The sequence below is a fragment of the Pinus tabuliformis genome, chromosome 4_1 (genome assembly GCF_031772625.1).
Source record: "Pinus tabuliformis cultivar Carrire ecotype Pingquan chromosome 4_1, CPIR1, whole genome shotgun sequence".
NCBI lineage: Eukaryota > Viridiplantae > Streptophyta > Pinopsida > Pinales > Pinaceae > Pinus > Pinus tabuliformis.
The window spans coordinates 234,178,052-234,250,140 of NC_142303.1; the positions used below are offsets into that span (position 1 = coordinate 234,178,052).

Consider the following 72,089-nt stretch of genomic DNA (forward strand, 5'->3'; position numbering starts at 1 on the left):
TGGATTAAGCATAACCTAAGACTTAAATAAGGATGACCTCATGTATGTGTTCCATTTGGATAAGCACAATATGTATAGTGATCATGGAATTTTAACATGATATTGATGATTTAAATGATTGTACAAACAATAATATCTTAACATTGAATTTGACTCAAATGTCCTTGGGGAAGGAAGAATATTCGACAAGAGGTTAAGGCTCAAGATGATGAGACTCATTTGAAATTTAATGATGTACTTAGATGAGTATACCTATGATGTAATGGTTAACTTCCTAATAGAAAGAACAAGAAATGTATATTGAAAAAGTAATTTGTACCTTGATGAAAACATGACACTAATAGTACTCATGGGATAACATAATCCTGTTCAGGGTTGGACCACATCCTTACATAGATCCTAGAGGGATGTTGAACTGTTTATACAAGTAAATGAAATTAATTCATGATAATAATGCTTATAGTGTATTGTTGTTCTATATTTGATAAGTATTGAGATGATTCTCATATTAACAATGTTTCGTGATATGAAGGTATGTGGTAAATGTATATAGTTCTAATGAGAGGTTAATGATGTATATGTGGTGCTTATTTAATTATTTGTTATGATAATGATGTTGAATTCTCATGATGGATATGATATGCATAGGGATCATGACGTAAATTGACATGTGGTTCATTTATTATGAGATGTCATGATATATCCTTGATCCTGATATGTTGATGTTATAACTTATGAGAGTATTTTATGATGTGAAACATGGGGTAATTGATGCAAATTTTATGACATTCAAGAGTATGAAGATCTTTACTATTCAAAATGTTGTGATAACAATCACTTTATGTTATCAGGATGAAACGAAAGTGTTGGCATCTGGACTATTTCTCTGATACTATGATTATAACTAATGCATTGATTGCATGTTGAGATGTGGTGATTGACAGGAAATCTACGAATGGGATGAGAGGGCTGATTTATTTAATGATCTCGTGGGCACCCATACCTGCGAGGGAGAATATGTAACACCATATGAATCGAGGACAACCGAAATCAAAACTACATATGCTAGTGGTTATTTTGTATTGTATAGCTCTCGATGGATAGCTCTTGAGGCGCTATGGGACGATCTTGAGGGGCTATGGGGGAATTAGTGCCTGATATTGACACTAATTGTCATTCCTTCTCATATGAAAAGTCATGAGCCTAGTCAATCTTGATCTGAGGCCAGTCCTATTTTGATAGGAAGAGCTCTAAGGTAAGGCTATGAGCTATGACCTACAAGCTTTGTCGGTACCCTCAAGACTAATCAAAGTACCCAGTAACAAGGCTCCTCAAGTCAAGTCCACTAGCCTGGGGTTGATATATTATTATAGAATAGGCCTATAAGGTTTGTTCAAGTCAGCCTAGATCCTCTCCTAGGCGTCTTCTTCTATCTGACACAGAATTATATCTATGCACTTGTCCCTTCAATATATCCATAAGACGCCTTGTAAAATACCTTACGGTGGACTGTTATTTCCTTTCTGATGATGATGATACCTTATTTTACAAGCTTAATACTTACTATGAACTTGGAAGTAGTAGAAGCTTCCAAGGTGCTAAGTCAAGAATCTTTACTCAAGGTGATAGACTGATCCTCTTCTTGAGTTCAGGTCATAGTTATGTAGTTTCTCAACACTTACATATAATTTCTCCTCTTGCAACGTTTAAAAATGGCTCTAGTCCCTTGAAATATTTGTAGAATTCTATTGCAAGTTTGTCCCTTTAGGGCTTTAAATAGTCCCAAAAGGATTTGAAATTGATCTTCCTTCAATGTGTCACAATTTGATGGAGTGAGAGGTTTATATTTGGTAAGACTGGTATAAATATAGTAATTTTTGAAGATAATTGTGTTCCATTAGGGTGTTTGAGCTTTGGATCAAACCTTCTAAATAATCCTACTATGCCCCTATATAGTTTGGTCCTAGTATTTTTTAAAATTAGTTTCCTTGCTACCTATTAGGACTATCTATAGTCCAGAAAAGATTAGTTTAACTAGTAACTTGATCACCTTCACAAAATTTCACAAAACCTTATGATTTTCACATATTTTTAATGTGTTACAAGACCTATGAATTTGAGCACATGTCTTAGATCTTTCTCCTAGAATTCTCAACCTCACGATGATTCAAACTCTCTAGGTTTGAATTTCTTATAAGTTGTATTGAGTTCCTTTTTGAATTTGAAGATGACAAAAATCTTGTGTGTCTATTGCAACAATCAAGCCATCTAGTCTGCTTAATGAAATATCTATGTCTCATTAGTTCAATCTCATTTATGAGCTGAGTAGCCTATGATTGCAACTCTGTGGTCTTGATCTCAGACAAACATGTCTTTATTCTCCAATCTTGCATATGTTTTTCCAAAGACAATAATAACAAAAGGTCATTATTGTGAAATGATTTTTGATCTGGTATCCTCTTACCAATCAAAGGCATTCAATAGATGGTTAAAGTAGTGGTTGGAATTTTTGATCTGGTATCCTATTATCCACTCTGCAATCAAAGGCACAATGCAGGGACAACAGATATCCATCTTGGAGGAGAGTGGGGAAACCCAAAATTTAATCGATGCACAGTTGGTGGAGTATAGAGGCATTCATAGATTGATATATATGCTGAACAACGTGGGCGAGAGAGGATGCCCATGCTTCACCTCAGTTGTCTTCTTGATTGTTGGTTAGATATGTTGAGGATATGGTTGATGGGACAAATGTTGAGGATATGGTTGATGGGTCGATATTGAAGTCAAAATCCTCCCTTAACCCTTTAGCCAAAAATATGTCTCCTCAAGTATCTCCAATAATATCATATGAAGAGTCATAATATTTAACTTGGAATTATGGCCCACCATGATCATCTAATAATTAATTGAAATAGCAGTAGACCCCAATTTAGGGATTGGGTGGATCATATGGTGGGACTATGCTAGTGGGAACCCTAAATAAATGACTTGAAACCCCCTTGATTTTCTACCTTGATGGCATTCATCTCCCAAATTTCTTGTTGGATACACAAGTCCTGAAAACATGACAAGGAAGATGAGAGGAAGTTGACAAGGACATTAGGTTGTCGTAGAACATCATAAAGTGCGTCCACATGGATGAACATGGAATGGGAATTAAGGTCATAAAGTCATAAAGGTCACAAAGGTGCATCAAAATATTTTTGGAGTGTCCCAAAGGTAAATATACAATTCTTGTCTCATATAAAATAAAATATACATTTATTGTGGTGATAGTATCCACAAGATTCTTAGAACTAGGGGTATAGTGTTTGGCAATGAATGAATAAGCAAGAAAAGGGGAAAAGTATCTAACAAATATGGTTATAGTATGCATCAAATTCCCCATCCTTGAATGAAATGGTGGTTTACACAGGGCTCATGAGAGAAGATGGGATGGAGGGTAGATTGGCATGGTCAGAAAATGAGAGAAGGGTTTTATCTACTAAAGGAATATGGGATGGAGGTTATGTCTAAGTTCTGGGAGGCTTTTAGCTTTTTTGACAAGGATGGAGGTGGATGTATCACAACAAAGGAGCTCAAGACAATAATGCATTCTTTGGGTCGAAACCCCAATGTATATTAGAAGTGGTCCAAATGTTTTATATTCAATAATTCAGTCTCGAATACAATCAACCACAAAAGAGTAGTTATAATTTGCCTCCACCATCCTTGTAGAAATTATGGTGTAGAGTTGCAACTACTTATGAAGTTTTAATCAAAATCACTTGACACAAACCTACTCTATTGCTCTCTCGAAGCTAATTCACACAAGTTAGCATCATCCAAGAATTTTGTTGATGTGGAAATTTGAATTTTTTCAATTTAATCAAGGAAAAGTCAAATCGAGAATTTCTTACTTCATTTTTCAACACATAGTTCATTGGAATGTATTTCTTTCACTATGAACTTGGCATAGTTCACATGTTAAGTTCATAAGTTTTTGGGCTGATGTGGTTCTATGTGTTGTGTATATAAATAATAGGTGTCCAACTCTTGCTATTAGAAACAAGACTCCCTATGAAATGTGGTATGGCCACATTCCTTCGGTGAGGCATCTCAGGGTTTTTGGTTCCTCATATTATGCCTTCATACCTAAGGAACAGATAAAAAAAATCAGTGCAAGGAATCACAAATGTATCTTCTTTGGGTACTCATACCTCCAAAGCATACCATCTCTATGATGAAGTGAATAAGAAGTTTATAATATCTAGAGATGTGATCTTTCTTTAGTCTTCCAAGATTGACAATGTTGTTGAGTGGTAGCTTAATTGTTTGGATATATTTGAACATGCAAAGTATTTTCAAGAGTTTGATAGTGAGATTCCACATCTCCCTCTCTTAGCTCTATAATTTCTATGAAGAGCCTTGAAGAAATCAAGTTGAAGGAAATTCCTTCACCTGCTTTGTCAGGAAAGAGCTAAGAGACTATTAGCAGCAGGTAGCCAAATATGAAAAGCGGTGAGGGTACATGCAAGATACAAAGCAAGGATTAATGCAAAGGAGTAATGCAGAGGAGTGTAATGACTACATACATATCATCAAACATATTTCAACCCACTTAGGATGCCTTGCATTGTGCCTGGTTAGTCATAAGATCATGTTGGTCACAACCTCAGTAGCTCAAATAAACAAGTGGTAATACTCTTCATCTTCTAAGCTATGTAATAAACAACTGAAAGGGAGGAAGACACGTAGATCAAACATATGGAATGACTTTCAGTTCTTGCAACCATGAATGTCATTGAAGACGAAATTATACAACAATGATAAGCAAACTTTTAAGCTACATTAAGAGGTGTATTTCAAAAGACGTGCTTTATTTTCCATACCTAGCCTCCAAAGGGTTATGCATCAAATGGAGTCTTCGCGCAGTCCTAATATTCTATCATACCTTGGGTTTCCTGGTCTGCTTATTTTTCTCCTCATCTCCTTGAGAGTCATCTATCATGTCATCTTTCTTCGTGGCCTGTGAGAGACATAATTGTGTAGTTTCAACGGGCAATGACTGTTGCGGGATGAGGCCTTGGGAGGACACATTTACACAGTTTTAGGATGTAAGGCATTCCTTGGGACGAGGCCCTGGGAGGACACATCTATGCAATTTCAGGATGCAAGGTAGACTGGGTAGTCAAGGGACAAAACTGCACAGTTTTTGGAGACAGTGGGTTCCGGCTGAGGGAAGGATACTGGAGGAAACCACTGCGCATTTTTGAATGGTAAGGGAGGTTGGGATTTCTGTGCATTGCACAGTTCGAACAAGCAATGGAAAAGCTTGAGGGTTACATATGTGAAGTGTGTAGTTCAGGAAAGTTGGAGGAGGCTGGGTTGCTAAGGAAACTATGAAATTTAGCTAAGTGTGGGATCAGTGGAACTTATGTGAATAGTGATAAAACTTCACTACGGTCACACACTTGAAAACTTGTCAATACAACATAGACCATCTAGAACATATAACACATACTTCACTTAATGCAACAACCTTTGTGGTAGCTTATGGCAAGTGTGGCTTCGATTATAGACTTTGGGAGGATAAAGGTGACACTTGTGTAAGAGTGTGTGAAATGAGTGTTAAACATGTCTCATTCTCATAAATATTTCCCCTTGAAGCAAAACAAACCTCCCTTTGCATGACAAGTGATTACCCCCATGCCCAAAGATGACACATTCTATGTAAAGATAAAAGCATAAACAACTCTTAAGATCGAAAAGGGGAGCTTGAGATCATCAACTTACCAATAAGTGACTAAGGAGCGATTGATCACAATATCCATAGTAGGCTCTGAAATTTAAGTGCAGGCCAAAATTTTGGAGGGTGTTGCAGCCTCTACAACAGAGCCTTCACCTTCTTGCTAGCTTCATTTTCAACTAGTGTCTTGAGTTCTATGAACTCAGAGAATGTCTCATCTTTATTCCACGTGAAGAAGATCCAAAACTTCCGTGAGAAGTCATCAATAAAAGTGACAAAATATTTGTGTCTGATAGTGTAGGTTGTCGAGAAAGGTCCATAAACATCATAGTGGAAGCAAGGGCTTGAGGCGTGTGGCAATCACTTCGGAGACAATTTTATACAATACATTGCATAGTGTAATAGGTCGGAATTTTTCCGGAGTCTAGCTGTTCTCATCCTTAGGGATGAGGGCGACGAAGGTGGCATTCAAGGATGGAAGCATCCATCTATTAACTCTGGACTCCTCGACTACTTTCCAGACTTCCTCCTTGATTACATCCTAGAAGTTGTGTAAGAAGTCTGAAGTGAAGCCATCTGGTCTGGGTGCTTTCCCAACTTTGAGCTGTTGCATAGCTATCTCCACTTCCTGTAAAGAAATAGGCCGGAGGAGTATTTGATTATGTTCCTCAATTATGATCTTAGGAATAATCTCGATGATCTTCTCTATAGCTGGCAGCCGATCAGTCTCCGTTTCGTGATGCACCCTCTGAAAGTGGGTGAGGAGTTCCTGTTCTATATCTTCATGCTTCTCTAGATGTTCCCCTTGTCGATTTTGGAGGAGAGTAATGATGTTGTGCATTCTCCATTGGATAGTGGTATGGTGGAAGAACTTTTTATTGTGTTCGCCCTCTTTAAGCCATCGTATCCTCGATTTTTGTCTCCAAAGAATCTCTGCCTGTCTTGCTCTTTCTATAAATTCGGTTGCTATTATAAATCTGAAAAAAGGAGGGAGACTGAGCTCCTGAAATACATGCTGAGGTGCCAAGAAGAGCTAGGGAAGAAGGAGTTACAACTTAAACAAAATTCCTCCTTAATCCTGCCTTTTGGGCTTCTAAAAACAAAAGACCAAAGGTAAATCCTAACAAACTGCAGTAGTAAATAACAGCATTTACAAAGCATATCAATCTATATTACTTTGGCTGATGTGTTGAGAAATGGACTCTTCAAGTTTGTCGTCGGTGTCAAATTTCTTCAAGCTTGACAAACTTGTTGGAGCTACGTTTTTCTTTTCTGTTATTCCTTTTCTGTTGTTCCATTTTTTCTGTTGTTCCTTTTTTGCTGTTCCGTTTTTTCTGTTGTTCCTTTTCTATTGTTCCTTTTCTGTTGTTCTATTTTTTCTGTTGTTCCTTTTCTGCTATTTCATTTTTTCTGTTGTTCCTTTTCTGCTATTCATTTTCTGTTGTTCCGTTTTTTCTGTTGTTCCTTTTCTGCTGTTCCATTTTTTTGTTGTTCCTTTTCTGTTGTTCCATTTTTTCTGTTGTTCCTTTTCTACTGTTCATTTTCTTCTGTATTTTCTGTTGTTCCTTCGGGAAAATGGAACAGTAGAAACCAAAGGTATATCAGATGAGCTGAGATGTTGTTCGGATCCAGGAGGTCTCTTCATTATGGTATATGCTGAAATGATTCCACGCCATTGCAGTTAAGGCAGCCCAGTGATCTGGCACAAGCTTTGTTGGCTTGACTCTGCGCAATTTTATTGTGCGATCTCAAAACATGATAGTAACGCACATCTTTCACCAAATCCCTGTTCTGAACCATTGCACTGACGACTATCACCGAGTCTCCCAATATCGTGATTGTGTCTATACCAAGCTTCCCAAGTTGGATAAGACCTTGGTAAATGGCTAGGGCTTCTACCCTCTTATTGGAAGTGTGGCCAAAACCCTACTAGTATGAGAGTATGTTATCCCCATTAGCATTAAAAACACCTCCTCCCGCCCCTGCTACCCCAAGATTTGAATTTGAGGCCCCATCGAAATAGAGATAATGACTATTGTTGTTTTTAAGCCAACCTGCAAATTATTCCTCTTTTAGCCTGATCTTCCAGTTAGGGGAAACATTGTTGTTTCTGTTGCTAGTAGCATTGCCCTTCTGATTGCTGGTGTTTTGGTCTAACAGGTGTCCAATGAAAATGTGTTCTTCTATGCTGATTTCACTAACATTTATACTTCTCGGATTCTTAACTGAGATGATCTCAAGGGCAAGACTCCTTGCCTTGGTGCAAAGCTTTCTAACAGTCGAGTCCTTATCCTTAAAAACCTTTCGATTTCGTGCCAGCCAAATATTCCATAGCATATTGTGGGGAAGAATGTCCCAGACTCTCTTCACTGTGTTATTTTTCCTGTGCTGCCAGGGGTAGTTTTCTTTCCATTTGTAAAGAATTTCTCCTATGGTGTTTTGGGTGTTCCATGGGATTTGATTGTTATGAGACAAGTTCCTCCAGTAGTTGATGGCAAAAGGGCATTCAATAAAGAGATGATGCATTGATTCTTTAGCAGCTAAGCAGTTAGGACAACGAGAGGGTCCATTAATTCCCCTCTTTTGCAAATTTTCAGCCGTGAGGGTTTTCCCTTTGAGGAGGGTCCAGAGAAAAAACTTGATTTTCGGAATTGCCTTGGATTTCCAAACCACCTTCCAGTGGTGCCAACTTGGCATGGGGTAGCTGATGTTGCAAATATAATGGTGAGCAGCTTGGATGGTGTAAGAGGATCCGGATGGGTCCCAACGAAACACATCAAGATCGTTCGTTTTGACAGGGGCTATACTATGCAAAAGGGATTGAAGGATAGAAAGATTTGCGTTAAGACTATTGGGTATGGCTGGGAATGCCCAACTTGACCAAAGAAGGGTGTGAGGATCCCATTGGGAGATCTGGTCTAGGTAATGAATGCATGTTCTTTCAAAAAAGGAAAGGATAGGGTGGACTCCCCCATGTCTGTTTATTGGCTGTTGACCCATGATTTTGTCTGCTCCAATATTGATGCTTGCACCTCCCTTGGGGATTTTTGAATTATTTTAAGCAATTAGTGGAATTTCTCTCTTGCATAATCCCCAAATTTTGGAGGATTCTCTATTGGGAATATCTCGATCAAGAAGCTGATGTCTAGGAAAATTGAGGTATTTAATTTCCAGAACCTTTTTCCACCATGATGGGAGTCCAGTAATGAGTCTCCAGACAATTTTGACTCCAAAGGCTAAATTGAGAAATTTAGGAGATCTAATTCCAATACCTCCTCAGTCTTGGGGTTGGATCACCTACTTCCAATTAATCAAGTTGAATTTCTTTTTATCATTTTCCCCCCTGCCATAGGAATTGGCGAAGGACGATTTCCATTTTGTTGTGGAAGGAGGCCGAAGCTTGAAGAAGAGAAAAATGATATAGGGGGAGAGAAGATATGCCTGACTTAAGAAGAGTGAGGCAACCAGCTGGGTTGAGCCAAATAGATCCCCACTGCTATACTTTTCTTTTCATTTTGTTGACTACTATGTCCCAGACTTCTGCTCTCAAAGGTCTAGCACTTACAAGCATGCCCAAGTAAGAGAAGTGAGTCCAATCATACTTTCATGTGACTCCAAATATGATGGCGATATTGTGAAGCACCTGTACTATTGTGTTCTAGCCATATATGCAGCTTTTCAAATTATTTACCATTCTGCCAGAGTAGCTCATGTATTTGTCAAGGAGAGATTTGAAGCGCTTGGCTATTGTGGTGGAGGCCCCTCCAATCAGCAGGGTGTCATCAGCAAATTGTGAATGATTTATGTTCTTGACCCCATCCCCAAATTTTATTCCTGTGATTAAGCCAACCCTCCGGCTGAAGTCCAACGCTCTGCTGAAGGATTCAACCATTAGAATGAAGAGATAAGGTGAGACGGGGCAACCTTGTCAGAGGCCTCTGGAGGATTGGAAAACTTCTCTAGGTCTACCATTTACAAGAGGGGAGATCCATGGCCCCGAAATGTAGGCTCGAATGAGGTTGAGAAAGTGGTCATCAAATCCCATCTTCTTCAAAGCTGCCAAGAGGAAGGAGTGTCTCACTCTGTCAAATGCATTGGCCAGATCAAGCTTGAGGATAAACCCTTTCTCATTTCTGGTTTGACTCGAATGGATGGCTTCTTGCACAAGTAAAATGGAATCAGTTATTTTTCTGTTGGCTAGGAATCCCCCTTGATTTTCGGAAATGAGAGAAGGGAACGAAGGCTTTAGGTGGGTAGCAATGATTTTTGTCAAGATTTTATAGGAGGAGTTACAGAGTGATATGGGCCTGAAACGAGCAAAGGAAGATGGCCTGTTTTCTTTGGGGATGAGTGCTAGATGAGTAGCATTGGTATATCCTCCTATTTTTCCTTTTCATTGGACCAAATTGAGCATTTTGTCAAGTCCTTTTCAATAATTCCCCAAAATGCTCGATAAAAGCAGATGGGAAAGCCATCCGGTCCTAGGGCTTTATCAGGTTGAAGAGTCCAGACTAATCTCCTGATTTCCTCTTCATCTATCTCCTTGCTTAAAATGTCATTCATTTCCCTGCTTATCCCTGTTGGGAGATGCTGCAATAAATCTGTATAATCCTCTGCTTCCTTTGTTTCAGTTAGCAAGTCCCGATAGTGATTTGTAGCAGCTCTTCGAATGGCTTCCTGAGTGCTTTGTCTATCACCTTCTGCATCTAGGATGGAGCTAACATTATTCCTTATCTTTCTGGCTGTCGTTTGCTTGTGAAAAAGGACTGAGTTCTTGTCACCCCCTTGTAACCATAATTGTCTCGACTTGAGCCTCCATTTTGTTTCCTCTTCTCTATTAACTCAGTATAGCTGTAAGTAGAGTTCATTTTCCTGCTATTTGTTCTCTTGGGAAAGGCCATTATCCTCTATTGCTCTTTGGATACTCTCCAGATTGTTCTTAATTTCATTTTTTTACCTTCTCTGGTTGTTGATACTTTGTTTTAGCCCATTCTTTGATGGCTTGTTTTTTTTTCCATATTTTTGTTTCCCAAATGAAACCGGGAGAGCCTTCCACGTGTTGGACCCAAGAGTTGTAAACAATTCCTGCAACTACTGGTATATCATTCCAGAGAGAACTGTATCTGAACGGAATGGGCCCAAGTGGCCTATGATCTTCCAGCGTTAGAGTTATTGGGAAGTGGTCGAAGGCAAAGCACGTTAGAATGTTAGCATATCCGACGGAGAAAGCAGAGAGAAGTGTAATATTGATGAGAATTTTGTCCAACCGCTCCATGATGTTACCAACACCCATCCTGTGGTTGTTCTAGGTGTATCTACAGTTTTTTGGAGGGACATCCATAAGATCATGTTCCTGCATGATATTTTCCAACTATATTCTATATGGATCAGGCGTAAAACTGCCACCCCTTTTCTCATTGGCATGGAGGATTAAATTAAAGTCACATCCTAGAATAATGTTAGTGTTCTCTTCTGCGTCCAGACTATCTTTTAGATCATGCCAACAACTATCCTTATCTCTGTAGTGATTCGGCACGTAGATGTTGTAGATGATAATGGCTTGCTGATCTGCTTTATTTTCCAGAGTTGTTTTGATCCAGTGTTGATTTATTGTTTCCGAAATATAGTTCCATATACCTTGATTCCAAATTGTTGCTATTCCTCCTGAGGCTCGTCTTGCCTCACTAATGCTTCCTCTATATTGTCTCTACTGCTCAATGACTTTATTCATTTCCTTATGGTTTTGTTTTGTTTCTTGTAACATAATAACTCTTGGCTTCTCAGAAATGATAAGATCCCTTAGGGCTACTACCTTAGAGGGGTTCCCAAGTCCCCTGATGTTCCAAGATAATATTTTCATCATTGGATATGCGGTATGCGGGGAGGTGCTCACCCCCTTTGGTCCTTGTTGATTGCTTTTTTGTCATGCTACCCCAGGATATAAGTTTCTATGGGTGTCTGCGTTCCCGTTGCTATGTCCTTTTGCGCATTCTCATCCATGTGCTGCTTAGTAGATTTCCTGCCTGGGCCAGGTTTCTTGGAGGGTTCACTAGAACCCTCGTGATCGTTAGATGAGCTTCTAGTGATTCTGTTGAGGGGAGGATCAAGAAGAGGCTGAGAGGAAATAGTAAGAGGCAATGAGGATTCGATAGTGTCTTGGCATTGGCTTTCAGGGAGAGGGGGCTCCTAGGGATCAAGAGGAGAGTGGGGGGATGAGCGGTCTTCTTCCTCCAAAGATTCAAAGGGGTTTGATGTAGAGGGTAATGGCTGAGTCAAGATGGGAGGGGAGGAGAAGGATGCAGCTTGGATTTCTGGGGGAGGCTTTGGTTTTGGGCCAAACTGTTTAGGGTTTGCTTTCTTTTTTTTGACTTGTTCCCATGTGTCTTCACTGGCTTCAGCATTTTCATTCATTTCATTTTCTTTTAGTTTACTACACCTATTAGCAAAATGACCATATTCATGGCATACCTTACATTTGAACGAGATTTTTTCGTAGTCCAGCTGCTGAATATGGGTCCATTGGTCCACTTTGATCTTGATTGCTTCCGGAAGGCCCTTTCCTAAGTCGACTTCAACACAGATCTTGCACATGTGTGCATGTTGTCCTTTGATTCGCATCTATCGATGTATTTTCTGACAATGTTACCAATGGCTTTGACCGATTCATCTCCCCAGCAATGAAGAGGGAGATGGGGCAAGTGACCCCAAAATGGGACTGCAATAGGTATATCCATTTCTGGATCGAAGTTAGGGGACCATCTGTTCAGATAGAGACCTCTCGAATCCATGAAGTAGGGACCATTTCTGAAGATGAGATTCCGGTCTTCTTTGGTTTCAAAGAGGAATGTGTAGTAACCCCTTCCACAGAATCTTATTGCGATTTTTCCTTGGATGTTCGCGTTCCAGTTGCGCTCCACCCATTTCTGTACAGCTCTGGGAGAGGGCCACAGGCTAGTAAATTGTCTAACTAGACCTCTCTCTGCTAGAGAGATCATTGCCTTCCTTGCGAGACTAGGGGGATGGGAGATTTCTGGGATGTCAGCTAGTTTCTTGACGAACTTTGAAGGTGTGGGTTTGTTTCAGATGGTAGCATTTTCAGAAATGAGAGAGGCGAAGATCTCAGTCTAGTCTTCATTGTCTTGCATCTAGGAGGGGTCGATCCCAGCCATGGAAAGGCCAAAAGGGAGCCAGTCGCAGCACTGGCCGGAGGAGGAGGGAAGAGCCTGACTATAGGGGTGCCGAGGAGGAAGACTGGAGGCCCAGCAGCAGGGGCTTCCAGTCGGGAGGCCTACAGAGGGCCGCAGGAGGTGAGGTTGCAAGGGCGCAGGAGCTCCGGTTCAAAATCTTGTGCGCGATCAAAAGGTTGACATTGGAGCTTGTACATTTTTGTGCCTTCTGGTGGTGTGAAATTTCTCCATGTCTCTGTTATCAGGTTATGAAAATCGCGGTGATTCAGCCAAAAGGCTTCAAAGCGAAAGGGCCTGCAAACATTGTCTCCCAGTCTTTGCTAGTGAAGCCTAATAGGCCAATGGTCCGAGCCAGAGAGTGGCAATATAGAGGCCAAGAGATCCCTGCCAAGATGTATTGCATTATCAGAGATTAGGAATCTGTCTAACTAAGATGCAATTTGGTGAGCATCTGCACGCTTGTTGTTCCAAGTATAAATGCCATTGTTGAATTCCATATGTATAAGCCTGTTGTTATGAATGTAGTTTTTGAAGTGCATGCTTTCACAGTCCAGCTTGATCCGTCCTCCTCCTTTTTCCTCCAATCTTGTAATCATCTTGAAGTCCCCTCCTATGATCCAAAGTGGGTGGGATATTTCTGAGTTGATCTGAGTAAGGGTGTTCAGTGTGTCTACTTTTTTTGTTGCCTCCTGGGGAAAGTAGACATTAGTTAAGTGTCCATGAACATTTGTCCTTGTTAAATGAAACTTGGCCTGAATAAAGTGCTCACTGGCATGTATGTTGGTAAGTGTTACAGCTCTATCATCCCAAACGATGGCTAGCCCTCCTGAGGCTCCCATGGCTTCCACTGCCACTTCTTTGCTTCCTGGCCATGCTTTAGCAACGATCTGATCCAACGTTGTGGAATTACTCCTGGTCTCCTGCAAGAAGAGAATTTGAGCATTTTCTTATTGTAGCATGTTCTTTATTAATCATCCCTTCCCCACGTTGTTGATCCCTTTGATGTTCCATGAGATGAGCTTCATGATTCATGATTGGGAAGGGGATTATAGTATTTGGTGAGCTTGGAGTATCTTCCAGATTCCACCAGCATCTCCCCTATGCAGATGGTTCTTTGAAGATCATTTTTCCGTCCTCGTTTCTTGTTGTCTTTGAAGATATTTCTTCCATCCCACTGACTACCAGTTTGGATGCCTAATGATCTTTGCTTCGTGCTCTTGAGAGAATTACTTCTAAGTTCTCTAGCTGTCGCTCAGGAATTTTGTCATATTTCTTTTTCTTACAAGCCTGTTCAAGTCCCAATATATCTATATCTCTGATGTCGAAGCTCTTCGATTCCTCTTCCATGTGCTGTATTATTTCATGCTCTGCCTCTGTATCATCTACAATCGTGAGCTGCATCTGAGTGCTATCTACCTCCATACCTTGAGCAGTCCTTTTCTGCATGTTACTGGGAGAGGGCATTTTGGTGTCTGTGGGTTTCTTAGAGGTGAGGGCTTTCTTTGAGCTTGATGGAGCAGAATGGGTGGAAGTCTTAGGAATGGCTTTAGGTTGTTTCTGATTATCTAAAATATGAACCTTCGGCTAGAGAAAGATTTCAAAGTTGTTGCTTTTTGAAGGCAAGGAGGTGCTGGTGACAGGTTTTTTGACTGAGGTAGAGGGCTTTTTATGGGTATTTTTGCGATTTGGAACTTTTGTGAACCCATCTGGGTCAGATTTTTCCATTGAAGGGGTGGTCATGGATTTCATATTGGAGGGACAGTCTTGGAATAAATGGCCTAGGGTGTGGCATTTTCGACAGCGGAATGGTACATGCTCGTAATCTATTGTTTGTAACCATTCATAATCATCATGGTAGAGGCTTACCGTGTCCAGGAGATCTTTGCTAAGGTGCATGTATACACAGATCCACACATAGGAGGTGTATCGCTTCAACTTTGTCTCCTCTGCCACTTTGATGAATTCGCCTAAACCATTCCCAATGTCTCGCAAAGAGTCTTCGTCCCAATACTCCAGAGGGAGAGAATAAAGGCGCAACCACACCGGGGCCCAGCTCAGATCTTCTTTGTTTGGGTTAAAGCATTTGATCCATCCTCTTAGGTACAGCCCTGCTACGTTGAAGAAATATGGTCCTCCATCCAATACCCTATTTCGGTCCTCCAGACAATTGAAAATGGCAATAAAGAAGCCCTTAGGCCCTAACTGCAGTGTTATATGCCCTTTTGGCTTCTATTTGGCTACGATCCAGCCGTTAAAAGCTTTCTCCGTTGGCCAAAGGCCTATGAAATTTCCTATCAAAGCATGATCCCTCATAAACTGGATCTTAGTGTTGATGCGCTGACTTGGGAGCTTGATTTTGGGTTTGTCAACTGCTACCAGCTTGTAGGTGTTTGACGTCACTCGTGGTTCCATTTGTGTTGTTATTCGTTGGCGTATTTTCATTCTTTGTTGTTGTATCTTTTGGATGGTCCATCCTGACATTTTCAGTCTGTCGCAGGCTGTTTTTCATATCAACGGGGGGAGGCATCATGTCCGCCCCCTGAGGGGATTCCATTACGCGATAGCTGTTCCTTATTGTGTTGTACCTGCCTTATGGCTGAAGGTTAATGGTAGAATGGTGCAGTTTGTGAAGGTCTGCCAGTTGCAGAGAAGCGTCAAACCCTAAGCACTCTGCTCTCCATTTTCTTTTTTTTGACATAAACGGTTAGTTTTTATTTAAAATTCGACAAATCAGCTGTCAATGACTTTAACACTAAAACCCTATATTTCCTTGTTACAGTCAGTGGAGAAAGAGGATTTTGATTTTGAATAGTCTGCTGAATGAGTTACACTGTGAATGCAAATAGAGGCTTGAAAAAGAACTTGATTTTATTTTAGAATGGTTCCTTGAAATTCTGCTGCTTTTGCTTTCCGTGACGTAGCTCTGCTTCCTAGCTTGCAGAGAGGAGATCCAACGTGCTGGAGTGCCGAATCATCCCAAGAATCACTGCGTTTTCTTTTTGAAATGTCTGGTAGAGTGTTACATAGTGTTCAAGAATGCCAAGAGCGGTAAATTGGCCTTGAAGAGGCCCTCGTGAACTCCCCAGCACCTACCCAGACGCAGCAGTGAGTTCCAATGACGAACAGAGATCAAAAATACCATGGTTGCGTTCTGAATTTTCCCTTGTGGATGAGTCCACGTTTCCTAACAGCAGCCAGCTCAAAATGGTTCAGTCCCAAAGTCTGGAGAATCTAAATCAGAAAAATGCTCGAAGGAGTGGAGGCCCAGACAACTCCAAAATTAAGGAATGCTACAATCCGATTCAACATCATTTACTAACAGAGATCTCCTGCTCCTGAGAGAGCCTAGGTTGGCTGCCAAGTCCGCCTGTGAGTTTAACTTCCTCAGAACATGATAGAAGGAGATTTTGTGGAACTTGGGCAATAGTAGTCTGATTTTTTTGAGGATGGGGGCTAACTGCACCTGAGAAGGGATCTTTTGAGAGTTCATAGCCTGTATAATTAGTCTGGAGTCTCCAAAGACTGAGATGGAGAGGAGATTCCTCTTGATAGCCAGATTTAGACCTTGCCATAGAGCAAGAGCCTCTGCTCTGTTGTTTGTTTCATGCCCCAGACCCCAAGCAAAGCACAGCTCAGTTGAGCCACCTGGGCTTAACATAACTCCCTCGCCACCTGCCTTTCTTGGGTTACCTTTAGAGGCCCCATCGAAGAATAGGCAGTGATCATCCAAAGCAGATCTCCATTTGATGAATTCCTGTTCTTCCAGATGAATTTCCCAATGAGAAGGGGCTTTAGCAGGAGGAATGGATCTATTCTGATGATTTGGAACAAGCTCTTTTAACCATTTATCTTCCTCACTGTCCATAATCATGCCATTTCTTATGGTGGGTTTGGTTTCTAAGGCCTCCCCCAATAGAGCTTTGATCTTAGTGATAATTCTGACCGGGTTACAACTCTCCTCCCTAAATATTCTGTTGTTCCTCTCCAACCACAGTTTCCAACATGTGAATTTTGGGATGCACATCCAGCCAATCTTGAGAAGGCTTTTTTTGGAGAGACAGAACGGGGATAACTTGGCCCAGTTTCTTAGCAGGTCCTGAATATTTCCTGGAAGCTCTATTTTGTCAGGTCCTAACATCAGGACACCCTTCCAAACTTCTTGAGCAAAGGGGCACAATAAGAACAGGTGGTTAGCCGTTTCATCATCCGATGCACAAAGAGGGCACCTAGAGAGACCTTCCATTCCATGCTTCCTCAGGTTATCTCTAGTGAGGATACTTTTATGTGCTAGAGTCCAACAAAAGAAGTCAATTTTGGGGAGAGCAGGAAAAGAGCAAATAAATTTCCATTGAGTTGGCTCTAGGGGGACGCTAGGGATAGCCATCATACTTTTGTAACCTTCTACTGCTGAGTAAGAGCCTGAAAGAGAATCCCACCCTCTTTTGGCCGTAGAAGAGGCCTTTAAGGGAGATTTTCCTTGGAGCAAATCCAATAATAAATTGGCTTCACCATCCAGCCAATGAGGGACCTCCCCCAAATTCCAACCATCCCATAGAGTTTCTGCATCATTTGTAATTGGAGATGTCCCAAAGGGTTTCCAGATTGCTGGCTTGAAGCCAAGCTCTGATATTTTCCAGTTCTGCCATCTGATTCAAGGGTTGATCTCCAAGAATCAAATTTTCCCAAATTTTTATTTTTTTCCCATTACCTAGGATCCAATAAAGCTTATGACTGAAAAGTTTCAAAGCTGTGAGACAGAGTTTGAAAACTAGTGATCCTTTGGAAATTCTAGGAGGCTGGTCCAAGCACCTCAAACGCTACCCATGAAAATATTTTTTCCACATAACTCTCTTGCTCCAACTAGGATTCCTAGAAACAATGTTCCAAAGGAGTTTGGAGCCCAGAGCAAGATTTTGGGCTGCCAGATCCCGCATTTGGAGACCTCCTTCCAAGAATGGCTTCTTAATAGCGTCCAAATTAACTAAATGGAGCCTTCTTTCATTATTTTTCCCTCCCTCCCACAAAAATCTTCTCAGGAGACCATCCACTGTACTAATAAAGGTTTTAGGGGCTAATAGAATGGAGTTCTGATAAACTAGGAGACTTATGAGAACAGTTTTAATAAGGATTACCTTCCCAGCATTATTCAACCATGAGGCTCCCCAAGCTTCTATTCTGAGTTTTAGCTTGTCTGGCAGGGGCATCCAGTGAGCTACGTTAGGATTTGATTTGAAGATTGGGATCCTAAGATACTTAAATGACTCCCACGTTAGGGTTCTTTCCATTTCTAATAGCCTTGCTATTTCTGTCAAATCTTTGATCGAGCAATTCTAGCCATAGATCGTGCTTTTTAGATAGTTAATCTTGTTGCCCAAAACCTCCCTATAAATGTCCAGCTCCTTCTTGAAGGTTCTAGCAGAATTTATGTTAGCTCCTCCAAGCAATAATGTATCATCAGAAAACTGGGCATGATTTATGTCTTTAACATTGTGAGCCATTCTCAGGCCTGGCAGAGTTTGGATCTGTTGACAGTAGTCTAGCTGGAAGCTGAGCACCGAAGCTTGAATGGCGTAAAGAAGCGGGGACAAAGGGAAACCTTGTCTTAGCCCCCTCGAGGCCTGGAAAAATTCTGTTGAACGACCATTAACCAGAGGCGCTATCCAAGGGGAGGCAATGCAGGCTTTCACCCAAGTTATGAGAACTTTTGAGAAGCCAAATTTCTCCATCACAGAAAACAGGAAATCATGTCTCACCCTATCAAAGGCATTTGTCAAATCTAGCTTAATCACCATGCCTTTCTCTTTTCGATGATAGCTTGAATGAATTGCTTCTTGCACCAGCACAATATTGTCAAGAATCTTTCTCCCTTTTATGAATCCTCCTTGGTTTTCAGGGATGATGACCGGCAGAATTTTCTTAATACGGTTGGCTATTATTTTTGTAATCAGCTTATAACTTGTATTACACAAAGAGATGGGTCTGAATCTACTAAAATCGGTGGCGCCTTTGTCTTTTGGAATCAAAGCAAGGAAGGCCGAGTTGGTACTGCCTCTAATCTTGGTGCAGGTCTGAGATTTACGGATCATTCTCAGAAGGTCTTTTTTAATTGTAGGCCAGCAAGTCAGGTAGAACCTTGCAGTGAACCCATCAGGGCCCAGGGCTTTATCCGGATCCATGCAATCCAAAGCTTCTTTAATCTCATTCATACTGATCGGAGCAGTCAGCATAATATTGTCAGAATCTTGAACACAGTGAGGAATAAGATCAATCGGATAGGCTTGAGAATTGATAAGAGGGTCTTCTGGGGCAGAGTAAATATCTTTGAAGAAGGAGTGGGCTGCTCGCTTTATGCCTTCAGAATCTTTAACCACAGTGTTTTGATAGTGAGTTTCATTTACTCTTTTGAAGTGCTTGCGTCCTTCAGCTTGCTTATGGAAGTAGCTTGTATTTTTGTCTCTGGCCTGTAACCAAAGATTTCTGGACTTCTGTCTCCAGAACTCTTCTTCATCCCTACTTGCTATATGGAGATCTTTTTGCAGCTCTACTTCTTTTTTATGAAGGATTTGAGTTACATCGGAATTCTCCATTGTTAATTGATGGCCTGCTAAACTGTCATGCATCTCCTTTCTTTTGGTGGTGGGCGTTTTCAACCTTTTAGCCCACTCCTTGAGCTCCCTTTTAAGTCTCCTCATTTTTTCTTCCCACACAAAGAAAGGGGATCCTTCATGAACTTGCCAGTTCCAAGCCTCGGAGACCACCTCCCGGAATCCTTCTTGATGAATTCGTAGAGAATTGAATCTAAAGGGAATGGGACCAATATTTCCATCCAAGGAGAGCTCAAGCAAAAAGGGTTTATGGTCAGAGGTGTAGTTCGGAAGAATTTTAGAGGTGGCCATTAGACCACAAGTCAAGAAGGAGAGTTGGACTAGAAATCTGTCCAAACGAGCAACAATATGGCCGGGCCCTATCCTTTTTTTTTGTTAGCCTCTCTCACAAAACAATAATAAATCCAAAAATAAATTAATTAATTAAATATTCCAAGTTAGGAATTTGTGACTAACTGTTGTTCCTCTAAGATAGGAGTTAGTTTAGGTAACTCCTATATTGGTGTGTGTCTGGTGAGAAATTATCTCAACCAAAAGTGTCTAAGATAGCATGCACTATCTTAAGAACACTGTCTCTCATCTATTTATTTGTAACACTATATTCAATTATTTTAATAATGAGAGAGAGAGAGATTGAGTTGGTGAGAAACCAATTTTTTTGAAGAAAATTTGCCTCTTAGAAGTTCTCAAACTTTGTGAAGTTTTAATGAAGATGTTGTAAAGCTGAGCGATTATGTACTCCAAAGTTTAATAAAGATCTCATTTTTTGTGGTGATTGTGTCCTAGATCCACCCGAAATTGAATAAGGGGATCTTAGATACACGAAGAGTGTGTTGATGATGGTGCATGTTTCATGTTGTTGCATTTTTATTTGTGTCTAGTTTTGACACATAAATGATCTCATTTAACACACATAATGTTCAATGCAAGCAAGCACAACACTTGTAACAAAATAGCTTCAAGGAAGGATAATTAAGCTCAACATATGCATTGCATCACTACAACAAATAATCAAAGTTTTCAAACATCGGCATTCTACCTCAACAAACAAATTCACTCAATACAATCAAGTTCATGAATTTGCAGACTCCAGCATTTCAAGGCAATGTCTACATCACTACATTCAAGTTAATGAATCTGTAAACTTCAACGTTTCAGAGCACAATCTACATCAACATTATTGAACTTGTAATCAAACTCAAATTACATTGAATTGTAAGGGTGCATTCTCGGTTGAAACCGACACCCAAGTCTTGAATTGAGTCAAATTGAATTCATTGTAGTGAGTAATTAAAATCATTAAGCGTTTTTTGGGTGCATTTTCGACAGTGTTCGACACCCTTCCTTTAAGCAGAATCAAGTGAATGCACGAATTTTAACTCTAACGCAAACAAGCAACAAGTTCACATCTCCTGCAAGTGAGCGTGAGTATTCATTCAAGAAATTTGCGTCAAAATAGTACAAAGTTCAAACCTTCAAGCGAGCCAGAGTGAAGTTCATTACAGCAACGATCAAAGCAACCAAGCAAGTTCCACTCTAACACCAATCAAGCAAGTTGAGATCGACATCAAGTGATCATGGCTATTCATTCAAGTGAGCATGAAGTCATCAAGTAAGGCAAGTGAGCGTTCACACAAACGCAATCGTCATCAAGCGAGCGTGAATTCCAGAGTCTAAGTAAGAAAGTTCTACAACTCTAGCAAGTGTTCCCAGCAAGTGCAATAAGCAACAAATCAAGCGAGCGTGCCATTCAATTCCCATAGCAAGCGAGCCTGTCATCCAAGTAACAAAATCAAGTGCAACAATTCAAAGCACGACATCTACGACAAGAGAGCCTGATTTCAAGTGAGCAAGTTCAGATGGCGCAACATATTCAGTTGTTAAACATTCTGCACAGTTTGATCATCTCCAGTGATGAAGACATGGTCCACATCAGCAAAGAAACTCTTGCTGATATTTCACGGCATCTCCAACAAACACATGAAACCATTGAGTTTCTTCAACTAGAGTCGCAACTACAAAGAGATGAGCTACAACAAAAAAGTGCTTCTTCCAAGTCATTCAACCATATAGATGAAGATAAAGATGTCGATTCCAAATCACTCATCCAAACAACTTCAAGTGTCGAAGTTGTTCATGATCAAATTTCTTCCAAACCCATCATCAAGCCCCGGGAAGAGATTCAAAATAACAAGAATCGACGAAGCTTAGGATATGTCACTGATGACACCAACTTACATATCCCTGATTATTCCAAGCCAATTAAGTTTGTGAGTGCAGGATTTCTTGAACAACTTACCTCAGTAGGTTCTGAGAAAATTGCAGACAAACAGAATTGCACACAACCTGAAGTTGAAGTCCAACCGAAATGTTCTCATTGTCAAAGAACCAGTCATATGGAAGATAAGTTTTTTGATCTCCATCCTTGTCACCATTGTGGCAAGCCTAATCATTCCTCAGAAAAATGTCACAACCAACAAAAATCAGCCAAATTGAAGATACATTATGAATGGATCGATCCTTGGGAATGGTCATCCATAGTCAAACGATTGTCTCAGTTCTACAACCGACTACAATCACACATAGTGCAGCCAGCAGTGAACCGATGATGGTACTCTCATGAAATTGAATGAGGGAGTACAACAGTGAAACTATCCTACACCTGAAGGGGGGGAGTTCAAATATATTTTGGAGAAGATTGTCTCTCCTTTCAGCTGACAAAGGGGGGAAAATGTCAATGAAATTGACAAGTGGTTGTCAGACTGAAAGTCTCGACAACATCAACGAAGCAGCTAGTGGGCATCTTCATCAGCCAATGGGCATTTGTCATCAGCAATGAGCATCAGAAAATTCGTCAGTGGGCGATCGACAGCCAAAGCAGCAGTGAGCAGCTTTCATCATAGCAAAAGCAACATTGAGTTGTTTTTCGACATCTTCAGCCAGTGGGCGATCATCATCAGCAAATACGCCAGTGGGCGTTCATCAAATTGTGTCAGTGGACATCGGATGCTATTTTCAAGCAAAGGACAGTTGGATCCTTTTGCGGCTTGGCACATGATGGAGTTGTCAAGCGTCCTTCCGAGATGAATCAGTGATGCAGCTGACTCAGTCTCTTCATATTGCAGTTTCTTCAGCATCCAGATTTGGCGGTATTTTCAGGCAATGTTTTTGAGGATCAATATGAGAACTTGAAAGATGGTTCCTCATTCTTATTTTGGATTTATCATTGAAGGGGGGAATGTTAGCCTCTCTCGCAAAACGATAATAAATCCAAAAATAAATTAATTAATTAAATATTCCAAGTTAGGAATTTGAAACAATTCCATGAGAAATTTTTTGTAATCTGTTTGAGTTAATTTCAATTTTCAATATGTTTGACCAAGTGAATTTCCCAGATGTGGGCTTGATATCCTCCAATTCCCAATCTAAAATGAGGTCTTCAACCCATTCTCTAGCTGGGTCACTCACCAGCGAGCCCCCCTTTTCTCTTCTGCAGCTAGCGTAACATTTAGATCACCTGCAATAATAATATTTTCTGGGTTGTGCAAGAAAAGATAGGACTAGAGCAAGTCCCAACAAATTTTTTTCTCAGATGGTAAGACCAGAGCATAAAGATTGAACATACTTACTTGGTGGCCAGATTCTTTATGGAGGATCTTAGTGAGTAGCCAATGGGGGCAACATTCTTCGTGAATCAGATCATATTTGGAGCTATCCCAAAAGGAGACAATCCCTCTAGAGGCACCTCTAGAGCTGACTACTCTCCCTTGGCCTATATGCCAGAATGCTTTGCTAGCTTGGAGGAGTAGAAGGTCCTCTAGTTTTGTCCCTTGGATGAGAAGGATTTCAGGCGAGTACATCCTTACAATGTCTTTCAGAGCTTCTTCTTTCAACCTGCTACCTAACCCTCTGCAATTCTAGGAGACGTATTTCATTATTCACTGGCTTGGAAGGTTGTGGCTCCTTTTGGAGCCTGACCATCCTTGTGCCTAGATCTGGTATTCATCATTCCTTTGAGAGCTTTCTGAGAGCCTTGGAGAACATCTAGATAATTTTGTTCCTCTCTCTGTTTCTTCTTGGACTTTCGACCCCTGGCCAACTTGATAGGAGTGACTTGTGAGCTGTCTGAATCTGAGACTCCATCTTCTGAATCTCCCTCAGAATCGGAGCCCAGACTGATGCGCTCCTCGTTTTCTTCTTTTTCCCCTTGTTCATCCTCTGATGGAGGAAGAGTTGACTTTGCCTCTGCTTCTTTCACTTTCTTCGAAGGGTCTTCTAGTTCGTCTTGGGTTCCAATGGCATCTGTCTTTACCCCAGAGGAAGAATCCTCTTTTGGAACTTTTTTGGCTTTTGGTTTAGGCCGGGGCTTCTCCAATGGCCCTGAATTTTTATTCTCAGTTGGTTTCGGGACTGCCTTGCCCTTTTTGATTTCTTTCCATCCTTCTTCATCCACTTTGTCCCTAGTTGGAGCTTTTGAGCAATTTCGTTGGAAGTGTCTATGTTCATGACAGGTTCTACAATTGAAAAGCAGTTGCTCATAATCCAATTTTTGATAGTGATGCCATTCTCTGACTGTAAGTTTTATTGCTTCGGGTAGTCCAGCTTCCAGATCGACTTCAACACAGATTCTTATGCCGTTATATTGGCCCTTGTTATCTACTTTGTCAATGAAACGGCCTAGGCCATTTCCAATCTTCTGCAAGGTGTGATAGCTCCAGCAATGGATCGGAAGATTAGGAAACCAGACCCAAACTGGGACCTCTTTAGGGGTATCAATTGAGAGATCGAAGTCGTGGGTCCACTTATTAAGATACAAACCATGATTTCCCATAAAATACGGACCATTTCTAGAAACCAAATCTTGATCTTCTTTGGAGGTGAACTAGAAAATGAAATACCCTCTTCTGACAACATAGCAGATCACATTGTTTTCTAGCTGGGGCCTCCAGTTGCGTTGGATCCAGTCATCTGTTGTTTTTGTAGAGGGCCAGCATCCCATAAATTGTCCTACCAACCCTCTGTCAGCTAGGGCTAGGGCGATTTTTATCGGTTGGTCTTCTGGCAAGGCGATCTCAGGAATTTCCTCCAGTTTTTTGATGAATTTTAGGACTTCTGGAATCAAATGTTTCTTCCCTTTTTGCGAGAGAAATCTTCTGAATGCTTCTTCTGAAGAGATTGGTGGGGTGGGAGAAGGCTCCCCACCCCCAGGCGCACTCATGGCGGCGGCTATGCTCCTCTGCGATCGCAAAACCCAGACGCGGATGTTGTGCCAGTAGCAGCACTGGCCGGAGGAGGGAGGCAGAGCCCGATTGCAGGGATGTCAGGAAGGATTGAGAGCCCAGCAGTAGGGGCTGCCAGGCAGGGGGCCTGCGGAGGGCCGCAGGGGCCGAGGAAGCAGGGGCGCGAGAGCTCCAGTTCAGAACGCGCGCGTAGATCACCTTGAAACTCAACGCTGCCCTCCATTTTCATTCGAAGTGAAATATCGTATTAAACATAGGTTTGATCTAAAGTGGTCATTGTATTAAATATAAAGTTTTGTCTTAAAATATTTTTGTCTCAAAATGCTTTTGTCTTAAATATAAAGTTTTGTCTTAAATTGTTTTTGTCTTAAAATAATTTTCTCTTAAACTATTTTTGTCTTAAATATAAAGTTTTGTCTTTAAATTTTTGTCTCAAACTACTTTTGTCTTAAATATAAAGTGTTGTCTCAAAATATTTTCGTCTTAAATTATTTTTGTCTTAAATATAAAATTTTGTTTTAAAATATTTTTGTCTCAAACTACTTTTGTCTTAAAATATTTTTGTCTTAAACTATTTTTATCTTAAATATAAAGTTTTGTCTTAAAATATTTTTGTCTCAACCTATTTTTGTCTTAAAGTATATATTTAAGAAAAATCAATTGATATTCATTTTTAATGTAAAATAACTAAAATAAAAAATGAGTTTTTGAGACAAAAGATTTCTTTTGTCTTAAAAAAATGTCTCAAAAGTGCCCTTGGTGTAGTAGTGAGGGTACCAAGATACTCTCTACGCACAACATTTAGGCACAGTTGATTTTATCTTCGACAACGCTGCAACCATGTTTCAAAACTGCAATCTCATAGCCCGGAAACCGATGGATAGTCAAAAGAATTGTTTCACGGCTCAAGGAAGAGACGATCCAAATCAAAACACTGGAATTTCTATACAAAATTGCACCGTCTCTACTGCACCTGATCTCGCTCCGGTGAAGAGCTCTTTCCAGACATTCTTGGGGAGGCCATGGAAAAATTACTCTGGCACAGTTGATATGAAGTCATATATGGATGATGTCGTCGATCCTGCAGGTTGGCTAGAATGGGATGGGGACTTTGCCTTGACAACACTGTATTATGGCGAATATATGAATTCAGGACCAGGGGCAGGAACTGCAGGGCAAGTTCAATGGCCTGGCTACCACGCCATGAACATTTCTAATGCTCAAAACTTCAGTGGTTAATTTCATTTCTGGTGATGAATGGATACAAAAGGCGCCCTTCGCTGCAGACATAGAACATGAGTGACAAGTGTTTTGCTTTTGAAGGAACGAAACAAATTTAGAGACCGCAAGACTATATATTCTGTTGTGTTTTCGTGTCATTTACGTAATTGTTAGGGCAACCTCAGTTAAACGGACTCGATGGTAATGTAAGCATAAGTAATCTGCAGTGCAGTCTTATAAATAATATGCATTTCAGTCTTGGAGAAATGCATTGTTACCATGTATTTATAGAGATATCGTTATCATTATCATTCTAGTTATATGGGATTTTATTAATAGATATACCAGATCTAATAAATAATTTTTTGTGTTTGGATATATCATGCTGATTCTTTTTTTGGGTCTTTTGTTTTCATACCAAGGTAGGTCCCTGTGCTTGACCCCCTTGCCCAAAGACCAGGGAAAGTGAGATTTTATGGATAGCCTTTAGCTAAGAAAGTAATTAAAATAAAATGATTGTTGAAAATAATGTGTTAGCAATAGAGTGTTTGTCGATCAAAATGTATGTTGTGTTCTATATTGTAAGATGATTTATTAAAGGTTGTATATATTAATGTTTGATGCAGTGTGAGATATGTTTTAATTAATAAAAATGACCATTCTGTATCTGTTGTTGTAGTGTAGTGAAAGAACTGTAAGAGAGCTTGAGTTTTATCTGATAAAAATATAATTTTATCACTAATATAAATAGTATTTTATTTCTGTGGCCTTCTAAGGTCAACTTTAGTTTAGGGTATTGCAAAAGGTATTTTTAATGGCTTCACCAACAGGGTATTTCATAATAAATCGAAATAGGGATCAACCTGGCAGCATACTCTGTAAATTCCTTTTTTTTGCTTTGTGATGGTTGTTTTTCAGTATTTTGTTTTATTTATAGAAAATATATTTGTTGTTGGATATTTATTTTAGATCATTGGACAATATTTAATTACTTTAAAAAATTTAATTACTTGAAAAAACGTTTTAGGAAGGCTCATTTTGGTGGATTATTTGGCAGCCGATGCCTGCCATCTAAAATATTAAAGGAGAATATTTTAATGTTGTATATAATAAAATATTCAATGCCCAAAAAAAATAAAAAATTGAATGTTAAATAAAAAAAATAAAAAAAATATCAATGACTATAAAATATGTGAATGTCAAGATATTTTAATGTCAAATGTGTATATATTTATATATTGTTTTAAAACCAACCTAGAAGTCATGACTTTTTTAGTGTATAAACTGTTATTGTAAGTTTTTTAAATAGGCAGGTGAAAATGTTGTAAACAATAGTGATAAGTGAACTTATTGCTATTTTTGTATATTACTTTACATATAAAAATGCATCTGTTTAATGTAATGGAGATTGTTGTTTATATTTTCAACCTTTTGATAACTATATATTTAAGTGTATGCCATATGATAACCATGAAAACACACTGATAAAATGCTTTTATCATTGTAAATTAATATTGGACTTTGGTATATGGGCGTTGGAATCTGTATATTAAATTACAATATTTTTTGTTACAGTACATACTTTTGGGTGGTGAAAAGAACAATCAAGTAGCCTAACCACCCAAGATAACTTTAATTGACAAATTAAATACCATAATTAGTTATAAATTATCATAAATTTAGTTATAATTTGAAAAATAAAAAAATATTATAAAAATTTAGATAGAACTTTTTTATAATTTTAATTATATATTTTTTAAAATATTTTTTAATTAATATTTTATATAATTATTAAAATGAATGAAATCAGCGTCACTCTCGCAATAAAATAGAAAATGATATAATGCTTATAAGTAACCAATCTAAAATAGAAAGTGATATAATGCTTATAAGTAACCAATCTACTAATCAAATACTCCTAAAAATTCGTATTCAAATCAAAATGTGAGCCCAACAAATCTAAGAAGTTGTTCGGTTTTTAGAGTACTAATGAGAATTTCGTAAAAAGAATATATATAAAAGTTAAATGTTTTAAAGCCACTACAATGGTCATACAGAAATGCCCTTGTGTTGTTTTTTTTATTTATGATGAAAATAAAGAGGACATATACAATGTAATCACATCATGATGTGATTTTGTATTAACGATAGGGATGTTTTATAGATAACAATTTGATTGCATGATGCAGAGGGAACTTCAATCAAATTAAAAAGCATTTTTGTTGCACTTCAAATGCTATGTTTGAGATGCATAATTTTTCATGTGACACCATAATTTTTTCCAACACTTATTAGCAATATTAATGGCACAACATTATACATAGTAATTGAATTTGGAAGGGCCTTGGGTATGATTCCTCTAATATAGATTGTAAATGAGTCTCGCCATGTGTATAGTCAAACAGGTCTATGCTTCAATCCTAAGTATTGTGGCATGAAAAATAGACAAAATCCATTATATGAAGATCATCATGTCCATTTGGGATCTAAAGCCATTATGTAATCTTTGAGGCTTTTCTTTTTTGTTTTTTTATATGACCACCATAGGCATAATCACAGACAATGCATTTGATTTTGAAGTAGATTTTTTAAATGATATGAGGTTTTTTAACTCCTAAATTTGGGTGCAGTAAGTGCTACGACATATAAAAAATGCGACTTCTCTTCTTATTCTCGATCCTCTTACTCAGAAGCAACTCATCCCTCGGCATCCTATGACCCCCAAAATATATGGGCAATCAATGATTCATAAAAAATATCCCGGTAAGGCCCATAGTTATGCCTTACGGCGTTTCCTTTTCAACATCTGATGCAAACGCTAGTATATAATATGCATTTCAGTCTTGGAGAAATGCATTGTTACAATGTATTTATAGAGATATCGTTATCATTATCATTTTAGTTATATGAGATTTTATTAATAGATATATCGGATCTAATAAATAATTTTTTGTGTTTGGATATATCATGCTGATTTTTTTTTTTGGTTTTTTTGTTTTCATACCAAGGTAGGTCCCTGTGCTTGACCCCTTGCCCAAAGACCAGGGAAAGTGAGATTTTATGGATAGCCTTTAGCTTAAGAAAGTAATTAAAATAAAATTATTGTTGAAAATTATGTGTTAGCAATAGAGTGTTTGTCGATCAAAATGTATGTTGTGTTCTATATTGTAAGATGATTTATTAAAAAGGATATGCACAAGATTTTCTTGGATCTAGATCCAATTGGACATAAGAAAGGAGTAAACCGATCGATCAAAAAGCGAAACCAATGCTTGAGGTTGTACATCAGAATTGCGCATACAAAGTTGTGTGATGTGCAATACATTCAATTCCTCTTAATAATTTGTCTTCATTTAATCAGATTTGTTGGTCCAATCCATTTAACCAGGATTCGCTTGATAAGAAATCTCTGTGAGAATTGGAGAGATCTACAAGGATATATAGGCACGTGGTGAAGCTCTTTGCAAATAGGAGAGCTCCAGTGTTGAAGAACGTGAAGAGTGAGCCGCTGGGTTAGTGAACAGTTGGAGAGAGGGCATACGAGTTTGGCATCAGGATATCCAATCGAATAAAATTCAAAGTTGAAGGTACGACCTTGAAATTGAAGGCTTATCGTAAAAGGTTTGTGGAGATAAATTCAAGGAAAAAAGGAAGATGATGAGATCGGTTGAGTGGAAAAGTATAAAGTAGCAATGATTCAAGTAAAAGGAGTTGGATTTCATGCATGTCGCAATGATTTTGGAAATACCTGTGGAGATAAATTCAAGGAAAAAAGGAAAATGATGAGATCAGTTGAGTGGAAAAGTATAAAGTTGCAATGTTTCAAGTAAAAGGAGTTGAATTTCATGCATGCCGCGATGATTTTGGACAGAAGCAGTCTGATCTTCCCTAATTTTATAATAAAATTTATAACTTTTATTAGTATTTTTAAATATAGATTTAATATGAGTTTATAGAGCGATCTAATTTCTTTATGTCCAAATGTTTTTTATGAACTAATATTATATAGATATTTTGTATAGTTTTCTTGGTTGACATGAGCAAAATTTCAACTTTGATAACAGAGGACAAGATTACAAATCATACTGGATTGTAAAATAAACTTCTCTAATGAAAATCATCCACAACAACTGTACTCTAGACCTTAATATTTATTTATATAGTAAACATCTTAATGCTCCTTAAAATAGGAAATGTAACCCATTGTCGTTAAAAGAAAATGCAATTATCGATTTTTATTTTAAATTTGATTCCACATGTGGAAAGTGTCAAAATTAATGGCTTATATAAAAATGTAAAATGAAAGGGAAAGAAGATTATACTTCTTCTTAGGGAAAATAAGAACTCATACCTTTATTCAAAAGTGGTTTTATTAAATGCCAGGAAAGGAAGACTAGGATGTTGAGATAATCATTATTTTATGAGATCATGTTGAAATTTATGAGATGGTGGAGTTGAGATAATCATTATTTTATGAGATAATGTTAATATTTATGAAATGGTGGAGTTTTAAAAGAATGTTGAATCAATGGTGTATTATTGATTTTATTTACATGGCTGTATGGTTTTTCTTTCATATATTTTAGTTGAAATATAACAAAAACAATGGTGATGAGAAAGGCTTATATTTTGGGCATATGATTGCTAGAAAGAGTGATGGAAATCTTTATGTTGTTGTAGAATATTTTGAATGCTTGTTGTACCTTATTTAAGATGATGTAAATATGTGAGAGTGTGCAAGATGCATTGTATCTAATGCCACAATTTTTTAGTCTAAGATGTAAAACTTAGCCATAAGGAAGTTTTTCTCTCCATGTGTTTGGTAAAGCCCTGTTGAGTTAGGCCTACATGCATTAGTGTGTAAACCATATAGAATGTATCCTTCTTACATACAGGTGTTGGGTATGTGTTATATTCTTTGCAGAACAATCCCGACATGTTGTAAAATTTATGATGCATAGTAGGGGGTCATGAGGGGAGGATGGGAGATGGGGGGGGGCACATAAAGCCCCCTATTTGAGAGCATTTATTAGGGCCTTGGGCTTGAGCACGCATGAAGGCCCACCCCAAGATGGCTTAGACAAGCCATGATGACTTGAAGTGGTGACAAACCAAACATTGGTGGGGCCAAGTGACAAGTTGTGTGATAGTCCTGCCAATTTGGGCACCTTCACAACTCTAATCTCAAGGCTGATCCATATTTCGGTTATCCTCTATATTATTGACATCATGACTCCTTGTACCATGACTCGCTTGATCAATCTGCTTCACCAAGCAATTTTTCACCTTCTCTTGATTCTCAAACTGCTGGCTCAATTGTGATCAGGCACAAGGTAGTCACATTTCACAGATAAAGGAGCAGAAAGGTGAGGACACTATCAATCTTTTCGCTATGTTTTAAAATTCTCTATGCCAAAACAATGATTTTCCATTATTTAATGATTCACAGTCCTCTAATCTCGGTGGAAAATCCAACACAATTAATACTTTTAATCAAACACTAGCCTTGGGTAGTAATCATTCCAATGCTTCCATATCCCATGATGGATGCCCAAGCACATCAAACTATCTTTCGGTTTTTCATGGAGATTCTAATTTAGATATAGAATATGATTTGGTAAAAGAATATGTTCATATCAAAACTTCCTCTTCACCTCACTTTCCCTTGTGCCCTATAATTCACAACGCATCTAGATGTGGTGGAGATACTCCATGTTCTCTTGCTTATTCATCTGATGAGCTATCTCCTCGATTGACACAAGGCAATCAGGTTGACCATGATGAAGTTGAAAATAGTCAAATCATAGATAACTCATCCAAACCATCATCATCTCTCCTTTCGCATGAAAACAACTCTTCAAATCAGCTTGTTCATGAGATCTCACCAATCCATTTATATTTGAATGCACTATTAGAAGAGCCTCTTCAATTAAGTAATTTGATTCTTGTTGAAGCTAAAAAATCTGGTGAAATCTTTGATAGAGATGGTTTCCATCCAAATAGGAGTTTTGAAATTAGCAACACTAGCCACCCTCAATCCATGCATGATCTAGTTCAAGATTCAAAATGCGATTCTACAATTTTGGAAAGTTCAGGGACTTGCCAGGCACTTCAATTTTTTTTTTATGGTTATGTTAGGATCTCGCAACTCTGTTAAGCCCTCCGAACTAAATCATATCTGGTTTCTCTTACACAATCCATCTATTTTCATGCTTTCATTCGATGTGAATTCCCATGTAAAAAATGTTTGGTATTTCAGGTGTGACCTCTCAAATTTTCAATATTTTACTCATGATGAAATTCACAAATATATTCCCACTCATTTGTATTGATGCAAATCCATCACATCAAACTTGGGTTGGGAGTTTTCATCTCTCATGAGGTCATGGAATTGTGAAGTTGATCATCTCAAAGACTATCTTTGCCCACAATCATACTTATCGAATTTCTCCCTTAATGGTCAGCTCCTCGGTCTTCTTGTGAATCTTATATTGCAAATTTGTCCTCTCATCACACTAGAAATATCCCTGTGTGATAATGAATGCACAAATTGTCAAACGAATCAAGTTCTTCTCCATTCACCATGCCTCAACTGGTTTCATGCATTTATGATTCTAGCATCCTTTTTCAATTCTTTCGATAACTATGATGCTTGCACAATTGGTCACTAGTTTCAGGAAGGTGTTATGTCATATGTGGCTTGCAAGAAACTTCATTCAATTGTTTAGAGCATTCACAATATTTTTCAAATGCATTTTACTTTGTTCATTGAAAATTGGGAATCTTATGTTTCAATCAACTCATGTGGCAAATTCTCTATCTTGGGTGACTATCATTCAACTTATCATTTTCCTATCACCACATCCAATGACAGTTGCTTCACACTCGCTAATATTCATTTTTTAACATCTCTCTCTTCAAATTTTTGTCAAGCAAGTGAGGAACTTCAGCCTTCTCTAATGTCTATGGCAGGTCCTCATTGTCTTGGCATGACTACCAAGAGTGATCAGATCTATTTTTACTTACAATATTCCCATCGTGATCCTACTTCTCGAATTGAAAATTCATATTTTCAAAGGTCATGAGATTTTCAAGAGGGCCATCATGAATTTTACGATCCAATCATTGAATGGCTGGAATAATCTTACTTGGCAATCTCTATAGTAGACAACAAGTTTCAATCCTTCCTCGCACTTGTTGAGAATATCGATGTAGATGAAGACATATCTACAAGAGGATTTCGAGGTTCGTTAACAAATGGTATTCATATAAAAGGTAAGCATGTGGATTGGGTGAAAGTAGTAGTTGTGACCCATCTTTCTATCCAGAGGCAACCGCTTCCTTTTCTTGTGCAAGTTTTTCAAGTTTTTATATCTTATGTTGCACACCAGTTTTTATCTATTTTAATTTTTCCTATCTTTGTGAATGCAGGTCGGGAACAATCATGGTAGCTTCACTAGAAATTTCATTTTACGTGACCCTGACCTTCTAGCTGTTAGGTTAGGAATAGGATTAGCTACATCATTAGGTTTCCCTTTCATGCACTCATTATACACTCATTCTACACTCATTCCCTATAGTTTGTCATGGTTTTCTTATTTTGGATTTACATCATGTTTTCTTTACTCATTTTGTCCTTTCTCCTTTTGAATTTCTTTCTTGGTTATGTGTATTCTTTATTTTTTCTTTGTTTTCTTCCTTGTTGAGTTTTACTTTCGTTTCCATTAACCAAATAAGTGTTGTTCATGGACCTGTTGTGGCTTCCAAGTGTGCATGTGGCTGAAGTTCGAAGAAGTCTTATGACACTTCAACATTTGGCCAATCCTGTGCCCAACATCCTTATAATTGGTTGCATTTTTTGGTCGATGAAGTTCTGACAGAAAATACAATCGGTCAGCAAGGAGAGATTTTGTCCAACCATGAGCCTTTGTCTAGTTTGGGAACCTCATGCCTATACTCATTTTTTAATTTTGGTGTTTCCAAGCTTATCCAATTGGTAGAAATAGAGAGGGGAAAAATATAAATAAGCAAACCTAAATTAGAGGTCTTGATATGCTTCTCTGAAGGAATAACCTCTATTATTCTCAATAAGTCAAGATCCCTCTTCTTCCCCAAAAATAAATAAGTGTTGATGCACAATTCTCTTTAAGAAAATAAATGAAGGTGAAAGAAGAGAAAGCCATCCTTGTAGAGAGGTGAAGCAAGAAAATCCACCGAGGTACTGTCCAGGCTTGCTGGTAGTGGAGAAATGTTGGTGTTCCTATGTGACTCCGCCAGGGTAATTTCCAGGCCTACTGGAAGCTCAGCAACACTAGAGATCAAAAACTATAGTCTGGAAATCTTAAGCTCGCGAGCTAAATTACCCTTTTCAATTCAAAACATTGTGATCTAGTTGAATCTTATGTTGTGTTCAACTGAGAATGTACAAAGGGGACCATGTCTACCTATGAGGTAAGTGGGTAAGCCAAATTCATTTTCACAATGAATCAATACTCCCTAAAGGACCAAGGCCCTACACTAAAATGAACCAAGAGAGAGAAGCTGGTATTCAACCAGTGTGTCGCCAAGTGTTGTAGCAGCTGCAACACCCTCCAAAATTTTGGCTTACACTTAAATATTGGAGCCTACTATCGATCACATGATCATTCGTTTCTTATTCACTTATTCGTAAGATGACGATATGAAGCTACCCTCTTCAATCTTATGACTCATTTACACTTTTATCTTTATATAGTATTTGTCATCTTTGGGCATGGGGATTATCGCTTGTCATGAAAAGGGATGTTTTTTTTGCTTCAAGGGGAAATATTTGTGAGAATAGGTTGTTTTCATCACATATACATGTTTCACACTCATTTGAAACACTCTTGCACAAGTGTCGCCTTATCCTCTCAAAGTCTATCATCGAAGCTACACATGTCATAAGCCGCCACAAAGGTTTTTGCATTAAGAAAAGTATGTTTTATATGTTCTGGGTGGTCTATGTTGTATCACTAAGTGTTCAAGTGTATGATCGTACTCAATTTCCTTCACTTTTCACATCAGTTACATTGATCCCACACTCAGCCAAATTTTGGAGTTTCCTTTGCAACCTTGCCTCATCAAACTTTCCTAAACATTGCATTTCGCATCTGTAACCCTCAAGATTTTTCCCAAGTCTACTGGAATTATGAAATGCACAGAAATCCCAACCTCCCTTGACATCCAAAATTGTGCAGTGGTTTCCTCCAGCGTCTTTCCCTCGGCTGGAACCAACTTTCTCCAGAAACTGCATAGTTTTGTCCCTCAGGCATCTTAGCTGCTGAGTCTGCCTTGCATTATTGTTGTTCGAATGGTCTATGTTGTTGTGTCATCGAACTATGCTAAGTGTGTGATCACAATGTCAAGTTCCTCGCAAGTTCACCTACCTCCCACACTCAGCCATTTTCTTGAAAATCCTTCCGACCAGAGAACTCTCTTTCACCAAAGCCTGATTGAGCTCCACACTATGTATTCTTAGCCCTTAGTGATGCTTCTCTGCTTCCTGGAACTGCACATGGCGTAGTCGCTGTCCCCCAGGGAAGTTGCATTGCGTAATTCCAGAGCTTAGCAGACTCCCTTCCTCCTCAGAATTATGCAGTAACTTCCTCAGGCTTGGTCTGAACTACGCATTTCACAAGATTAGTCGTTAAGCCTCCTCCCTGCATTTTGGAACCCCACAATGTGTAGAGAAAAAATCATCCCTTACCTCTGAGAACTGTGCCAAAAAATCCCTAGTGTCATCCATAAGTCAAGACTCACTAACTTCAAGAAATACGCAAATTTGTCCTCTCTGGTCCCTCTATTTCCCAATCCTGCCTTCCCTTAGAAAATTGCACAAACCTGCCTCCCAAGGTCTCACTTTGTAGCTTCCACTGATGATCTCAACTGCACAATTTTTTTCGGAAGTAAAGACTGTGCTAAGGAGTTCCTCAGCCAAGCCTGAGTTGCTCTCTGTGTAGTCTTAGTGACCAGTCTCCCTCATTATCACTTGAAACTGGATAATGCATAGTTTTTGGGCACTCTTTCCCAACCTATCACTTGTCCCGAGCCCAATCCATGGATAACAGTGCATCATCTTAGACTAGGGATTTTTTGTACTTGATATCGTCTCGTCATGAGTGAATTTTACGAATAGGTACACTGTTAGATCATGGCGAGATGATGAAGAAAGAGAAGAAGGAGCGGACATGTTAGAAGACTCACTTATAGTTGGATGGACGAAGAAGCTTATCATGTACAAGCAAAGGGAACACATGCATGCAACCACCTCTCAAGACCAAAGAGCATTGAAAACCCCACATCATCAAGGTATGCAGAAGAGAAGAGAAAGTGCATCCAAGAACACATCTATCACTCATCAGCAACAGCGACTTGACATTGCCACCTCAACAAGCTAATCCATGTCAGCAGTGTCATGTCAAGTCTTGTCATGAGTTGTCAAATGCCACACCACTTCTTTGAGCCATGTCCATTGCAAATCGAATGTAATGTAAAGTGGAAATCCAATGGAAGCACATGAATATGAAGAGTCATGTCAATTGAAAGGGCATAGGAAGTTGAAGAGTCATGAGGGTAGTCGAAGAGTCATAAGGGTGAAGCATCACCCTTGGTTATATATATATATATATATATATATATATATATATATATATATATATATATATATATATATATATATATATATATATATATATATACCCCCTCATTATATGAGGAGTGAATTTTCACCTTGTCTGCTCCCACAAAGCAAAGAGATTTTTAGTTAGTTCTTTGAGGAGCGAATAGTGGGTCCAATGTCCCACTACTGGGGTTAGTGATATATGATGTCAATATGTGTCTTGGAACTTATTATTAATATAGAAGCATGTTCAATCCAACACATTTCCATGCATGACTTGCAGATGCTTGTAAGACTATTCATTACACATTTGTAATTCATGTTTGTTTCACATGTACTAAGATACTCAAGAACTATTTCAGTTGTTTTAGTGCTTACCTTTTTGGGATGTATTGTATTGGTTATCACTGTTATCTCATCCTTGTGGACTACTCTACAAGATACTAGACAGACCTTCCTCGCTTATTGGTTATAACAACCGTCACATCCATTGTGGACTATTCTACTGGATCATGGACGAATCTTCCCTTGTACTTTGGGGTTAACAACTGTTGCATCCGTTGTGGATTATTTTGTTGCTTGCTCGACAAACCTTCCTGGTTCGCTTGTGTCTCTTCGTGCGTGGTACTATTACCTCTCACATAGAGGCTCACTTTTCCTCCCCCTTTTGCAATAAGAGAAGCTTGACACACTTACGTTGCACACTCACCAGGAACACTTACCTTTATTTTCAAAGATACCATTGCATCACTCTCCCGTGTTGACACCTAGAGCTAATGCAGATCTCTAAGTATATGGCAACCGAGCCTTTATACTGGACGAGACTCCTATGCCAAATAATGTGAGGTCTAGTTGGGACATCATATCAGGGAGATCCCCTTGGTTGACATATTTCTAGCACCATCAACAAGACCTAACAATGTTGATTCATTCACTAAGTCAATTTTAGAATAACATTGCCCACATTAAGCTTCAGTTGGGAAATCCTCATGCTTTCCTCTCCTATCACCTAGATCCACTCCAACTCTTTACTAGTAAGGGTACACATGTATAATCAAGTCTTATAGCCATATGCCCATATACATATAATTTACAACTTTCAAATCCAAAGTAATATTTTTTTGTTATTGTTGTTTGGTACTTATTGCCAGCATTCTCCCACTTCTGTACACATACTCACACCAGGTGCTATCCTCACCAAATCGTAGTTTTTTCGCCCCATATCACCCTATTAGACCTCTATTTCCTTTCATATAATTTGTTTGTATGCTAGTCAATTCCTAATCAAGCTTCTCTATGTCAGCTTCTCCTCTTTCTGGTCATGATCCCTTGGCTCTAATACCACTATTACAAATAAAAACATGCCAGAGAAAATAATTATAGCAACAACAACACATGAAACAAATGAGTTTTATCTCGAAAAACCTAGAACCAAGAGAAACCAACTAATAAACCTATTATCATCTTATGGCTTAAATGCAACAATCCCTTGACTTAAAAGTAGTCAAGTCGACCAACATCCTGGTTCGACCAAGTGAACACTCCACTCAATCACATTACAATGAAAGATCCACAACCCATTTAAAAGTTTCATCACATTTAATCCATGAATTCCAAAATGATAAGCTACCAAAACCATGTGTTTAGAACCACCACTATCAACTTAACAACTTTGACAATTTCACCTAATTCATGTTTGCCTTCACAATAAATTGGGTGTAGTAAAAAAATTCATTTCTTAATTAACGAGTGTTAGATATTCATAAATGAAAATGTGATTATAATTATTATTTAGACTTTGTTTAAACTTGACATAAGTTGTTTTTCAAATTTAGTATTTTATGAATTTAATGAGTTGCTAAGTTTTTTATAAATTTTAAATCAATTTTACATAATTAATTATAACTATAGTGTTTTTGTGAAACATATGTTATTAAAAATTGTATTTCTCTAATATATATTTAGCGATATCTTAAATAGATTAAAATATATAAACCATCTTAAATAGATTAAAATATATAAATCATATACTCAATATAATAATAACATAATCTAATCTTGGATCTTGAACCTACCCATATACTACATTACCAAATAAAAATAAGAAATATAATGATGACACAATTTCATCTTCAACCTACCCCAAATCACCTTATCCAATTATAAATTCCTAGTTATTAAAGAATATAATAATAAACCATAAACTAAATCAAAAGGTAAAGAGTAAGAAATATTATGTTAACCTAATCTGATCTTTAATCTTAAGCCCACCTCATATACTAAACCAAAAGAATAAAGAATAAAAAGTATAATAATAACATAATAAAGAATAAAAAGTATAGTAATAACACGATCTAAACTTTGATGTTGAACCTGCCCCATATACTAAATAAAAAAAAAAAGGATTAAGAAATATAATGATAACATAATTGATCTTGAACCCACCCCAATCACCTTAAAGGTCCTAGTTATTAAAAAATATAATAATTATGTCAGGCAAATACTTTTTTATTTATCAAATGCAACATGATTATGTTGCATTGACATATACCGTGATGTCACACAACCCTAAAAGAAAAAATGGTTAAGATTTTTTATAGGAGTCGTCTAACAAGGCGAAGGAATTGTCCGGGTAGGAATTTGGGTAAAAAAAATTCAAAAAATCTTGTAGAGGTAGTGTTTGAATTGTGTTTTTGATGGTGGAAATGGATTCAGCAGCATCAAAAACGTCAAGGACACCTAAAATTTTGAAGTTTGACAACTATAACTTGGATTTACAAAAATCCTTGCCAAATTTTTTCTAAATATCACCGGAATTTCCATAACCTTCGGAACAACTCCTCAACCTCAAGCAACTCCTCCGCCTCGTTAGACTACGCTTTTTTTATATAAATATAACTCGGAAACTTCTCCTTTCCCTAGGCCGTGTGGTTAAATATTGTATATATGCGCTAGGTCCATCCGAGATTTGTGTATGTCGGCCACTCATTCAGACTCCCTTTTCCTCACATTTTTGGATCCGGATTTTGGATTTTGGAGACTCGGAGGTCGACATTTTAGGAGGTAGGATAAAGTCGTGGCATACAGTTTCTAAAATGGTAAAGTTGTAGATTGGTGTCAATTAGGTCAATACGAGATTTTTGTGTATGTCGGCCATCTATCTGGACTCCTCCACACCGACATTTTCAGAATTCTGGAGACTCTGCACCCTAAGACACTGATAACATTGTGCTCTGCAATCCATTTAATCATTGAATGACCTGAACTCAAAATTTTCGCCATCGATTGCGCATTACAAACATCAACATAACATCATTGTATGATGCGGAAACTTGAAACCTACATTCATGTATTGAGCTGGAGCTGGTTGGGCTGGAGCTGCTGAAGTTCGTCTAGGTTATTTGTTCCAACATCATCCCCAGCTGATATATACATAAGTGTTTGAGAGTCTGATAGAGCAGTCCAATTGCAGTGAAGTTAAAAGTAGACGAGGGAATTCTGCAATGGCTTTTAGATTTAGGTTTGCAGTTTCAATTTTCTTTATCATATGTTTTATGTTTGTTCAAATTGAAAGCGACGAATCGCCGCATTACGTTTCTCCCAAATCTGCCTGCGACGTGACGTCGGATCCAAAATTCTGTGTTTCGACAATGGCGAGCGTGTTTCCGGGATCATTGCGAGCAAATTCGACTGATCTCGCCAGGATGGCCATCAAGCTAAGCGTTATCGAAGCACAGAAAGTGTCTCAAAAAATTTCTCGTCTGGGACGGCGGGGATTCAAAGGAAGACAACTGAGTGCCCTTGAAGATTGTATGCAGTTAAACGATCTAACGTTGGACCACCTGAGCATGTCTCTGTCAAATGTTACTGCTGGTTCTTTGAAATGGAAGCAGGAAGTTGATACTCAGACATGGCTTAGTGCAGCTCTTAGTAATCAGGCTACCTGCGTCGAAAGTCTTCAAGAGGCGAGCGAAAACCCGCAAAATATATTGACTAAGAGTGTGCATAATATCTCCCGAGTTGTGAGCAATTCTTTGGCTCTTGTCAAAAGGATTTCTGTCGTTGGCAAACATTCCAAGAATCCTCCTGTGCACAACCGACGTCTGTTCTCCAATCCAACGAGTCATGAGCCTGGCAATCAGGTTGATGTAGATGATGGCATCTTTCCTTCACATTATGGATCCGTCAATGATGGATTCGCTTCATGGTTTTCTGCTTCAGACCGAAGGAGACTGCTTCAAACCTCCGAGGCAGCCGACAATGTCGTTACGGTGGCTCAGGACGGTAGTGGTAATTATACAACAATTACTGACGCGCTGCACACTGCTCCAAACAAAAGTTCATATAGATATGTGATACATGTTACAGAGGGAGTCTACCAGTAATACATTGAGGTGCCCAAATACAAAACAAATATTATGCTGGTTGGTGATGGCATAAATGCCACTGTTATCACCAGCAATAGAAGTGTTGCGGACAGCTGGACCACATACCGCTCTGCAACAGTTGGTAAGTTGCTTTACTCATTTATTTCTGTGGTTAATTTGTTATTTTGCTTTTTTCGGTGAGGGCCACCTCATATAACCTTGGTAATCCATTTCTGAATTTCAAATTTGCGTGGGAATCCACCGTTCAATGTAAGTCTTTCTTTTCCTGTCGTGCTCACTCCGAAAATGATTGCGATTACAGCTGTAGTTGGGCAATGCTTTATCGCTCAAGATATTACTTTCGAGAACATGGCGGGCGCGGAGAAACATCAGGCTGTCGCCCTCCGAGTTGCGTCGGATCTATCAACATTCTACTGCAGCAGCTTCAAAGGGTACCAAGATACTCTCTACGCACACTCACTTCGTCAGTTCTACAGGGAATGCAACCTTTACGGCACAGTTGATTTTGTTGAAAATATAATTTCAATTGTGCAACAGTTGAGCCATGTGGCAGCATGAGGACAATAAACCGTGCATTTCACCAAGGATCAAAAAAAAAAAATCGCTTCAAAAATAAATTTGCAGGCTTAAAGATCCGCTTTAACCTCAGCCGTCAGATCTAACCAATCAACGGTCTAGATCGTATCGGCGTATCGGCAAGTTGGCATATCGGCGGGTTGGAGCATCGGAGGCAGGCAGCGGCAGCGATATGAAATATCGTCGATGAGCGATCGCCGATATTGCATCGGCGAAGTCGCAGCGGAGGACTTACAAAGTGGTTTTGTTATTGTGCGATCAGTGATCGCTGATATCGCATCGGCACACCGCTATCGGCAATGTCATAGGGTCGGGACTTTTAACATGAGTAATGTTGCGATGCGATGGAGCAGACCCGACAACATTATAAATAGTTTTTGATAAACTTACAAGTCCGCGCTCAGAGCATTTTCAATGTATTTTCGTTATATAACGAAATATGAAGAAAAGTAAAGGATCGGCGGATATTGCGATCGGCATATCGCAATCGGGGAAACCAATGGGGCATGGCTTTTCATATTTTGTGCGCTACCCGATGGATCGGACCCGATGGGTTTCCAAAGCCAAACTGCATAATGATTGAAATCCACCCAAAGGCAATTTTTGTGTTTTGCAGCGCTTATGTATGTTTTCAAATATACGGAGAAACAGAGAATTGGCGCGGAGGCAGTTAAAGTGAGCATGGAACAGTACAGCATAGCAGGCGGAAGCTTTCAATTTACAGCATGGCCGAGAAGGAAGCAGGTTGTGTTCAAGCTCCTGCACATTGAATTTCCAGCGAGCACAGTTAATGCTCTTTTCAGCCGAGGACGAGAAGGACAGCCTCGAGCAGTTCACAGTATGGGACTCCATTTTTGTTCATTAAAAACTATTCAGATTTTGTATGTAAGTTAGGTGTGTGCATTGTAGTTTTTGGTGTGATAGTGTGTGACACAGGTGTAGTGCAGCAGCGCAAGTGAATGTTTTACGCAGTAGCGTAGACTGTAATGTAGTGTGTGTGTGTTTTCTTTTTTTTGGTGAATCCCTCTAAGCAGAAGAGGAAGAATATTGTATCAGGCTTTTCATTTTTTTTAATGAATACAGATCCTTGTTTATGCATGTTATACTCTATTCTCAGAAACAATCTTTTAAACTTCCGCTGTGTTAAAGATCCTGTGTGTGAAGAACAGAGCATTGTTCTCTGTTCTGTGATGTTATATTCTGTTTTTGGGATTTTGACAGAAAAATCACCCAACAGTGGTATCAGAGCAAGTTCAGGCTCTTTGAAGGGTTCAAAGAAGCTGAAGGAAGGATTCTTACTGCAGCAACTTCTCCAGCAGAGCGAAGTCTCAAGCAAAAGAATCCAAGGTATTTACCAGTGATTTTTAATACATAGTCAAGTATTGTAAGAATGGCTAGCACCAGCACTAGCAATAGTATGGGTATGCAGCTCCCATTATTTGATGGCAAAAATTATGATTATTGGGCAATAACAATGAAAGCATTGTTTGCTTCCCAAGACTTATGGGAAATAGTTGAGGATGGTTTTGAACAACCAGCAGATGAAAATGAGTTCAATGCTTTAACTCAGGGAGAGAAAGATTTGTTAAAGAGCCACAAGAAGAAGGACTCAAAAGCCCTTTTCTTCTTGTATCAGGCAGTGCATGGAAGCGTATTTCCAAGGTTAGTAGTAGCTAAGACATCCAAAGATGTATGGCAAACTCTTAAAATAGCCTATCAAGGAATGGAGAGAGTGAAGACAGCAAAGCTACAGTTGTTGAGGAAAGATTTTGAGAATCTGAACATGAAAGAGTCAGACAATATTGACTCATTCTTCACTCACGTAATTGGCCTGGTCACACAAATAATATCTCATGGAGAGACACTTGAAGAAAGGAGGATTGTGGAGAAACTATTGAGGTGTTTACCCTCAAGGTTCCATGTGATTGTCACCACCATAGAAGAGACAAAGGATCTCTCAAACTTTTCAGTTGATGAGCTTCATGCATCACTGATTACACATGAACAGAGGTTGAGTAGAAATGAAAACTCATCTCTAGAGCAAGCCTTCAAGACCCAGATGTCCTTTGGAAGAGGAAGAGGTCAAGGCAGAGGAAATAAGAGAGGAAGAGGCAGAAGCCAAAACAGAGGTGGAAGGAACAGTCCAGCAAATGCTCAAGGAAGAGGCTGCAATCCAAATCAGAACCAAGGTCAAGGCAGCAGCCAACAAGGAGGACAACATCATGCTCAAGGACAAAGGTATGAAAAATCCAATGTCCAATGTTATTATTGTAAAAAGTATGGGCATTATGCCAGTGAATGTAGGAAGAAGTAGCATGATGTGAGTAATAGATCAAATGCAAATATTACTAGAGAAAATGTCAGCCAAGATAATGTGCTGTTAGCTTGTAATATGGCTGAAACAAATAGTGAAGATATATGGTTTCTAGATTCCGGTTGTAGCAACCATATGACAGGGAACTTAGCCCTGTTTTCTGCTTTAGATCAAAGTGTGAAGTCACAAGTCACACTTGGGACTGATAGCAAAATTTCTGTTATGGGTAAAGGAGAAGTTAAAATATTTACAAAGCAAGGTGAAAAGAAAACCATAGCAGATGTCTATTATGTTCCTGGAATGAGATGTAACCTCTTGAGTATTGGACAGCTTGTTCAAAAGGGTTACAATGTTTTCTTTGAGAATGATGTATGCACCATCATGGATATAGCACTTAGCAAGCGATACATTGCTGAAGTGAAGATGACGAGGAACAGGATGTTCCCTCTTAGACTAAGAGCAGATCTGAAAAATAAAGGAGAAATTGCAGCAGTCACCCAAGAGGCTTTCCAAAGCGTGCCAAAGGATGAAAATTGGTTGTGGCATTTGAGATTTGGACATCTCAATTTTGGAGGTCTAAACTTGTTGAGCAGAAAAGGAATGGTAAGAGGATTACCATTGATAGAGAAACCGAACAGCCTGTGTGAAGGTTGCATATTGGGGAAACAACACAGAGAATGTTTTCCATCAGGGAAAAGCATAAGGGCAAAGGCACCCTTAGAGATCATCCACTCAGATTTATGTGGACCGATACAAAATCAATCTTTAGCTGGCAGCCAATATTTCCTAACATTCATTGATGACTTTACAAGAAAAACTTGGGTATATTTCCTTAAAAACAAAAGTGAAGTGTTTGAGAAATTCCAAAATTTCAAGGCATTTGTGGAAAACCAAATCAGGCTGCACATTAAAGTTTTGAGAACAGACAGAGGAGGTGAGTATATCTCCAAGGAATTCCTACGGTTTTGCAGAGAAAGTGGAATTCACAAGCAGTTTACAGCAAGGTACACCCCACAGCAAAATGGAGTTGCTGAAAGGAAGAACAGGACCATTATGGATATGGCAAGGAGCATGTTGAAGGCAAAGCATTTGCCGAATGATTATTGGGCTGAAGCTGTAAATTGTGCTGTATATATTTTGAACAGGTGTCCTACAAAAGCTGTGATGAACAAGTGCCAGAAGAAACATGGAGTGGGAGAAAGCAAGGAGTCACCCACATGAAAGTTTTTGGATGTGTGGCTTATGCACACATTCCAGATCAGCTAAGGAGGAAGTTGGACAGCGAAGGGGAGAAATGTATCTTCATTGGATACAGTGAGGAATCCAAAGTTTACAGGCTGTATATCCCATCCACCAAGAAGTTTTTTGTCAGCAGAGATGTTCAGTTCATTGAAGAGGAATCTTGGGATGGAAGCATAGAGAAAATAGTGAATGTTAAAAACTGTTTGTCTCATGATGAAGATGATGAGGAGGTGGCTGAAATACATCTCCAAATAGCGGCGCCAACACAAGGACAGCAAGTGACACCCTCAAGGAGAAATGAGAGTGCTTCTCCAAGCACACCACAAGGAGGAGATTCAAGTGCATCTTCAAGCACTTGCACACCAAGTGAAAGAGGTAAGAAGTTCAGAAACTTAAGTGACATTTATAATGAAGGAATGAATTCCCTATTTGCTTTGTATTGTCATGTGAATGATCCTATTCATTTCGAAGATGCTATAAAAGATAAGAAATGGATAGAAGCTATGGATGAGGAGATGAATGCCATAGAAAGAAACAAGACATGGGATTTGGTTGAGCTACCAAAAGATAAAGAAGTTATTGGAGTCAAATGGGTCTATAAGACCAAATACAATGCTGAAGGCAAAATTGAAAGGCACAAGGCAAGGCTTGTTGTCAAGGGATACAAGCAACAGTATGGGAGAGATTATGAGGAGACTTTCGCACCGGTTGCAAGAATGGAAACCGTGAGAGCAGTGCTATCCATAGCAGCACAAAACAAATGGAAAGTCTACCAAATGGACGTGAAATCAGCATTCCTAAATGGAGTGTTAAAGGAAAATGTCTACATTGAGCAGCCTCCAGGGTATGAGAAGAAAGGCCAAGAACACAAGGTTTGCAGATTGAAGAAAGCACTTTATGGGCTGAAGCAAGCGCCAAGAGCGTGGTACAGTAGAATAGATTCCTATCTACTGGAAAATGAATTTGACAAGTGTGAAGGAGAACCCACAGTCTACATCAAAGAAAAGGATGGTAAAATTTTAATTGTAGTCTTGTATGTTGATGATGTAATTTTTACAAGTAATGATGACTACCTCATTGAAAATTTTAAATCAGTCATGAAAGAAGAATTTGAGATGACTGACATGGGTTTGTTGAGATACTTCTTAGGAATAGAAGTAGATCAAAATGAAAAAGGAATTTTTATCACTCAAGCAAGATATGTAAATGAAGTATTGGAAAGATTCCACATGCAAGAATGCAAAGCAGCAATCACTCCCACGGTAATGGGATTAAAACTCAGCAAAGAGGACAGCAGCAAGGATTTTGATCCTAGCTTGTATAAGAGCATAGTTGGCAGTCTTATGTATTTAACTGCAACTAGGCCGGACATAATGTTTGCTGTTAGTTTAATTTCCAGATTCATGGAGAGACCAAAAAAGGCACATTGGCAGGCAGCAAAGAGAATTCTGAGGTATGTCAAAGGTACAAAAAGATTTGGCATCTTATATACTTTTTCAGAAAGCTCAGATTTAGTTGGATATACTGATAGCAATTGGGCTGGAAGTGTGGATGATCGGAAAAGCACTTCCGGTTATGTTTTTCATATGGGTTCAGGAGCCATTTCATGGGCTTCCAAGAAACAGCCAATTATGGCATTGTCTACAGCAGAAGCAGAGTACGTGGCAGCTACAGCAGCGGCATGTCAAGCAGTGTGGATGAGAAGAATGTTGAGGAGCTTAGGCCAAGAGCAGGCAAGAGCGACAGTGATTTTTTGTGACAATAGCTCAGCTATTGCATTGTCCAAGAATTCTGTGTTTCACAAACGAACGAAACACATTGATACACAGTTTCATTATATCAGAGAATTGGTAAGCAATGGAGAAATTAGTTTGCAACATTGCAGGACTCAGGAACAGGTAGCAGATATTTTGACAAAGCCTTTGGATCATAAAAGCTTTGAATTTTTGAGGAAGTGTTTGGGTATGATTGAATGCCCAACAGTTGAAATTAAAGGGGAGTGTTGAAAATATAATTTCAACTGTGCAACACTTGAGCCATGCGACAGCATGAGGACAATAAACCGTGCGTTTCACCAAGGATCAAAAAAAAAAATCGCTTCAAAAATAAATTTGCAGGCTTAAAGATCCGCTTTAACCTCAGCCGTCAGATCTAACCGATCAACGGTCTAGATCGTATCGGCGTATCGGCAAGTCGGCATATCGGCGGGTTGGAGCATCGGAGGCAGGCAGCGGCAGCGATATGAAATATCGCCGATGAGCGATCGCCGATATTGCATCGGCGAAGTCGCAGCGGAGGACTTACAAAGTGGTTTTGTTATTGTGCGATGAGTGATCGCCGATATCGCATCGGCACATCGCTATCGGCAATGTCATAGGGTCGGGACTTTTAACATGAGTAATGTTGCGATGCGATGGAGCGGACCCGACAACATTATAAATAGTTTTTGATAAACTTACAAGTCCACAGAGCATTTTCAATGTATTTTCGTTATATAACGAAATATGAAGAAAAGTAAAGGATCGGCGGATATTGCGATCGGCATATCGCAATCGGGGAAACCAATGGGGCATGGCTTTTCATATTTTGTGCGCTACTCGATGGATCGGACCCGATGGGTTTCCAAAGCCAAACTGCATAATGATTGAAATCCACCCAAAGGCAATTTTTGTGTTTTGTAGCGCTTATGTATGTTTTCAAATATACGGAGAAACAGAGAATTGGCGCGGAGGCAGTTAAAGTGAGCATGGAACAGTACAGCATAGCAGGCAGAAGCTTTCAATTTACAGCATGGCCGAGAAGGAAGCAGGTTGTGTTCAAGCTCCTGCACATTGAATTTCCAGCGACCACAGTTAATGCTCTTTTCAGCCGAGGACGAGAAGGACAGCCTCGAGCAGTTCACAGTATGGGACTCCATTTTTGTTCATTAAAACTATTCAGATTTTGTATGTAAGTTAGGTGTGTGCATTGTAGTTTTTGGTGTGATAGTGTGTGACACAGGTGTAGTGCAGCAGCGCAAGTGAATGTTTTACGTAGCAGCGTAGACTGTAATGTAGTGTGTGTGTGTTTTCTTTTTTTTGGTGAATCCCTCTGAGCAGAAGAGGAAGAATATTGTATCAGGCTTTTCATTTTTTTTAATGAATACAGATCCCTGTTTATGCATGTTATACTCTGTTCTCAGAAACAATCTTTTAAACTTCCGCTGTGTTAAAGATCCTGTGTGTGAAGAACAGAGCATTGTTCTCTGTTCTGTGATGTTATATTCTGTTTTTGGGATTTTGACAGAAAAAGCACCCAACAGATTTTATCTTCGGCAACGCTGCAGCCGTGTTTCAAAACTGCAATCTCCTAGCCCGGAAACCGATGGATAGTCAAAAGAATTGTTTCACGGCTCAAGGAAGAGACGATCCAAATCAAAACACTGGAATTTCTATACAAAATTGCACCGTCTCTGCTGCGCCTGATCTCGCTCCGGCGAAGAGCTCTTACCAGACATTCCTGGGGAGGCCATGGAAAAATTACTCTCGCACAGTTTATATGAAGTCATATATGGATGATGTCGTCGATCCTGCAGGTTGGCTAGAATGGGATGGGGACTTTGCCTTGACAACACTGTATTATGGCGAATATATGAATTCAGGACCAGGGGCAGGAACTGCAGGGCGAGTTCAATGGCCTGGCTACCACGCCATGAACACTTCTGATGCTCAAAACTTCACAGTGGTTAATTTCATTTCTGGTGATGCTTGGATACAAAAGGCGCCCTTCGCTGCAGACATAGGACATGAGTGACAAGTGTTTTGCTTTTGAAGAACGAAACAAATTTAGAGACCGCAAGACTATATATTCTGTTGTGTTTTCGTGTCATTTACGTAATTGTTAGGGCAACCTCAGTTAAATCCATTCGATTGTAAGGTAAGCGTAAGTAATCTGCAGTGCAGTCTTATAAATAATATGCATTTCAGTCCTGGAGAAATGCATTGTTACAATGTATTTAGAGAGATATCGTTATCATTATCTTTCTAGCTATATGGGATTTTTTTAGTAGATATATCGGATCTAATAAATACCTTTTTGTGTGTTTGGATATATCATGCTATTTCTTTTTTTGGGTTTTTTGTTTTCATACCAAGGTAGGTCCCTGTGCTTGAGCCCCTTGCCCAAAGACCACGGAAAATGATATTTTATGGATAGCCTTTAGCTTAAGAAAATAAAATAAAATGGTCGTTGAAAATTATGTGTTAGCAATAGAGTGTTTGTCAATCAAGATGTATGTTGTATTCTATATTGTAACATGATTCATTAAAAAGGATATGCATAAGATGTTTTTGGATCTAGATCCAATTCGACATAAGAAAGGAATAAATCGATCCATCAAAAGCCGAAACCAATGCTTGGTTGTACATCAGAATTGCGCATACAAAGTTGTGTGATGTGCAATACATTCAATTCCTCTTAATTATTTGTCTTCATTTAATCAGATTTGTTGGTCCAATCCATTTAAGCACGAATCACTTGAGAACAAATCTCTGTGAGAATTTGGAGAGATCTACAAGGATATATAGGCACGTGGTGGAGCTCCTTGCAAATAGGAGAGCTCCACTGTTGAATTGTTAGGTTGATGCTGAGAAAAAGAGAACGTGAAGAGTGAGCCGCGGGGTTAGTGAATAGTTGGAGGGAGGGCACACGCGTTTGCCATCAGGATATCCAATCGAATAAAATTCGAAGTTTGAAGGTACGACCTTGAAATTGAAGGCTTATCGTAAAAGGCCTGTCGAGATAAATTCAAGGAAAAAAGGAAGATGATGAGATCGGTTGAGTAGAAAAGTATAGAGCAGCGATGATCCAAGGAAAAGGAGTTGGATTTCATGCATGTCGCAATGATTTCGTAAAGAGCTGTGGAGATAAATTCAAGGAAAAAAGGAAAATGATGAGATCGGTTGAGTGGTTTGTAAAATGAACTTTTCGGTTTAATCAATGAAAATCATGTGCACAACTATATTCTTTTTTAATATTCGTTTATATATTTAAGCATCTCAATGCTCCTTAAAATGGGAAATGTGGCCCATTGTCATTAAAAGAAAATGCAATTATTTATTTTTATTTTAAATTTGATTGCAAGTGTTGGTTTATATAAAAAGTTCAAATGAAAAGGGAAGAAGATTATACTTCTTAGTGAAAAGAAGAAATCATACCTTTATTCAAAAATGGTTTTATTAAATGCTAAGAAATGAAGACTAGGGGGTTGAGATAATTATTATTTTATAAGATAATGTTAAAATTTATGAGATGGTGGAGTTTTAAAAGAATGATGAATGAATGGTATATTATTGATCTTATTTACATGACTGTATGGTTTTTTTCCATATATTTTAGTTGAAATGTAACAAAAATGATGGTGATGAGAAAAGTTTATATTTTCATCATATGATTGCTAGAAAGAGTGATGGAAACCTTTATGTTGTTGTAGAATGTTTTGAATGCTTTTTGTACCTTATTTAAGATGATGTAAATATGTGAGAGGGTGCATGATCCATTGTATCTAATGCCCCAATTTTTTAGTCTCAGATGTAAAACTTAGCCATAAGGAAGCTTTTCTCTCCACGTGTTTCGTAAAGCCTTGTTGAGTTAGGCCTACATGCATTAGTGTGTAAACCATGTAGCATGTATCCTTCTTATGTACAGGTGTTGGGTATGTGTTATATTCTTTGCATAACAATCCCCACATGTTGTAAAATTTGTGGTGCATAATAGGGGGTCATGAGGGGAGGGGGTAGGTGGGGAGGCATAGAAACCCCCATATTTGAGAGCCTTTGTTAGGGCCTTGGGCTTGAGCACGCATGAAGGTGCACCTGAATATGGTTTAGACAAGCCATGACGACTTGAAATGGTGAAAAACCAAACATTGGTGGGGTCATGCGACAAGTTGTGCAACAGTCTTGCCAATTTGGGCAGCTTGCGAAGGCAAGGATGCCTATGTGATGACATGGGTGAATCATGCATGATGGGAAGCGTGTAAGGGGTTCCATGCCATGGCATACCCATGATGAAGGGAAATTTGGGCACCAGAATGACATGCGTAGATGCCAAAGAACCGAATTTGAATGCCTTGGTGCAATTGCATCTAGCAAAGGAAAACTGAGGTGGCCAACGTGTTCCCACACAAAGGTTAGGTGTTGGGAAACATGCCCATGCTACAAGCATGTCGTGTGCATGAAGTAAACCAAGGGCGTGGGTGGCAAGTAATGTATGTTAACTTTGAAGGAAGAGTGAGGGTTGGCTGAAGGGGCATGGCTGCCCAACCATAAGAAAATACTTGTATATATACAAGGTCATACATGCGGTAAGAAACAACCAATGAAGTTGTAAAACATAAGACAAGTGAATCTAAAGTATAAATGAAGAAGGCAATGAACGAGATGAAAAAGAAAAGTTTCACGACAAAGTATGTGCTTTCCTTGGATGAGTTGGTCAAATCATGTAGATTTATGTTGGGTTTTTGTTGGCTTGTAAGGGCAAAGCCTTAGGCCACCCATAATTTGTCTATTACATATTTGTTGAATTTTCCCCAAGTGCTGTGGCAACAAGCCTTTGGGGTTCAGCCCAACCTTGGCTGCTGAAATTTTGAAGTTGTGCTACCTTATGACAGCAAGTCGACGGGGGCTTGGTCCAATGCATGCCTTTGTAAATTTGAAGTAATTGAAGTAAAGGAGATTTTTTTGTTGAGGGTTCCCCCTCCCATGTAAATTGATATGCACTTGTACGTTTATGTTCATGTTGTATTGTTGAAGTTATATTATTGTTTATTATTGAAATTGTTCATATTGCAAGTTGAATGAATGTGAATGAAGTAAACTGAATTGGAAAAATAGACATTGTGTTGAAAGATAAATTTAAGGGATATTGTGTTGAATTTGTTTGAAAGCTAATTTCACGAGTTAATAATGATCGTTTCAAAGACACATAGGCAAGAGGCATAGTTTGGAAGTAAGTAGTTGTGTGCCTTGCAACAAAAACGTGCTAGTGTCGCACGTCCTTGGTTGTCTAAGTGGGAGCATGTTAGGCCCCTATACTACTAGTGTAACCCCTTATTGTTATTAGTATAACCCACTTATTATATTGATGTACCCATGTAGTGCCCATATTGTTACTATTGTGCCCCATAGAAGCCCACTATTGCTATTATTGTGCCCTTACATTATTATTGTTATGTCGGCTCTAATTATGTTATGAGCCCTTAGACTCCTATATATAGAAAGGAGGTCTTTTCATTTGTATCATCCAAGAATTGTTCATTTATGTAATGTAAAGGAGGTTGCCCCCTCGAATAGGCTGAATTCTAAGGCGTTGATCTATCTTTTCTATCTTTTCTTGAGCTGGTTTCATAACATTTGGTATCAGAGCTTTGGATTCTAGGATTTCACTGCTCCAAACAGGTCATCATGGCATTTTCGCTATAACTTTTTTTTCTGCAATGTTTTAGAAGTTGCAAAAAAAACCCATTTGAGAAGAAATCGCGCTGAACCTCGGGTGCAAATTTCAGAGCTTTTCGCGCTATATTTGTGGAGATATGATATGAGGAAGTTGGACCTTTTGCAAACTCCTAAATTACATTCCAAATAGGTGACCTGGGGAAAATCATCATAACTTTCTCTCTGGGGATCGGATTGAAATTTCGTAAGAAGGTACAGAAAGAGGACGGACTGTAGTTTCCTGTATGTATTTTTCAGATCCAAAGGTCGAAACAGTGACACATGGCACTTCATACAATTTCCCTCTTCTGGAAAGGTATATAATCAGGTCATCTTGGGAGATTGTGCATAACTCTTTCTTAGAGAATCAAATTTGGATCAGACTTGTGGCATTGGAAAGAGGACACAGAGGGCTACTATAGGTCACAATTTTAGAACTTAAAGATCTGAAAGTACAGAGTTACAGTCGTTTCAAGATCGAGCTCCTAAAATCAAAAAAAAGCAAGATGAGGAAGTTTGATGGCAAGGATCCGGTAAATTGGATACTTCAGACGGAGCAATATTTTCATCTACATGGTGTACAATTGTTACAAAAGGTATGTATTGCATCTTCATATTTAGAACCAGATCAATTTTTATAGTACGAAGGGCTTTGTTCTCATAAACAACTTGTTACGTGGTCAATTTTCACGGAGGAAATGATAGCACATTATGAGGATACAAAGAGCAACACCTTCTTTAGAGCAACACCACAACAATTGGAAAGAGTAAAAGGGCTTTGTGACATATTGGAAAGCAAAATTATGGAAACCAGGAAGCGTACCCCTCACAACTATAAAGATGGAAGTGTTGTTTCTCCTAGCCTTCCACAACCTACAAGGGTTACACCACAATAATTGGAAGAAAAAAGAGAAAAATGGCTTTGTTACAATTGTGATAGCGAATGCACTAAAGGTCATAAGTGTGCTGAGAAGAAATTATTTTACATAGAATATGAAGAGGAGGAAGAAAAGGATCAAGAAACATCAAAAGAAGAAGATATACGCCAAGACCCCACCTCAGAGAAAGAAGAAATGAATCAGACCATATCTTGTAAAGCATTAGCAAGAATTACCACTCCTCAAACTCTCAAGATAGAAGGACATATCAAGAAGAAAAATGTGCAAGAAGTGAAAGATCACATTGAGAAAGAAGAAATGAATCCAACCATATCTTGTAATTCATTGTTCGAAATTACCACTGCTCAAACTATCAAGATAGAAGGACGTATCAAGAAGAAAAATGTTCAAGAAGTGAAAGATCACATCGAGCATCAAGAAATGAATTCGACCATATCTTGTAAAGGATTGGAAGAAATTACCACTCCTCAAACTCTAGAGATAGAAGGACATATCAAGAAGAAAAAGGTTCAAGCAGTGAAAGATCACATCGAGCATCAACAACAAGTTCTCCAACTTTTAGAGGATAATGCCACTTCGGTGCAAAATCAAACGAAACAACAGGTAGATCAACATCGTAGTGAAAAATGTTTTGATGTAGGTGATTGGGTATTTTTACTGCTACATCTCAAGCAAGCTATTTATGAGAAGGAAATGTTGGCAATACTACATGCACTTAAAAAATGGCGACCTTACCGAATGGGAAGACTCTTCAAGGATGAGGATGTGGAAGCATTGTTTTGTGCTATTTATATTATTCAACCAAATTGGATAAACGAAGCAAGGGATGAATGGAAGAAGGATGAAGAAGTGTGGCCACTTATTCAAAAGTTGCAAAAGATCCAAATTCAAACAATATTGCCAGAAATTGAAGAGGAAGGAAAAATCATGTTGGAACCTGGAGCAGTCACAGAAACAAGAACCTGACAGCTACGAAATCGATCAATTTCAGAGTATCTCATCAAGTGGAAGAACTTACCCGCTGAATATTCCACATGGGAGGACAAGAATTTTATACAGAAGCATCAAGAACTACTCAAGCGTTGAGGACAACACTTTTTTAAGGAGAGGGGCATGTTAGGCCCCTATACTGCTAGTGTAACCCCTTATTGTTATTAGTATAACCCAGTTATTATATTGATGTACCCATGTAGTGCCCATATTGTTACTATTGTGCCCCATAGAAGCCCACTATTGTTATTATTGTGCCCTTACATTATTATTGTTATGTCGGCTCTGATTATGTTATGACCCCTTAGACTCCTATATATAGAAAGGAGGTCTTTTCATTTGTTTCATCCAAGAATTGTTCATTTATGTAATGTAAAGGAGGTTGCCCCCTCGAAGAGGCTGAATTCTAAGGCGTTGATCTATCTTTTCTATCTTTCCTTGAGTTGGTTTCATAACAGAGCACCAAGTTGAATCTTTGGAAATATTCTGCTTGAGGTAAAGGAAGTGGCAGGATGGCCACTACTGTAAGAGTTGTGATCAAGGCTATGATGAAGAATCAAAGTTCGTTGAAAAGGGACTTGGTTGAAAGTTAGACAACGGGATAATAGGTTTTCAAGAAGTTAATTCTTGGAGAAGATTGCAACAAGGCCATTTGAGACTTGCGTAGGTCATAAAGGATTTGCGTCACATGAGGAAAGAGAAGACAAAATTGTGGAAAAAAGTTGACGTACTTCAAGAGAAGGTTGATAGGGAACTCCTTCACCTTTATTGTTGGGTTGATCAAGTTGAAGCTACTAGCCATGAAGAGGAATTTTTTCATTAAACCAAGTATAGAATGGGTATTGTGAAGTTGAATTTGAAAGGGGAAGAACATGGTGGAATGAAACCTACCAATGTTGGGCCAGATTCAAGCTATTTGTAGACATGGAAGGAAGATGGAGGTTTTCCCATGGAGGAACCTCATGATGATGAAGAGAATCAGGTAATATATTTTGTTATGTAGGATGATACGAGTTCTTTTTCACCAATGTGACTGATGAAGACTTCATATTAATGGTGGTATTAAACGATTTCTAGTTCTTTGAGGAGATGAAGTCAAGGACTATGTGGACTTGACTTTGACATGTTATGGGGCATGTACCTTTGGAAATAATATGGGATATGTCTATGAGGAGTGACCTAACAAATGGGATAGAAGCGAGGCACCTTGGAGTTGGATGATGGTTGTAGTGAAGAAGGTGCCTTGGTGGAGACACTTGAGGCATCGGTTGAGTCTACAAAGAATTAACCATTGTAAGAATACTTGGGATGATAAATTATTCCATAAAGGGTATTCTTGAAGGAGGAGGACTTGAGCATGCGTGGACGTTGTTGATGCTAAACTTCAATGGTACATCGATGTGGTTATGAGGAAAGTGAAGGCTTGCCCCCTTCACAGAAGATGTGAGAAGCATATCTGAGAGGAGATGGAATTTTTTTCATGGACCTGGATGTGGGAACATGAGTAGACTTGAGTTTGGGAAATTATGCATGATGGGAGATGTATGTTCAACTTGCCTATGTAGATGTGTAGCGCATGGATGATTATGGAGGATTTCATGATGATGATAATGGATGTGAAGAAGTGTTGGATAAAAAACCAATGAAGGCATGAGGAGTGAATTCTCAAGATTTTAGTGCAATGGTTGGATTAGCTACCCAACTAGTTCAATTCATCGGGTCTGGAAATGTGCGGAGACATGTTGGATTTGAGTTGGAGGATAAAAATAGAGTTCAAAGAGATAAAGTGGTTAGCATAGAAATAATTGGATGAAGTGGCCATCCATCAAGGCATGAAATATTGAGAAGACTTGTGACACATTGTGACCAAGGACATAGGAAGTTCGAGAGATTATCTAACACGGAGCTTACTTCTAAGAGTAATTAGGATTCATGTGGTTTGATGGGCATTGATAAAGGTTCATTTGTGAAGTTTGTTGAAGAGTGTTGTTGATGAGGAAAACAACTATATCAGAGTGGCAAAGGATGTTAGGCCCTTAGGCTTCATCATGCATGAAGGTGTGCCCCAAGATGACCTAGATAACCCATGATGACTTGAAGTGGAAAAAAATGAACATTGGTGGCATCGTATGACAAGTTGTGTGAGAGGATCGCCATGTTGGGAATCTACAAAGGTAATGATGCCCATGCGATGACATGCATGTTTCATGCATGATGGGTGTCATGCGAGAGGAAACGTACGACAAAATACCCATGAAAATGGGCGAGTTGGGCACCCAAATGACATGCGTAGATGAAAAGAAACCGAGTTGGAACAAATTAGTGGAATTATGTGTGATAGAGGAATACTAAGTAGTCATGTACCCAAGATGTTCCCACACAGACGTGGGGTGCTAGGCGACATTCTCATGTGATGGGTATGTCGTGCGCACAAAGAAAAACGAGAGCACGGGTGATAAATAATGTATGTCGGCTTATAAGGAAGAGAAGGGGTTGGCTCAGGAGGCACGAATGCCCAACCATAAGGAAAAACATGTATATATACAACGTCATGCTAGTGGGATGAAACAATAAATGAAGTAACAAGTCATAATACAAGTGGATCTAAATCAAAAGTGAATAAGGAAAGTAACAAGAAAAAAAAATGACATAGGTCAAGATATGCACTTGACATGGGCAAAAGTTAAATCTGCATGATATGCAAAAATTAATTGTACAGGGTTAAAACATACATTTGATATCAAGGTAGTTATGGCTTCAAGGGGAAGGATTTGTGGCTAAGGAGTTTGGCTCAGGCTTGTGGTAAACCCTGTTAGAATAGGAGATATATGGAAGTGATTCTTATAGTGAAAAGGAAATGGAGAGTAGTTCAAAGATAGAGATCGAGAAATTCAATGGGTAGAGTTTTGAGCTATGGAATCTCAAAATGGAAGATTTGTTGGTGGACAAAGACCAATCGATTATTGCAGATTTAGGTACTACACCAATAAATATGTCAACAAAATACTAGGTCAAATTAGATTGAAAGTAAAAGGGCACAATGCTATTGCTTCTCTTAGATTCATTACTACCTAATGTTTCACGGGAAACTACTGGCATTGCTGTCATTGATGGAAAAACAACAGTGAAGGCAACAAAGGAGCAAGGTATTTTTGGGTGCAAGATATGTTGCACAGGTTGACGAGGTTATAGAGAAGTTGGGGTTGCTTGGATATTATGTTGTCATGTTGCATATTCTTCATATGTTGGTTCTTGTTATGTTATGTTCAACTTGTGATCTTGAGGTATTATGCTTAATTGTTATTATGCTTGGTATATTGCAAAGCTGTTTGTCAAATAATTGTTAACTAATTTGAAGGAAAAGGCATAAGTTGTGATGCTATGTTGCAATGTTTCTTGTTTTTGAGTTTATTTCACATAGTGCAATGTTGTTGGTTTTGTTACAAAAATTCCTAATATTATATAGAAGTTTAGACTACTTCCATATGCATATGTTAAATTGTTATGATTACTATGGTAGTTATGATTTTGTTTCCAATAAGTTGAATATGTTGTTGAGTTTATGACATAATGTTGTAGAGACTAATGGAAAAGGAGAAAAGGCGTAATAAGAATTGTGGTCACCATATGTGTGTGACAAAGTGATGTTGAAAGAGATATGTTTCTTGTTGAAAGTAGGGTAAAGGAGTAGAAATGTATGATGGCACAATTAATGTATACACAAATGATTTGGTATTGTTATACCTTGGAGGTGAACAATGTTCTTTCATATTTTTTTATTGCATGTTGATCTGATTTCATGTTGATGATGTTGCATATATTGTTATGGCAAAGGAGAAATAATGTATACTAGATATGTTTGAGTTAATGCAAAGAAAATCGGTATGCTTATTGTGTTTGGGTGTGAGGTATGCTAGTTATGCTAGAACTATTGATAACGGAACATAGGAGCACAAAAGTATCATAGCATAGTTGGTGTATAGATGGTTGTGTGAAGAGATAGATTGAGTAATGCTTGTTTTGATGCATTGATTATGGAAATGTAGTTGCATATATTGAGTTGGTTTGATATCAAAGATTGTTATGTTGTAGAGATTCTTGCGATGCAAGGAAAATATGCAAGGAAAATGTATAGGGTAAAGACAAAGGCAAAGGCATGGAGAATGTTGTTATGCTCTTGATGTTGCGATGTTATAATTGTTTATGTATTACTAATATATCTTGAGAAGGCTATGGTTGCTATGCTTATTGATTTAATAATTATAGGTGGTCGAAAATAATATTTGGTGAAAATTTTGTTTTATTGTAATATTCAAAATATCAAAATGTGTGTAACGAGTGAGTGGAATGAAAAGAGAGAAGTATTTTCACTTTTTTAGGTGGACTAATCCTTCTTGCGGACAAGAAGAATCTCCCTAGATTTCTAACAAAACCTTGTAAAAAACATCCAAACAATTTATACCTTTCCTTAGCTTATGACTGAAACACAAAACGGGTGGTACACAAAGAATCAATTACTCATTTAGTGAAGTGCTTGTTGAAGTCCTTTCAATGCCTTCCATATCCATATTTTTCTCAATGCCTTAGAGGCTTTCCCAATCCTTTCCACAGCTTCTCCATGATTCTCCAAAAGAGATCTGCATAGACAAAAAAATTCAAAGGGATCAAGTCATCTCGAGTATAAAATGAAAGGTAAATAAAGTTCTTAACTTAACATACATCATAATGTTGAACCAATAATCAGTTATAAACCATGTGAGTGATCAAGGAATCTCACAAATAACGTCAAAATATACACAATTAGGAAAGAGGAATTGCTTTGTATTGATTTCAAAGGAGAACAGGCTTACAACTTGGTTTCCTTGATGTCACAAGCCTCTTTCCATGATCTTGGATCTTATCCTTGGATGACAAGCCTTATAGCCCAATTTTAGTAGCATAAGTCTACCTTCAATGGTCCCTCCCAACCCTCTGGCATTTGTTTGATTCATAGGCCAAGAGGAGGATGTTTGAGATCCTCTTTCTAATCAATGAGATCCTAAAAAGGTTTGATTATGGATCCACAGAGAGAGGGAATTGGATCCATGAAGAGATGGATCAGGGTTGAGTAAGCATCAACTCGAGGCTTTTAGTTGGGAAATATTCACCCAAAAAGGCTTATAGAATTTACCTTTTTATTTCTACTTCCTTTAATTCATGTATGCAGTCTATAGTGGAAGACATATTACACTTTTACGCTGAATTTAATGGTAAAGTCTATGTATGCACAACAACTAGCTAGGGAACAACACACATACTAAAAAATAGGTTTTTCGACCTTGTAATCAAAAAAATTCTTTCTCTTTGGGATTATTTAGCTTCTAGCCTTACAGGGGGATTCTTTGGAACACTTTGATGGATAGCAAAAGATCAAATGTAACGGTCATTTGCCTAATGGTGACAAAATGACGTGTAACAAATTTCCCCCTAAAGCGTAATGTCAGAAAATATGTTTGAGGACTGAAGTGCTTTATCATGCCAAGGTTTGGATTAGAGACAATAGTTGTATACCTAAAATAATCAATCAAGGGTTACAATACAATATATAATCATCACTGAAGTAGGAATTACCATACTCAGAGCATAAATATATCAAAGAATCAATATGGAAATACATCTGAAGATCCATATCAACATAAGACATAGTATGGACACAACCATCAATGGATATATGTTTACAATCATGAATATTTAATAACTCCATGCAACCTGGATGGATGAAACTAGAAATAGGGTCTTGATCTCCATCTCTCATAGTTGAACATGGTAGAAACCAATTGATTACTGGTCAATGATGTGACCCATTAAGAATTGAGAGAGAAACCACCAATAATGATAATGGTTCTTAAGGTACTTCCAATACAATCTATGAAGTGTGAAAAAATGTCCCAAAGTCCAACACTGAGAACCATTCGATCGAACGTTGATGATGAGAACTTGTCATTGAAGGCAAGAAACTAGCCATTAAGGCATGCAACCTCTAAGGTACTAAAGACGTTTTATAGATCAAATTCCTAGGTAATAAGCTGAAGTCGATAGGAATCGACCCATCACATGTGGGCCTTCGACACGAAATTATGTTAGGTTTTGAAGGAAAAATTTGGAGTAATCTAGGACTGACTCAAGGATGGCCAATGTGATTGAAGGTTACAAATTGGAAGGTAATTTTGAGTGACGTTGGACTTCTCTTGAACATCTTGGTGACACGAAATTTTGACTTGAAAACATTTGACTCAAAAAGAGGACCAGAAAGTAGTTTGAATACTTTCAATGAGATATGGTCAACTGAGAGACAAATGGATTTCCCAACTAGGAAATAAAGGTAACAAAGTGTCATGTTCAAGAGCAACATGATACCTTTTGTATACAAAAACAAACAGTCTTCGCTAATTTCCCCTTACCATTGCTGGGAAGTACTTCTTTATTTTGTTTGCAAGCTTGAGGAGGATAACATATGCTTGTCCTGTAATCTCATCCTTCAGAGTATATTTAACGAATCCTTGGAAGGAGTGGTTCAGTCTCATCATGATTAACGAGTCATATACTATTTATGTTTAATGAGTCTATAGAAGTGGTAAATCAATGTCGTTTTCATGTTTAAAGAGTTTGAAAAGACACAAAAAGAAATATCGTTTAGTTCTTTCAATGTAAAGTTATAATGAGCCTAAAGAAAGTAAAGCTCAATGTTTTTCATTTATACGGAGCCAGGAGAAAAACATAAATAAACTCTGAAATGTCCTTTTTCGTAAATTTAGTCTCTAAAGCCCATAAAAGGGTAAAATAATGAAGGAGAGGACTCTATTTACCATGATTAGTCAACATATACCTTTTTCGTAAATAGTCTAGTTCAGTCTGTAAAAGGGTTAAACTTATACTATATAAAGGACTGTTCATTTACTTTTACGAGTTTGAATAGTCAAACACTCAATGATCTTTTCATGTTTAGGGAGTCTGAAAAGGGCTTAAAGAGAACTCAAATGTTTCGCTTTTCCATAAGTTTTAAGGAGTCTGAAAAGGTGGTAAAAAGTTAGAGAAAGATTTCGGCGAAAATCACATGGAATCTCATTTGTCGACACATTTCGAACCAACCAGTGTGGTTCATCGTCAGGACAAGTTGAAGAAACAGATCCAGCTTAGCATGTTAAATAGACCGAGCAGAGCCTCCAACAGCTAGTTTGACCAACCGCTAATATTGACTAATGGACCGGGATCAAAACATTTTTAATAATAAAAAAGGAGATAAGTTATATAGGAGACCAATAAATAGTTTAAATTAGTGATAATAGTTTATTAATAAATAGTTAAAAATTATAGGTTAATTATTATTTAAAAGGAAATTAGTTGCAAAGGACCGCTTCTATGAATAAATTTAATTTATTCATAGAAGCGGTCCTTTGCAACTAATTTCCTTTTAAATAATAATTAACCTATAATTTTTAACTATTTATTAATAAACTATTATCACTAATTTAAATTATTTATTGGTCTCCTATATAACTTATCTCCTTTTTTATTATTAAAAATGTTTTGATCCCGGTCCATTAGTCAATATTAGCGGTTGGTCAAACTAGCCGTTGGAGGCTCTGCTCGGTCTATTTAACATGCTAAGCTGGATCTGTTTCTTCAACTTGTCCTGACGATGAACCACACTGGTTGGTTCGAAATGCGTCGACAAATGAGATTCCATGTGATTTTCGCCGAAATCTTTCTCTAACTTGATATGGATCACAGAAGCCTAAACTCTATTAAGGTGGTAAAAATTTACTCATCGCCAAAATGATTGATTTTCGTAATTTACATGTGTTTTGCACATTTAAACTCAAAAAATTATCGTAACTGCTCAAAAACATAGTGAAAACATTAAAAATTTGAATTTTCAAAGGCCAAAGGAAAAAATAATATTTTAATTGGCCTAAAAAATCTTATAAAATTCCATAAAGTAAAAAACTTTTACCATTTGAAAGCCATTGAGAGTGCATTTTTACCAAAAAAATCAAAGGTGGATTCTGACCAAACCGATGGACCAAATCATGAACCACTTTCTCCTAGTAAGAGATCTTTGCATCATCTTCATTCTGAATGCTTTTATTTTTCATTTCATTATAAATTTAGCATTTGGGGGGGGGGGTTATTTAATTCAAATTCCTCCCTTGGTGTGCGTAGTTCCTCCCAATTGGGTCCACGCACAGAGAATCTCTTTTTTACATTGAACAACACGATTTGAGCGTTTTTTTCACACAGGAGCTGCACAAATTCACACTGTTTTTAAAATACGGCCACACACAGTGTCGAGGGTTTTGAAAAAAATGATAAAATACCCAATTTTTTTTGCAAAATTTATCAGGTTTTTTTTCTAATCATCCTCCATGGTTATTTTCAAGGTTTTGATTCATAAAAATTGAATGGAGGGAAAGAGAACATGAAGATCAAGATGCAGCATATTTAGATAACCCAAAAATATTACATGCCTTGAGAGATTTTGGTCTATAGAAGTTTTTCATGATTCTCGGTATGAAGGCTCAACTAGATTTACTGACTATATGGTAAGAAGATGGAACATTCAAGAAGAGTGTTTCCATATTGAAGACCATAGACTTACCATAGATGTAGATGACATCTATTTCTTAACTGGGATTTCATGTTGTGGGGTTGATATTTATTTATATGGGCACAAACGAGGTGGAGAAACAACAACAACATACCTAGAGCAACATTGTTTGAGAGGGTCCTAGCTAAAAAATGGACGTATTGGCATCAAAAATATTGAGAGGCTTCCGTTGAGGACCATTTCTTTCAGTGTTACACTATTTTGTGGAAGGGCAACACTTCATTTTCTCACTAAGGCTGTGTTGTATCAATTACAACCATGCTCAATTTTTTTTCCTTAGCTTCATTTTGGAGCCTCCCTACCCACCATCATTAGCAGCATGTTTTGCACTTCCCATGTACATATGATTTCAGTTGAGTTTCTTGGCTTATCAGCTTGCGTTTGCTAACTTGTTTTCCTTTCACCCACAAACTGACATCCCGAGACTTGGTTTTCTACTGGCTCTTTCTCCCTCTTGGAAAATTGCGCAGAACTGGAGGGAAACTAGCCTTTCTCTCCACAATTGCACAGAGCATCAAGGTAGCCTGCTGCTCTCTAGAAATGCGTATAGCAAGCAAACTTCCTTCCCCTTGAAAATTGCACAAAGAAGTGCATCATTGGGCTTGCTCTCAGAATTTGAACAGTTGTAGTTGGTAACCTTGGATTCAGTCTAGAAATTCTGTAGAACTTGAGGGGCAACGAGAGCCACTAAGCCTAGAAATTGTGCAAAACTCATCTAGAGGTTTGATGTCCATTACATATGCTCCAAAAGTTACCGTTTCCCTCCAGGACTGACCAATCTTTCTTTGCATGCGTGGGAAGCTTTTTCCTGAAAAAGAAAAAAGCATCCCTAGCTTTTAGGGATCTATTTTTAGTAGTTGGGGGTTACATGTGAAAGTCATTTTAGAAACCTCCTGCCAAGTGTCTCTTTTTACTAGATTTGTGGCATGTGCATCATAAGCCTCGATTTTGTCAAAGCTATTTATTCAACTCTTCAAAGCTCATTCTTAACTTTGATCTTGGAGCTTTGGCATCCCCAACACATTTAGGAACCTTTGACACACTCAATTCAGCTTTTTTCAGTTAAGTCTGCTTTTCATGTCTTTTGCCGCTTTTCTATCACTTTTTGTATTTCAGTTTGTGTGAGTGTTGTTTGGTTAGTTTTGTTGAATGCGTGTTGTCATTCTAATGTATGTTCACTTGTAGAAGCATTGTTTCAAATTTTCCACTGCATCTCATCGTTGTCGCATGCATGACGTTGTTTCTGCACTGAAAGTTATCATTGCGGTGACTTGCTTCACATACTTAGTTGATTTTCCCATTTTACTGAATCTTGCACTCACTAATTTCATGCATGTTCATTCACTTATGTCTGCACCCAATTTTTCACATGCATTTAATCCTCATTGTTTTCACTCGCCCATCAGCAGGTCTGGGCTGCCTTGGCCCAGACCTTTCCATGCTCAGCTTGCACTACGCATTTCTGGGATGAAAGGGATTACCTTACTCCCAAAAATTGTATAGAGCTTGCCTCACACTATCCTCTGAATCTTGCACTGTGAAATTCTAAGAGGCAATGCCTCAGCTGGTGCTCGAAATTATGCAATGTAGTTTTACTGAGTTGCAATCATGCTGATTGAAACTGTGAATTGCATAATTTCAATCCTCAGTAGGCCAAGATGGACTATTCTATGCATAGTTTTAGTATTCAATCAACTCACTGACAATCTGGACTATGTTCTGTGTAGTTTTGGAAGTCATTCTCTTAGCCTCCTAGTGAAAATTGAGCAAATTTTCCATTTAATCACCCAGGTGTGTTGCATGTTAGTCCTTAAGTTGTTTCGTTTTTCAAATGACATTATGCTTGCCATGAGTATTTCTGTATCTCCAATTATCACATGTGTTCAGCAGTCTCTCAGTCATACAATTACAATGGCTTCCAGGAGAGTAGGGTCAAAGGACATCATTGAGAGTGCAACTAGAGATATGGTCGAGCAAGTGTTTATGAGCTTGTCCATCTATGAAGACACTAATTTTTTCATAGACAAGGATATCAAGATCAAATGGTATGACATTAATGACATCTTCTCAAGCACCTTTGAGGACATGCAGGTATCCCACGTTTCCATGCACGGACATGATCCACTAGATTGTCTCGTAAACTGATCCAGAGACAATGGTGCTGAGTGGTGTCAGTGGAACAATATTTTCTACCTTGAGGGAAAAGGACTTTTAGGTGATGTATCACTTTCTGCAGTCAGTGGTCGTAACGGATGCACCCTTCAACAGGCCTAGCAATAGGGTGGACTCAAGAGACATCTTGAAGAGCTAGGAGAGAGAGCCATCTAAGTTCAAGACAAAATCCAACCAAGCTTACAAGACAAGGATACTACTAAAGTCTTATCAGCTCTTAGTCATCTTTGCATTTTGCCAATATGGCCAAGAGAGAAGAAAGAACTTCCTGTAGAGTTGGGTGATTATGTTGGATCAGTTGGCGAACCAAGGAAGACCTTTCAATTTGTTTGACATGTTTGCTCTCTAGATGAAGGGACAAGTAACAAATGCTTGGCATCCGCCCAAGGGTCAACAAGTAAATCTTTTGATGTCTGCTTACATTCTTGATGAAATTTGTGCCCATCAATAATTCCCTGGCTTGGGTTGAGCATGGACACCTTCAGAAACCTCTGTGCACACCTATTGCAAGTTGCTCTCCAAGTGAAGCTTCTGTGGAGCTATAATACAACTATCAAACCACTTTATCACCCCAGTGTACAGGATGATATTTGAGTAGGATCCACCTTGCATGTCAGAGGTAGCAATGGAGGCATTGGTTAACATAGAAGATTGGTATGTCTCACCCCTTGGCACCTTCGTCTAGTTGTACAGCGCGGAGAAAGATCCACATGTTTTACCGAAGTTTTCCATGGATAAGTTAGTCATTCAAGAGGTTGCATACCACATCTCGACAGGGTTGTTAGCAATATTGCATAGGAATAAGAAGGCACCTTGGCCCATTCTTCCATTGTAGATCGAGTTGTATGAGATCTACAATCTCAAGCATGTTGAGGCCGAGATGAAGGGATTCAATAGATTCACCTTCAACACTAGAAGTTTCAATCCATATGACCCACACCAATTAGTGGAAGACCATTATACGTGAGTATATCATCCTTGGATCCACAGGGTGTGCCATTGACCTAAGGAAGACCCATGGAGATACTACTATAACTTCTCAAGGCTCAATGAACCAGTCAAAATGATAGTAGAATGGTTAGCAGCGTAGAAGGCAATAGGATCTCAAAGTGCAACAACATCAATAGGTGTAGAGGGAAACAGACCTGCACTTGACAAATGTAAGAGGAAGGCTACCGATAGTGCAGAGGCAGAGAAAAGATACAAGTTTAAAGTAGATCCACTTGTATTAAGAGTAGATTTGGAGATTGAGGCAAAGAGGCGATAGTGTGATAGAAGGATTTCACAAAGAAAAAGGGAGAAGCAAATGTTGGAGGAAGAAAAGGATTTGCAGGATTTTAAGCAACAACTACAGGAAGAACAAGAGTTGCGTAGAAGAGAGAAGGAAGCACAACTAGAACATGAATAGCAGGAGGCGCAACATGAACACATTGATGAAAATGCGTTGATACAGGTCATTAATTCATCCGAAGATATGGCAGACAGTAAACATGGTGAGCAGTCGCAGGAGTAGGAGTTTTCTCAGGAGATTGATCTAATAGACATGGGTGTGGTTTAGCCTGAGCTAGATCAGTACATTGACCTCATGCATAAGGATCAAGTGGTCACCCCACCAACTTCACCAGATCTAGAAGCAGAGAAAGTCCCAAGCGATCAAGGAGACACTGAAATCCTTGAGGACAATTCAGAAGGGGATGTGCACAACATATCCTTCAACGAGTCACAATACAGAGTTGTGTAGTCATGCAAAGTTCCCACTCCAGATGTCCACGTATCTCCTATACAGTTTGAAGAATGAGTGATTATGTCTGATGTGCACAAACATCCAGTTGCATTGGCCAATTCTACAAGGGAATATTTGGAAGCCACCAACTCAAGTGTTATATTCTTGATAGTTGAGAATGAGTGCATGGCTAAGGAGCTACAAGCAGACAAGTTGGGAGAAGAGAAAGCTACAACGTCCACCAGAGCCGAGTTGAAGAAAGACTACATGAAGTACTGTCTCTCGAGACAGTCATGCAGAATTTGTACTTTAGTTTTGTCACTATGCATAAGTCAGTTGTCCATCTGAAAGGTTGGAAGCAGTGTTGTGCTAGGAGAGCACACATGTTTTCAGACATACACACTATTGTTGATCACGTGCATATATTACAGGGGAGCTCAGCTACACTTTCCAAAGATGATAAAGCCAAAGGAAGTGGAGTTGCAAGCATGCATCTGGAGTCAGATCCGGAACTATGAGGAACTCCCCCAACTCATCAGCAACTTACAAGCTTTTCATGCACGAGTGTTTAAGATCATGGATTTCATTGTGTGCATGGATGTGATCCCATCCATTGCCACACTCATCGAGGTGAAAGAAAATAATGAAGTTCGATTGGAGCTGGACATGTACTTCGATCAATTGATGCACATAGCCACCAATGCAGACCTTCAAATGAGTGCAGACACTATACATCAGTACAGTGTTGGTCTGGTTACACTCAAGAACATGATGTGCATCCTATCTGACAAGTTAGACAGAGGTGAAAAATCAATGAACCCGGATGTAATAGAGGTAAGAGCTCACTTTCAGAAGGATGTCACCACTGAGTATGTGGTCATTATAAAACACTGCCAAGCTTGGCATCAGCTTACCACCATCGATCATGGATAGGATTTTGACGAGTTAGTCTTCCCACAGCTGTGAAAGTCTTAGTGATGTCTTGTATGGCTTATTGAAGCCAATTTTTGTCTCACATGGGTATATGTGCATATTGTATTATAAACATGTTGTAAAATTAAAGACCAGTTGTCAATAATAGAATTTAAACAGTCATGTGTAAGTTGAAGAGTCATGAGGGTCATTGACGAGTCACAAAGGGGAATGTCTAGGGTCACCCCACCCTTTGTTATATATAGAACCTCATAACTCATTGTACAGGCTTTTGGGAGCCAAGATTCTGATAGTTGTAACTTAGAGAAAGCTTGGAGTGTATTGTAACGAGCCTTGGCTTCTCCATAGTGCAGAGCAAGTACATCTCTTTGGAGGAGTAGGCGATAATGACTGTAATGTTCCACTATCAGGGCTAGTGGTTGTCATGGTTGTATGTATGATTCGATATTTCACTCTTTAATATAACATAGCCAACATGTTTCATGCATATATTGTTATTGTAGTTTGGCTATCTTGGTTACTCTAATAACGTAAGTAGCTGTAATTTACGCATGTCTGTATGGACTATTTTGTATGTGTTTGTATGAATCTTATTGAAGCGTGTTGTTGGTATAACCCATCACTTTGGATCGTGGCTTATCCTGCTTTCCGTCTCATGATGTCTTTCATCTCGTGTGTTCCCTTTCAAGCTACGTGCAACTTCTAAGGGGCGCACTCTTCTCCCCTTCTGTGTGTCAGAACCTTTTATGGACCTTCCCTGACTTGCTTCAAGGTCACACCCTTTCTTCCAACAAGGACATCTTACTATCCTTTGCATGCAACTGTAGTTAAGGCGGTATCGTACTACCCACTGCTGTGACTCCTACTCCAAAAGGTCTAAGGTCTTGTTGGGACTTCTTACTAGGGAGGTCCCCTGACATGTTGGCGGGTCGACACCGTCAAAATTTCTCACACTAGAAGGTGGTTAGATGACAAGTTGAGTCCTCACACCCACTTTTGAATCTTCACACATCTATCATGGATATTGTTATAGTTAACCCTCCGTAATGTTTGTCTAACACACATCCCTTTGAAGTCATGAGGGAGTTCTTCGATCACTGGTATGAACTCACGTATGATGGTGAAGGTGAAGTGGCCTGCCCTGAGTAGTTAGATGACTTCCTTACATTCATGGAGAATGTGTAAGGTTTTGATGAAGTAGAGGTCAGTATGCTACTTGCACACACACTTCGCAAATTCCCATCACTATGGTTCCATGAACTACCTCCTAATTGTGTGCACTCATTTAAATAGTTTAGTGATCTAATCGAATTTGTTTTCCATCATTTTGATCTTGAAGAACTCGAAAAAAAAGGTTAAAAAAATGGAAAGCCCCGCATGAATCCCCTATGGACTTTTGGAAGCGCTTCCATCTACTCATGTTTGAAGCTCCAAAAATTTAGATGAAATTCCAATATCTTATGGACACATTTGAATATTATTGTGACAAATCACTTTGTCCTGAAGTGAAGAGAAAGCTTAAACCCCATTCAGCATGCTTTGGTGATGGATTTGTGCAATCAAAAGAGGACATAGTTGCTATCACAAGTGATAGGTTGCCTTCACCTCATCAAACATCTCCACCCCCACAGAGTGATGTGGGAGAGAGTGCACACATGATTACTCAATTGGTACATTCTCCCACCCTCACTACTCTTAATTTTTGTGCAGATTTGGTTAGGAAGCCCATGGTTTTTCATATGAATTTGTTACCTCAACCTCCATCCCTACATTCTACTAATATGTTGGCTTGTTAGGGCCTGACCCAGGTTCAGAAGTGATTTAGCCAAGCAAATCCTGAAACTACCAGCCCTTTCGATAATAGTCCACCAAGCGCGGACTGAGGTCTCACCTGAGGTAGTATGGGAGGGTGTTGGAACTAGGTTTCTGCACCCTAGGGATGTCTTGATGAAGTTTGGGAAGTTTCCAAAAAAAACGTGCATGCTTGCGTTGTTTCGTGCAGCCGTCTAACCTTTGCATAGCTCTGTAAAGAGCACGAAGAGGAACTATCTAGATCCTTTATCCTTACGATGTTATTATTATAGATCTTAACTTAATTATGTGGGTCAAATATTCTCATCAATCATTCAACATTCATAATAAGTGCGCGCAATAATAAACTGTAAAGAGATGCAAAGATATAACAGAAGTATAAACACACAGATCTATGAGCAGATGCATAATATTTCAGAATCAACTTATCTTTTATTAATCCTCTGCTCCAGTATAATCCCAACTCCGCCCTGCGCACTCAGTAGCAAGGGTCTTCGCACACTGATGCAGACTCTACCAGGCCTCTATGCACACAGCTGCAGAGCCTCTTCTTATTCCTACAACCCAAGACTCGGACTTACAGACTCATAGCGAATTCCTTATTCAAAAACCCATAGCACTTAAGATCAAGACTACAAAAACTGACTTCTGCACTTAGAGCCTCGCTCTATTTATACATTCCCATGGTCCATTGACCATGGGTAGGCCAACACATTTTATATTAAATTATAGTATTTTAGGGTGGAAAACCCTAGACTCTCATGCTCCGTGACCGCATTTTGTGGGGTCTTTACATTACATTGACCAAAACTCGGCTTTAAGCCCCAAAAACCTGCTATGGGGGGATCTGCTACCCAATAGGCCCCTAACACAATCATCGTGACTCATCCTGAGTCACTCAGCTAGTGTGGCGATCCTTGTGCGAAGTCCATCCAATTGTGCCTATGTGTCGTGAAGGTCTGTAACTCCCCATGCTGTCATTGTCTGTATTTTCTCCCTATCTGCTTTATAATCATCTATATTTGACTTGATTCTCTACTTGGATGTTGGCTTCTAGTACCTTTGTTTATAGTCTCGCACCTCTGTTCAGCTCCTTAGGTTGCTAAGACTGTGCTTCTGTCGGTTAGTCAGACAACCGACCCACCCGTGTAGGGCTTCAGGCGATTGCCATTTACTCTTCCTGGGAAGGGATCTCCATTAAGTTTGACTAGCTAGATTGCGCCTCCATCTGTGACCTCCTTTACCACATATGGTCCCAACCAATGCATTCTGAATTTTCCAAGAAATTTTTCGAACTTGTTGTCATACAACAACACTAAATTATTTACCTTGAATGTGCGCAACTAGATATGGCGATCGTGCCATTCTTTCTCGTGTTGTTTCTGTACCTATTGATGGAATCTTGCCAGAAACCACTCTTCTTCGAGTTCTTCCAATTGTGCAAGCCTCGCTTCCAAGGCTTCGCAGTTTGACATGCCTGTCATCGCTGCTATCAACAAATTCGGTACGATGTATTCCATTAGCATGACTTCTTCCATGTCATAGACCAACCTAAAAGGTGTCTAACCCATCAATTTCTTGTACGTGGTTCTGTATACCCATAATATGGCAGGTATGTGCAAGTCGTAGTCTTTTCGCTATGCGTTACATAATTTGGTCAGTGCAGTCTCTAGAATGTTATTGAATGCTTCTACTGTCATGTTAGCTTGCAGATGGTACAACGTACTTTGCTTATGATACACCTGGAACTCCTCGGTGAGTGCGCTGATAGTTTCATTTAGGAAGTGCGTTCTGCAGTCACTCATTAGAATTTTCAGGCATCCAAACCATGTCAATTGTTTTCGAACAAAAATTTCACAGCTGTGGCAGCCATGCAGTCCTTAATTGGCTATGCTTCCACCCATCGAGTTAGGTATTATGTTGCAGTGATGATGTAGCTCACACCTATCTTCCCCTGAGGTTTGATTGGCCCCACAAAGTCTATTGCCCATTTTTCGAATGGTTGCAGCGTCATCTGTGGATTGAGAAGCATCTCATCCCTTCGTGATGGTTTCCCTATCCATTGACATACATCACAGGCCTGACAATATGCTTTCGAATATTGATGTAGTGTTGGCCACCATAGCCTAGCACGAAGAATCTTCTATGCCATTGTCCATCCTGCATAGTGTCCTCCTACAACCCCCCATGTGGTTCTGTGAGGATCTGTCCTCGTTCAAATTCAGGTAGATATCTTCGTAATATCTCATCATTTCCCATTTTGTAGAGGTGCCCCGCGATGACAGAAAAATCTGTTGT

General features: G+C 38.8%; 1 protein-coding gene and 2 pseudogenes across 1 annotated transcript; all 3 read left to right on the forward strand.

The window, feature by feature from the left end:
- Window positions 1-25,639: 25,639 nt before the first annotated feature.
- On the forward strand, window positions 25,640-26,002 carry LOC149175109 (pectinesterase pseudogene; annotated as a pseudogene).
- A 14,271-nt stretch (window positions 26,003-40,273) lies between these two features.
- LOC149175110 (pectinesterase/pectinesterase inhibitor U1-like) lies at window positions 40,274-41,008 on the forward strand. The gene has a single exon (XM_089421048.1). It carries the CDS (start codon window positions 40,274-40,276, stop codon window positions 41,006-41,008), a length of 735 nt encoding a protein of 244 aa, XP_089277174.1.
- An 18-nt stretch (window positions 41,009-41,026) lies between these two features.
- LOC149175111 (pectinesterase pseudogene) lies at window positions 41,027-48,935 on the forward strand (annotated as a pseudogene).
- Window positions 48,936-72,089: the final 23,154 nt, after the last annotated feature.

Coding starts and splice junctions, on each gene's coding strand:
- LOC149175110 (XM_089421048.1), top strand. CDS start 40,274: ATGGCGAGCGTGTTTCCGGGATCATTGCGAGCAAATTCGACTGATCTC.